The 68,740-nt window shown below is 42.3% G+C and overlaps 3 protein-coding genes across 3 annotated transcripts; 1 reads left to right on the top strand and 2 right to left on the bottom strand.

The window, feature by feature from the left end:
- Positions 1-35,095: 35,095 nt before the first annotated feature.
- On the top strand, positions 35,096-36,406 carry LOC128710904 (uncharacterized). The gene is made up of 3 exons (XM_053805766.1): positions 35,096-35,493; positions 35,566-35,873; positions 35,937-36,406. The coding sequence occupies exons 1-3, from the start codon at positions 35,096-35,098 to the stop codon at positions 36,404-36,406; spliced, it is 1,176 nt and encodes a 391-aa protein (XP_053661741.1).
- Positions 36,407-43,665: 7,259 nt separating this feature from the next.
- LOC128710912 (uncharacterized) lies at positions 43,666-54,405 on the bottom strand. The gene is made up of 5 exons (XM_053805779.1): positions 53,809-54,405; positions 53,156-53,355; positions 51,509-53,026; positions 47,435-47,546; positions 43,666-43,761 (listed from the first exon to the last, which is right to left on the bottom strand). Exons 1-5 carry the CDS (start codon positions 54,403-54,405, stop codon positions 43,666-43,668), a joined length of 2,523 nt encoding a protein of 840 aa, XP_053661754.1.
- An 11,415-nt stretch (positions 54,406-65,820) lies between these two features.
- LOC128710922 (uncharacterized) lies at positions 65,821-66,519 on the bottom strand. The gene has a single exon (XM_053805790.1). The coding sequence runs from the start codon at positions 66,517-66,519 to the stop codon at positions 65,821-65,823; it is 699 nt and encodes a 232-aa protein (XP_053661765.1).
- Between the last annotated feature and the right edge of the window lie 2,221 nt (positions 66,520-68,740).

Here is a 68,740-nt window from a genome sequence, read left to right on the forward strand (position 1 = left end):
CATTTGTTAGGGCCCCTCAGATCAACGACTAACCGAATATCGTCTTTGCCTTTTGGGACGACCAGCAAAGAAGAGCAAAATGACCTATCCATTGCATCCGTGACAATCTCTATTATGCCTGTTGCTAGGAGGTCTCGTAGACGCCGTTGAGTTTCTTCGCGAAACGGAAGGGGAATATTCGTAAATATCTTGCGAGATGGTGGTTTTGTAGTGTCATAAGACAAGATTACCGGAGGGACATTAAACTTAGGAAATTCATCTGTCGCCGTCACAGCGAGAACTTCACCGGGAAATCTAGTAGGAGCATTTTCATTACAATCCGCTCGATCGATGTTCACATTGAGCCCTAGTTGTAATACGCTGTATCTGAGAGCTGTATCTCTTCCAAGAAGTGGCTTGGCGCCTTTTACAACGTAAAATTTTTCGCAAAAATGTGGTCTATCTTCTGTAATAAATAATTCTGCCACGAAGGTTCCTATCACCTCGATCTCGCCCGGACTAGCGTACGCACGAAGCGGTTTATCCGTTCCACTTGAAATGCAGTAGAGTTGATTCCTTGAAGTCTCATCGTACCGTAAACCATCGAAAATAATTTCATTCACAGTATTCACTTCCGCCCCGGAATCTATCAAGAATAACACGGGTGTAGAATCTGCAATACGGCCGAGAATATATCCTTTTTTGACATCCCAATTGTGACACCTGTTAATGGCTACAGTATTCTGTTCGTCTACCTAAAATAATCATCAAAAATTTAATTACTAATCACAGATTCCAAGTGGACCTGTATCCAGCAATATGGATTTTTCCCATTACTCCTATGAGCAGTTCAGAAAAGTTTATTTATTTACCGAAATAAAGTAAATTCAATTTATGTAAATACAACATAATAGGCCACTTCAAGTTTAACAATCACTTACGACGTTCATTTCATCCTTTTCGTTCTCTTCCTTTGCAACGGTGGCAATTTTTTTAGACATTGTTGACCGCTCGTCGTCTCGGCTACCCCGTCGTTTTTGTGTAATAGGAGTCGGTATATGTCGACAAGCGCGTTCAATATGCCCCGTTTTTTTGCAGTTTCGGCATACCTTACTTGCTGCATGGCACTTTGATGGCAAATGAAATTGGCTTGTACATCTCCAGCAGGAATTAAAGTTGTTTTCGCCTCTCATACCGCCTTGCTCGTAATTACCACCCTGGCCTCTAGAGTTTTTCCAATTTGATCGTCCTTGGTATCCGAAATTTCGTCCTCGCGATCCCGTAGCGAAACTGGGTCCGATTCTTTCACGTGTAATCGCTGCTACTGCGACTTCCGTTCCTGGCTGATGTGTCTTTTTGAAAATTTCCTCATTTGTTTTATCCACCTCGTATCCCCGAATCCTTTCCACCAACGACGCAAGAGTACCTCCTTTGCGCAAAATTTTGCGACCAGCTTCCCGGACCTTTATGTTAAGCGCGTGTAGTTGTATGACTTCTGTCACACTTTCTGTGAGTTTTTCCTTGTCAAAATCGCACAGTTTAGCTGTTGCTATCACCCGCTTTAGATATTTCAGGTCTGACTCCTCTGTACCTTGAGTAAGCGATCTGAATTTTTGTCGTTGTATTAAACGATATTCTCGAGACCCAAAGAAATCTTTCAAACGTTTCATTGCGTTCGAATACGGAGCGATTGTTACATCTGGAGCTAGTTGTTTCGGTGTTTCTTCCAGAACTTCAAGGAGTTTCGGTCCTGCTTTTACTTTAAAGACATTGCTTTTCGTGTATTCGTCTGTAATGCCGGCAAGGTCCATGGAAGCCTCCAACAACTCCTTCCAATCTTCGAATGATTTGCGATCGATTTCCTCCATTTTATCACTTGGTTTACAATCTGGAATGTTTATTGAAACTGCCGATAACGCAGACATGGATGTAGCGAGAACAGAATCATCCCGACTCTGCATATCGATTGCTGTTGAATGCATTGGTAGTGGGTCGAAAATTTCTTCAAATGGCTTGATCTTACGAAATTTATTTCCATTGCTCTTTGTTTTCTTCAGGCTTGCAGCAAGCAAGACGTTTCGTTTTCTTTCCGCCTTAAGAGCTTTGCGTAATTTTTTCACTTTCTTAAAGTTTCTGAAAGAAAACATTATTTAAAATAAGGAATAGTTAACCATTTGTCCAACACTCTAAACATTCCCGCATGTAGCCCTCCCAGAGGCGTCCAACATTTAGTACAAAATGTAGCCCTCTCAGAGGCGTCCATAAATATGTACTCTCTTTTTTTTTTATGTAGCCCTCGCAGAGGCGTTCATATTTCTGTACTCTTATTCCATGTAGCCCTCCCAGAGGCGTCCATGTATTATATTTAGTGGAACATGTAGCCCTCCCAGAGGCGTCCAACGTCCAATATTTAGTACAAAATGTAGCCCTCCCAGAGGCGTCCATAAATATGTACTCTTTTTTTTTTTTTGTAGCCCTCGCAGAGGCGTTCATTTTTTTGTACTCCTTTTTTTTTATGTAGCCCTCCCTAAGGCGTCCATAAATATGTACTCTTTTTTTTTTTTTTTTTATGTAGCCCTCCCAGAGGCGTTCATATTTCTGTACTCTTATTCCATGTAGCCCTCCCAGAGGCGTCCATGTATTATATTTAGTGGAACATGTAGCCCTCCCAGAGGCGTCTAACGTCCAACATTTAGTACAAAATGTAGCCCTCCCAGAGGCGTCCATAATATGTACTCATTTTTTTTTTTTTTCATGTAGCCCTCCCAGAGGCGTCCATGTATTATATTTACTGGAACATGTAGCCCTCCCAGAGGCGTCCAACGTCCAACGTCTATGTTTTTCCGAACCAGCGTATATATATTTTTTACGTATATATATATATATATATATATTTTCTTCACTTCATTTGTTTTCTCATAAAGGTAATTGCTCCTTGCAGTTGCCTCTATTGTACTTAGTTTATTCTTGCGCGTTTGTGTGTTTGCGCATGCCAAGAGGAATGATTATATAGAAACAGATTCCTTAGAAAATACACGAACACACTGTTTCTCTAGGCAATGCACCTCATTATTTCCATCGAAATCTCTTGAAAAAATTCGCAGCAGATTGGTTCACGTACGGACACGTTGGTTCACAAACACGCTGTTTCTCGCACACACAGTAAGGCATATGTCTTTTTGCTGTTGTTAACTGTCTACTAGACAAAGGATTCCATTGTTCTCAAAATCACTACAGAGCAGACACACAAGTTCTTCTGTACAACGATACGTCGGTTTTCACGATAATCGACCCGTTCCATATTTAACAACTTCTTAGCATTATTTCTTTTACTTATATATATTTTTAAGGTGCTTGAGCTACCCTCCGACTACTAATATTTGAATTGTATTACACTTCACTATCTGTAGATAACTTCACTTTTCCTAAGGCATTAGTCACCTTCGATTTGCGCGCGTACTTGCTTCGCACGATTTTTACATCAATTCGTTTGTAAAGGGACCCCTTTTTTCTTTCTTCAAGACACTCAATACTTACGATTTGGGAGCTTGGTTTGCGCCATTGTCGTGACTTTCGTCCATTCTTTCTCCGATATATCTTTTTTTTTTTTTTATTAATACTTTCAATCCACGCTGCTATCTTTGAACCGTTGCCTAAAACGTCCGTCCAAAAACTGCCTGTTTTTTTACTCTCTTCCTAATTAGTACTCATTCCTCTCTCCGAAAGGATCTTTTGTCGTTCTCCCACAGATCCTCTCTTGTGCTCATTTGTAATCGCTTTGCACATGAGCGTTCAAGACGAATTCTCATTTCTTTCTTTCTTATTCTTGAGGTTTCTTAAATTTCTCGTGAACATACTCTCTTATTACTGTTCTATTCTCTACAACCTCCTCTCTCATTTTTTCTTTAATGCTCTATTCTCTACACCCCGGTGCCTGCTGTGCCGTAGATTTGTCGATGTTCAACAAAGCTGCGTTTCCGCGGCAACGCCTTCCGCGGAGCGCCTGTTTGACAGTTAGGCGCGGAGATTTGACAACCTGCCGCGGAAGATTTGAAAGCCGACATAAACCGAGCTGAGCCGAGCCGTGCCGAAGTTCAAAATTAGAAACCAAAGTTATACGCGGCGGCCGCGGTACCGCGGCGACCGCGGTCCGTGTGGAGGCAACCTAAGAAGATTTGCTTCACTTGTATCATGTTTTGTGATAACTGTTCTTTTAAAATCTTTGAATATATATGATTCCTCTATTTTATTTTTACATTCTTTTATTATCACCTGTTGACGGAAAGCGTTTAGAGATCTTTCAGTTGAGGGTATAAAAAGCAAATCACAGTCGGGAGCTGAATAGTGGGATAGGTAGGCTTTCCACCTTTTTAGTTTTGTATTGATAATGTTAGAATGGTGAATTACACTATATTAATAATTAATAAATGTTTTAAGAGCCCATTCAATAATTCACATTTCTTTCTCTGAAAACGGGTAAGATTCTTCAGTTCTTAACAGAGAACGAGAAGCAAAATGGATTGGCTTATCCTGTTCTATCTCGCCTTGGGACATAACTGCTCCAATTGCATAATTGGATGCATCTGATGTTAAAATAAAGGGCTAATTATAATCTGGATATGTTAACAAATCTGAAGAAGATAAAATGTCTTTTAACTTATCAAAGCACTTTACTTGTTCATATGACAGATATATTTTTTTATTGAATGCGGGTTTATTTTACCTCGCAGAGCATAAGTTAATGGTTTTGCAATTTTTGCAAAATCTTTAATGAATCTCCGATAGTAATTCATTAAACCTAAAAATGATCGTAGCATTTTTATTGTTGTTGGAGCAACGAACCTCTTTAGCCCTCTTTCTGGGGGTTGGGTTTAATTCCACTACTCGTTATAATGTGTCCTAAGAATTCAACTTCTTTGTGTAGATATTCGGATTTGTCCAGTTAAACCATTAATTTAGCTGCATTAAGTGCTTTAAGAATCGTATTCAAATTTTCCAATTGTTCTTCTATGGATTTTCCAAATACTATTACATCATCCATGTAAATAAAAGATTTTTCCGATGTATTCTCTTAATACATCATCTATAACTCGTTGGCATATCGCCGGGGCATTTTTGAATCCGAACGGCATCCTGGTAAACTCATATTTCCCATTGTTGCGTCCAGCAACGATGACCTTTTCGTCTTCGATAAATCAACAAAAAAGTAACAGTTTCTGAATATATTCTCGATTAAAAAATTCACTGTTGCTTTCTTTACTTAAAAGAGAATCGGCGCCTCTTTGCATGCACTTATATAACTTTCATTTCCTCCCGATATCATTACTCTTTCCTGGATTCATCCGAACCGTATTAGGAACGATCAATTCGGATGAATGTCCCTAACCTGACGAACTTATCGTTTCGCCCAATCTTTTTCGCCCAACCTTTTTCGCCTCGCTGTCTGTCTGCCAAAACTGTCAAACCGATGACTGTTTATAAACAACATAGGAAAATTACCAAGACACGAGGTTTTACCGCCCAACTTGGCGAGGCCAGTCAAAAAATGGTTTTCTGGTGAGTTCTAATTTGAACATTTATTGAACATCTAATTTGGCCGATCGCGGTAAGTTGATTTTCAATTACTGCTAATTTTTTCTAGTGACCGATCGCGAACAGCAGTTTTTACCATTTACTGAGGTTCTACTGACGGTCATTTACCTGACCGTATTAGCACTGACTGTGTGGTGCCGTAGTCAACACCGCCTCTATCGACGATTTTTAGGTCCCACCGTGGTTGCTGGTATTGATGGCTGCGGGGTTCCGCTGCCTTTTCCTCCTCTTGCTCGAGGTGCTGACCGTCCGTCAGGCAGTTACGTCTGTATCGACTGTTTCTAGGTCCCACCGTGGTTGGTGGTATTGATAGCTGTGGGGTTCCGCTGCCTTGTCGTCCCTTTGCTTGGGGTGCCTTGGTGTTTAGTTTGGAGCTTGGCGTGCTCCTTCCTTGTTGCCAGTGGGTGGTCTCTTCTAGTGATGAGAACCACGCACTTGCCCTATGATTTGAGTGTCACTCTTACACACACGCAGTATGCTCCGGAGTGACAGGCAAGGTGTATTTTCGACCTTCGTTCGAATGTAGGAACGAATGTAGGACGAAGTTCGAATGTAGGAGCACTCTGGAGCCATCAAAATGTCGCACACAGAGCAAACTCCGGAGCAACTAAAAGATCGAATGAAGAGAACACATAGCTTTCGTGATTAACACTGCCTTTAATTAAATCTATCTTATGCTTTTATACCCTACCTTATGTTTTAAATTTATCCTTCTTATTGCTAACTTGCAATGTTACTTACCAATCATGAACGATTCATGAGGCGTCGCTTGGCCGGATTATTATGTTCTGTAGTAGGTGTGGCAGTGAGTGCACGTATATTAGTGCTCGATATATTGCCGTGGTGCATTCGGAGCAGGACGGGTGAGCTTTAGTTTAGTATCTTACTGCTATGCGAGCTTTGCCTGAAAGTCTTCCGAGCACTAATTGGGTGATCGTTTGTTTGTTTTCAGTCGTTACTGTTTTTTTTTAGTACTCTCAGGTTAGTTATTACTCCTTTCAACTCTTTCTCATTACCATCATACTTCGACACTAGTGAAGTGGTGATTTTAATTGATTTCATCACGTCTGCCATTTTGTTTGCGTGGTTAGTACTTCTTCTTTAAATAAGGATTCGTGTTTCCTAAGAAAATCTTGTATTTCGTTATACGTTTCTCTAGCGCTCTCTTTTAGTGTTGCAAGAGCACAAAGTCGATAGCATTTGTTCAATGGTTTTACCTGTTCATAGATCCTATCGAGTTTTTCTATTTTCTCGAATACCCGTTGCATTGTCTGTATGGTGTTATCTATTTCTGTATAATAATAGTGTGTGTTGCGTTTGGCTTCTCATGCATATTTGGCCAAATGGCTTTGTTGTTGTTTGTCTCATGCATGCCAAATGGCTATGTTGTTTCAATGAAAATTAAATTCGGAGTTAAAAAACTTCAAATTCATTGCCTGCCATCATTATGGTATTCAAGGTGGATCAATAGCGCAACATAGAACGTGTTTGCCTCTTTTTGTTTGATGTATTGACTTTCTGGTGCCATTTTTATATTGTTCGATTCCATTTCTTAAAAAAAATGTTTTCGTTGTTCAAATAATTGTTATCACTTTCTTACGGCAAAGAATTGTTTATTTTGTCACTAAATAGGTAAATAGGTCGAAATAGCACTTCTAAAATTCATCGCTTTAACGCACAACATCGCCATTTTGGTTGCATTCTGTATAGCCCCTGTAACAAAATTCAGTCCGATAAGCTTTAAGCGGCGTCCGTTAAGACAGCCCGTTAGAAACGCTTAACGAGCTGAAGGATAGGCAAAAACAGAGATCTCGCGAGCTTAACGGGCGCAAAAATATGTATCCTTCATACAAATCAATGATGTCACGCGTGTTTGTATGGAGGATACATAATTCCGTTACACTCGCGTTTCTGGCGGAGGTTACGGTGACGGGAACATTATGTGTCCTCCGTACAAACACTGTGTGTATACATTCAATATAAGTAGGTTATAATGTTTTTCCAATTATGTAGGTCGGTGTTTGGATAGTGAAATTGGGGCCTCTCTTCTAATTCGAGAAGAGCGGCTAGGCGGATGTAACGCTTGGGTCAAGACGATGGCAAGATAGGATTAAGACAAGACGACGCCGATGCCATTGGTTTAGTTGGTAAAATTGACCTAAAATAAAAGTTTTTGTTATTAAAGGATATTGGTACGGCACTCGTAGAAGATGCGTAACGTGGGGCGGTCGTCGTTTCAGAAGACTTGAGTGACGACGGAGTTTCGTTCGACGCGTTCGGTGAAACAGGCAGGTATGTGGAAGAGGGTAACGTAGATGACGGAGCTGTGGGCTGCTCTGCACTGCTCGGCTGATATCCAAATGATATCTTTTTAAGAGTGCTTTTAAAAGTGTCGACAAATCGCTCAGCCTGGCCGTTTGACTGAGGATGAAACAGTGGAATAGTTTTGTGTTCAATTCCGTTTCGTGAATAAAACTCTGCAAATTCAGCGCTCTTGAACTGCGTAGCATTATGTTGTTGTTGTTTCTGCTTATAGAGACTTTGCTACTTGCGACGACATTCGTCTCTTGTTTGTAGGTGGCTCGTGTTATTGTCTTTTTTAATTTGATTTTTTTTTTCATATAATTTTTTTTTCCTATATTTGGTGGTAAAGGTCGGTAGCTTTAAGGAATTTAAGCAGGTTGGATTGGCTTATAGGGTTATCGGACAGAATGAAGTCTACGTTGTTAGATATATTAAATTTGTTGCGTTGAATGGTGTAGCCGTAGCATTCAGTTAAGATATGGGGTACGGTGATTGTTACTCCGCAATAGCAGCAAAGTGGAGGGTCTGATTTGATGAGTCGGTATCTGTGTGTCATGTTTGTATGTCCTATGCGTAGGCGTGTGAGTACTTTTTGATCAAGATTGGATTTTACATCTTCCCAAGTGTGTGTGTTTGATTTGGTTAGTCTTAGTAGTCAGTGGTGTTGGACGTCCCAGTATTTGTACCAGGTATTTTTTATAGTTGAAGTGGCCCAGGTTATCATATCTTGCTTTAATATTTCGGTATTCTGACTATTTGCTTCTTCACGGGCTTTGTTTGCTAATTGGTCAGCAGTCTCGTTCCCTTTTATACCAATGTGACTTGGTATCCAACAGTAGGTGATATTAGCTTGGGTATTTAGGTCTTCAAGTCTTTGGATATGTGGATTACGTGATCTACCATTTTCTAACGCTTTGAGTACGCTAAGACTGTCGGTGAATATTACGTTAGGTTTAGAAAGATTTGTGTCTTCTTCTGCAGCTATGAGGATGGCAATTGCTTCAGAAGAGAAGATTGAGGTGTTGTTCGGGAGTCTTATTGCGCATTTACATGTGGCTGAGAAAATACCGCAGCCCGCACTTTCATTTTTTACTGAACCGTCGGTATATATTTGATGGTGAAATTTGTATTTATTGTTGATCATTTTATAGAAATATTGGCGGGTAATGGTTTCAGTGTGATTTCGGCAGCTGTAGTAGAGGTCCAGATCTATTGCAGGTGATTTAGCGAGCCATGATATTTGACCATATCTTACCTGTTTAATGATGTCAGGTATGTGTTGGTCAGTTTGTTGGAAGAAGTGCTGTTTGGTTCTATGGATTAAAGATTCCGCTTTCAAATCTTTTTCTAACATTCTGCCAGTTATGTTGATTAGTTTGTTTGATACAATGTGTTGAAATGGGAGCTGACCGCTTTCACAAAGGAGTGAGTCAATCGGGCTTGTTATAAATGCACCTGTGGCACATCTGAGTGCGGTGTGGTAAATCGGGACTAATTTTTTAATGAAGGTTTCTTTTTGAAGAGATATTATTTCAATACCATAAAGTATTTTAGGTAAGAGCCATGTTTTAAGGATGGTAATAAGGATAGTGCGGGAAGAACGGAACCGACCACATCCGAGCATTTTGAACAAGAGGATTCTGTTTTTAACTGTGTTTTTTAGAATGGTACAATGTTTGGTGAACGTGAGCTTAGCGTCTAAAGTGATTCCTAAAATTTTCGTGTTTTTGACTGTTGGAATGTTCACTTTATCTATTGTAAGTTTCAGTTGTGACTTATTTCTTTTATTACTGGAGTGAAAAAAACGTATTGCTTTGCATTTGTTAGGTGATATTTCGTATCCAGTGGTTTTAGACCAATTTTGGATGCTGTATATACTCTTTTGTAGATTTCGATTGGATAGTTTGGGTGAGTGGGAGGAGGTGATTAGTACTATATCGTCTGCATAGGTTAGGATTTTGGTGTGAGAGGGAATGGACCGGAGAAGTGACTCGGTACTGATCAGGAAAAGTGTTGGAGAGAGATGGCTCCCTGTGGAACCCCATTTTCAAGGGATCTAGAGTCTGATAGTGTATTAGAGTTTTTTACTTTAAAGGTCCTGTTGGTAAGGAAGTTTTGAATGTAAGCCGTTAGGCGACCTCCGAAACCCCAACTTTTCAGTTGTTTCAGGATGGCGTGTCTCCATGTGCGGTCAAAGGCCTTCGCCAGGTCTATGACGGCACAATCAGCGACGGAGTCATTCCTTTTTGCAGCTGTAAGTATCTCCTCCAAAGCAGCGAAGTACGTTTCCGTACCTCGTCCGCAACGGAAAGCATGTTGTTCCAAGCTTAGAAGACTACGATCTTCCAATTCCTGGATCAGTCGGCGATTTACCATACGTTCGAGAACTTTTCCGATGCAATTTAGTAGGGATATGGGACGGTAGCTTTCAGGATTTAAGGGATCGTTATCGGGTTTTAATATTGGGACGATGAGTCCCAACTTCCAATCATCAGGGATGATACCTTCATTCCAAATTTTATTGTAGATGTTTAGCAGTGCTAATTTGCCATCTAGGGGCAGGTGTTGTAGTAGTGGGTATGCGATATTATCAGGTCCTGCAGATTTGCCTTTGCATTTCTACATAGCCCAGTTAAGTTCCTGAATAGAGAAAGATTTATTGTATGGCAGGTGGTTTAGGTTGGGAAAACTAATAGGATTTTTTTCCGTGGATATTTTGCGTTTAATGAAGTTGGAGGGGAATTTTGCGGTGGCGGAATTGTTATAGAATTGGTCAGCAAAGATTTCTGCGACTGTTTTTGGATCGGAATGGAAGGAAGAGCTTTTTGTAGAATGGTGTTATGAGGAGAGCATCTTTTATTTCCGTGCGTACCGTTATCACTCACTAGTGTAATTGGCAACCCGAAACGTGCGATGATCGACCTTAGGATCGTAATGCTTAATGTAATGCTCGACGTTTTTACAATTTCCGGCCACTTAGAAAATGCGTCGATAACCAGCAGAAACTATTCTCCGATGATGGGCCCAGCATAATCAATGTGGATACGTTGCCATAGTGCTGAGGTGTTGGGCCTTGATACTGGCTCTGGGTGTGGTGGTGATTTAGTTGCTGCTTGGCATTCCTGACAGGATGAAACGATGTCCTTGATGTCTTCATCGATGAGTGGCCAGTAGACGTGACTTCGGACTAACGCTTTTATTTTTTGCATACCAGGATGCCCGAGGTGAAGCTGAATAAGACATCGCTGATGAAGACTTTTTAGTATCACCACTCTCTCCCCGAACAAGATGCATCCTTCGATCTCTGACAAACTCTCCTGTCTCGAGTGAAAACGGGCGTTAAAGGAGCTGTCCCGGGGCCATCCTTCTCTTAAGTAGTAAAGCACTTTCTTTAGTGTCGTATCCTTTTTGGTTTCTTGTTCGACATATCTGCAGTTTATAGGATACTCGGCCAATGCATTAATTGCCAATGCTCTTATGTCGTTCTCTACATTTAAATAGGCCTTCGGATACAGATGCTGTAGATACATGGTTGCAAAAGGTGTCCATTGGTATTGCACACGAATGACTGATGACACGAATTGTCGCCTGATGAGATTTGTTGCCGATTCTAATATTTGCTGTTAATTCGCCCTCTAGTTGCGCCATTTTTCACTATCAAGACCCTTTCAGTAGGATTTGTGATCATTGCCCCTTGTTTTCTTATGGTCTCCAACCGCTTGCATTCGGCAGACAGCTGCTCTAAAGTGATGTCCTTTTTGTCCTCGATATAAGCTAAAAGACGAGTTCGACTGTCGGCATCTTGTTCTTCTAGGAGGCCACACACGAATACTAAACATTTCAGCTTCGACACAAGCCCGGTTTACTCTGTAAGCGACGGCCAGCATATCCTCCGTGTGTAACTTGGTGATGTTCACACACTTGAAGCGCTTGCTGAGAAGTGACTCCGTTTTGCCAAATAACTGCTTTAATTTGTCCACGATGGCATCGAAAATGAAATTTAGCGTTCTTTCCACTTGATTTTATAAATTGTAATAGCAGTATGCGTTCGCGTTCGTAGTTCGAATGAGAATGATCTCGTCTTTAATTAAAAGATAAAATTATAATGTTATTTTAGTGTTAGTATCGGATAGTAGCGTGTTATAATGCGTATTCGTAATCGGTTCAACGTAAGTGTTAGTATTGATTAGTAGCGTATTATAATGCGTATTTGTAATCGGTTTTACGTAAGTATTAGTGTATTCAGTACTGAGTTACCGCGCTACAGTACCGGGCAAAAAGGATGCCACAGTACTCCCCTTCTAGACTAGATTTCCCTAATGATACCTCGTAGGGATTACAACTCGTCTACCTGAACGAGTGACTATAGTCGGAGGAATCGTAGAAGTTGTGGCGTCGGGTCGCGAATAATTTGATGATTCATTTTCTTGTAGTGTGTATGCTGGTTTCAATCGGTCCACTGAAACGTTGACTGTTCGCCCTCGAATGTTCAAATTGAAAAATTTTTCGGTGCGGCTTACCACCTCGAAGGGTCCTTCGTATGGAGGTGATAGCGAGGGACGAATCAAATCGTTGCGTACAAATACATTCTTGCATGTTTGCAGGTCCTGATGAACGAACACTCTACTTTTACCATGTCTAGCGGTTTCTTGTGGACGAAGGTCACGCATTGCCTTTCGTAGTTGAGCAACAAATTCAGCTTCGTTGGTGCTCTCCGAATTGGTGACGAAAAACTCTGACGGTATACGGAGTGTCGTACCGTATACCATCTCGGCAGGCGATGCCTTGATGTCTTCCTTGTACGTTGTCCGCAGTCCAAGTAAAATCACTGGTAGGTGATCGCACCAGTGATCAGGATCGTGGCATAGGATGGACGACTTAAGGTTTCTATGCCATCGTTCGATGATACCATTCGACTGGGGATGGTATGCCGTCGTGCGTAGATGGCTGGATCCGAGCAGACGAGTAAGTTCTGCAAACAGCGTCGACTCGAATTGGCGCCCTTGGTCGGATGTTATGTAGGTGGGAACGCCAAACCGAGATATCCATCCGGAAACCAGTGCTTCAGCGATTGTCGATGCCGTCATGTCTGGCATGGGAAAAGCTTCCAGCCATCGAGTGAACCTGTCGATGACCGTCAGGCAGTAACGGTTGCCTCTACTCGGAGGAAATGGTCCTACGATATCGATGTTCAAATGCGCGAATCGACTGTCCGGCGCAGAATACCGGGATACAGGCGATTGCGTGTGGCGCGTCACTTTCGAGCGTTGGCACTGTAGGCAGCTTCTGGCGAATGCAATACTGTCCTTGCGGATGCTTGGCCAAACAAATCGCTCCGTCATTAATTTGGCCGTTGCTCGGGTGCCAGGGTGAGAGAGATGGTGCGTTGCTTGCAGAGCAGCGTGCCGAAATCGTTTCGTTACAAAGGGACGAATGCGATCGTCCGAACAATCACAAAGCAGTTGCTTGGTACTGCCTGGAATTGAAAAAAACTTTAGATCGAGTGACGATTTAGATTTACCTTGCTGAATATCTTGTAGCTCGTCGTCAGTTGTTTGGTCATCCGCAAGTGCGTCGAAATCAAGCGTTGGTACAGTTTGGATGGCAGCGATTCGAGATAGCAAATCAGCAACAATATTATCCTTGCCAACGATGTGCCTGATGTCGGTTGTTATCTGCCCAATGTAGTCCAGTTGGCGAGCTTGACGATCCGATGCTTTGTCGAGTTTCTGATAAAAAGCGTAGGTAATCGGCTTATGGTCTATGTAGATGTGGCAACTTCTTCCTTCCAGCATGTATTTGAAATGCCTCACACCGAGGAAAATTGCCGTGAGTTCGCGATCGTACGTGCTATATCGACATTGGGTTTTGTCGAATTTCTTCGAGAAAAAACCTAATGGCTGAATCATTCCATCGACGATTTGGTGCAGTACGGCGCCAGCGGCAACATCCGAAGCATCGACCCACAGAGACAGTTCCACTGATTTGGCGGAATATATTCTTTCAACGATTTAAACAAAACGTTTAATTTTTTTTATTTTAGGTAATGCATTTCAGTCTGCTTATCTGATGACACGCAGTATTTATTCCTTTGTTATTGTGTTATCATTGTGATCTGATATTATTTTTAGGTGCTTTCAGGTGCTCCAGATACCCCAGAAAAGGAGGATTGCGGATTTGCTTGATTTTCTAAAGCATTTTTTCTTGCACTAAGCCTATTGGAACGAGTAAATGGACGTGGGCTTGATGTTCGAATACGTTTGTAGTTCTGTAACCTTTGCTTCGCATGATAGAATTTATCTTTAAAGTACTCGCGAATACTCCATTCCGGGAACTCCACTCCGTCCGTTGTTCCTAGTAGGCCAAAAAGTTTAAAGATTGTGGTATGAACCTTGAAAGGGATTTTTGGGTTAGGAATGCCTATTCCACTCCAACTGCAGGATGCGAAAAACTCCAAATCGAACAGCAAATCTATGGATCGGTGCATCAAATTGATAGGACGATATTCCCCTGTCGTTCGTTTTAAATACGCTATCACTTGTGCCATGTAATCTGGTTCGGCAAGTCGGGTATCAAATTCTACCATTGACTCCTTAGATTTAATCGGTTGCATGCTAAAAGAAGTAGATGGTGTTAAAGCACCAACAGCTTCCATAGCACACTCGAAAGTAGTTAGCAAATATTCTTGGCCTTGTCGAAGAGCTTTTAGCTCCTTTTCAATAATGTGCATGTAGTGTGAACTTTCTGTTCCAGAAGACTGATTCGAGGGCACGATATACGATAATGTATGTTCATTCTGCAAAGGATGCAAATTAGTGAGAAGGTCAGATTCTTTTGTTGGGGTGATTTCTAGAGGTGATGATGGGTTTGAAAGGATATGCTGGTCATAAACGGTAGCCGTAACAGTTGGAGATGTAGATGCTAATGGTATGGTTTCAGCCTCAAAGCCTGATGGAACAGTTTCTGTTCTTGTATAACTGACCGGTGTCTTACAACTTACAGGTATGGTTGTTGTTTTGGAAGATGGAGCAGTAGGTAAAGCCTTCGAACAGCAAGGAATGGCTGGAGTTTCATACCTTTCATTTACAGTTGGTGTAGTGAACGATGGAGCAATATGTAGCTTTGAACTGCACGGAATGGTTGGAGGTACAGTTGGTGTTGCGGACGATGGAGCAGTAGGTAGAGCCTTCGAACTAGAAGCATTCGCTGGTGTTTCAAACTCTGCACGTATGGCTGGTATTTTACGTCTGTAAGCTGATGTTTTCGAACGTGCAGGCACGGCTGATGAAGTAATAGCTGGCGAGGACTGCACAGGTAATGTCGTTGAACTATACGAATGATCCTGAATCGACAATCGGGAATCTTTCAGAGTCTTTAACTTCATTTTAGAAGTTGCATGGCTTGCATAACGTTTTCTTGTTTTGGAAGATGATACCTCATACATAAGTGGTGTATAAGTGTGATCAAATTGATAGTGTGCGCGATGTGCAGAGTCCTATAAAAAATATAAATAAACGTTGTAAAACTTCATTTAATTCAAGGTTATAGTTATACGTTCATGACATCAAATAGATAGTTATAGAAATCAGGTAAAATCGGTAATTGAACTAACAAATCACACAATCAAATATAGCTAGAATAATTGAAGCTGAACATAACTGAGTGTTATGTTCATTTGGCACTGTTTTTTGTTGTACTGGCTGGAAAATTCATATCATTCCGTGAACTATGAGTGTAGCGTACAACATCAAACACAATACAATGATAGTTTTCGGATTCTTAACATACAATAGCACTCAACTTCGTTATGTTTGCTCATGTACATACTTACATCGTTGTTACGGTTATTGCTTGCAGCAGCATTCTCTTTATCGTGTTTCTGAAATATAAACATACCCACCGTTAGTTTTACTGATGTAGCTCTAACCTAAATTAACTTTTTACTTACAGGATTCATCGTGTAAACAACAAGCTGCACGCCGTTATGATAAAAAAGCATTTAACACCGAGTGACTTTTCCATAATTTTTTCCAGGAACATTTGAAATATGAATTGTTATCATACACAGCGTGACGTAAACATACATAAAAAGGACAAAATTTATTTCCTTATATTAAATTAATACTGGAAAGTATCAAAAAACCATTATTCTTCCCATAATCACCACAAGATAACAAAACTCGATTTCCAAACACACGGAAATCACGTTGATACTTTCGCATAGTCGAATGATAAATTAAACACTGCTTATACGCAAATGTAAAATAAAACGCGATTATTAACGTCTTGCACCATGAGCGCTCTGATAGCAGAGTGCGTAACACAATCTTGACTGTATTTCTTTCAGAACACATTCTTGGATCAACGCTAGAGCCGGATACTACGAGCATCGCACTTTCTGAACAGAAAAAGATTTCTATATAATAAATTACACACATACACAATACATAATATGTTCTCCCCTCACAGCAATAGAACGTACATATATGATCACATGTGTACAGTGTATGAACAATAAACGAGAGAAAAAGTAGACGAGGACGGGGGAAATGTAGTGGTAATGTTACGTTTATTACTGCGACAGGTGTTTTGAGTGTGAGCGGGGTGATGCGAGCACTAAAACTCGTCCTGTCTCCTCGGTGGTTGGATAGAAAAGAGAGCGATCGCTTGACGCAGCGCACGCACATTTCCTTAACCGGATGCGTGTCCTGACGTTTTACCATCCAACCCACGTTTACAGGCGTAGGTGCAAGCGTTAGCGCCAACACACCCCCTCCCGTGAACTCGCTTATCAATGAATACAATTTTAATATATAACGCAGTTCACTTATACTAACTCGCCTACGCCACCTTTAAGCTATTTAATCTTCTAATTTCTAACTATTCAATTCAATATTTCGATTTTCATTTTGGGTTCATGTTCAATGTTCAATTTCATTTAGTGCTTAGGAGCGTATATCAATCTTCGCTAATTTGGATATTGCTCTCCTATATGTTCCTTCCTTCGTATAAACTAGTGCCTGGCGTATTCTACCATCATATCCTTGGCAAACATCCACCACTTTCCCTCGTAACCACTTGTTCTTTCTTTTTTCATCTACAATGAACACTAGATCACCTTTTTTAACCGGTTCCGTTTCTTCGAACCCTTTTGTACGACGTGTGATTACGGGAAGATATTCTATTATCCACCTTCGCCAAAACATACTAATTTTCTTCTGAGACAGTTCATAACTTTCCATCATTTTTGATGCGGATGTAATGTAATCTATTGGTGGTTGCTTTGCTCCCGACGAGGATCCGAGCAAAAAATGGTTTGGGGTTAAAGCCTCTGCCTCTTCTGAGTCTATAGGAAGATAAGTCAACGGTCTCGAGTTAACTAAAAATTCTGCTTCAACTATAAGGGTGCTTAAACCTTCATCACTAAGTTTTCTTAGATCATCAAAGGCTACACTCTTCATTGCTACTTTGACTGATCTGACCATTCTTTCCCAGGCCCCACCCATGTGTGGTGTTCCTGGTGGAATACAATGCCATTGTGTATTAGTGTTCGTGAAGGTTTGACACAAATCACCGTTTATATTAATTAGCTCTTGTTGCAAAATAGCCTTAGCGCCCTGAAAGTTAGTGCCATTGTCACTATAAATTTCCAAAGGTGCGCCTCTCCTGCCAATAAATCTCCTAACGCATGCAATGCAAGATTCTGTGGTCAAGCTATGCACAACCTCTAGATGGATAGCTCTTACCGTGAGGCACGTAAATAGAGCCACCCATCGTTTTGCATTGCTTCTACCGATTTTTACTAAGATAGGTCCGAAATAATCCAGACCTATGTAGGTAAACGGTCTATGTGAAACTGCTAGACGAGCCGGTGGCAAAGGTGCCATCCTAGGCGTATGTGGAATTGCCTTACGGATCTTACAATACTGGCAATTTCCAATCACTTTTTTCACTTCTGTCCTCATCCTAGAGATATGGAATTTTTGACGAAGTTCATTTACTATAGTTTCCTGATGAGCATGTTTCATATTTTGATGATACTTTAGAATCAGTAGTTCAACTGCTTTATGGTTGCGAGGTAGTATGATTGGATGTTTCACATCGAATGCTAAATCATCCATCATCTCGATCCTACCCTCACAACGTAAAATTCCCTTTTCATCCATAAAGGGGGATAACTGCCACAGTGTACTATCTTTGGGAATACATCTTAGATTTTCCGTGCTGGACTTAAGAATCAAAACTTCTTTAGGATAGATTTCCTTCTGAACGATTTTCCAAATAGTTTCCTCTGCTAACGCTAATTCCTCTCTAGTTAAATGCGAGTGTTCGTTTTCGCGCTTGTGTAATCTAGCATGACTAATGAACCGATGAATCCAACCAAAGGTTCGATGAAGTCTCTTAAAATTACTAAACCTTTCAAATTCAATTATCTTTGAAGGTTCGCTTGGCACATGTAAATGTTGTTGATTTTTAAGTTCTTCTACGGAAACTAAGGTATTCGTCTTTAGCTGTGGCCACTCATTTTCAGGATCGTACAAGAAATCAGGCCCCTGAAACCATCTGGATTCGAAATTCATATTCGGTTCTTTGACGGATTTTGTGCCGTCGTCAGCAACATTTTCCTTCGAAGGTACATAGCGCCATTCAGTTGGATTGGTCGTACTGAGTATTTCACCCACACGACAGGCTACAAAAGCACTATATTTTCTATGATCCGCAAAAATCCATGAAAGAACCGTATTGGAGTCACTCCAGAAATATCGCTTCGTTATAGGTATGGTATGATGAGTTTGTACGAACTCGGCTAGCCTTGTTCCAAGCACAGCTCCCAACAACTCTAACCTTGGTATTGATAAGGTTTTCAAAGGTGCTACCTTCGCTTTCGCGGAAACTAATGTGCATTGCACCTTTCCCTTCTCTTCCACGCGGAGATATATTGCACTACAATATGCTTCTTCGCCAGCATCAACGAACACGTGCATCTGTAGAGAATTATACAATTGGCTAGATGCACCTATAAAATAACACCTAGGTATTCTTAATATATATAATTTATCAAATAGTTTTGTCCACCTTTTCCACGTAGAGTAATGTTCTTCACCTATTTCATCATCCCATTCAAGTTTTTTGCGCCAAATATTTTGCATTAATATCTTTCCCTGTATTGTATAATGGCTAATCATGCCCAATGGATCGAAAATACTCATAAGACATTTCAATACTTGTCTTTTGGTTGGCTTACTCTTGAGGTTAATGAAATTCTTAATATCATCACTAATTGCTGTTGAAAAGGCAAGAGTGTCACTGCAGGGTAGCCATAACATTCCTAATACTCTTTCACTCCACTGATCTCCATGCACGCCTAAAGTTTTCCCATCAACTCGATTCAATTCCTTTAAATGAGATAATATTTCATCATTATTGGAAATCCAATTCCTCATCTCAAACCCTCCTTGCGCGTGTATGTACTTAACTTCTAGGGCGACCCTTTTGGCTTCGTCAACAGTTTCAAAACTGCCTACGAAATCATCTACGAAATGTTCTTTGACTATCGCTTCGTAAGCTCTTGGAGATTCCTTTTCGTATGTTTGCGCATTCAGATCTTTCACATACCTAGCCGACGCTGGAGAGCAAGTTGAACCAAAGGTTGCTACATCCATTATATAAATGTCGGGTTCCTTTTCCGGATCTGACTGCCATAGGAATCGTTGAGCATTTTTATCCTCTGCTCTGATTCGGATTTGGTGGAACATTTCTCGAATGTCACCACTAACAGCATACAAATACTGTCTGAACCTAAAATATATAGATGGTAAGATTGTGACGATCAGTTCTTCAGGCCCCTTCATAAGCATACTATTTAACGATACTTCACCTACTGTTGCAGCCGCATCCCATACAATCCGAACCTTGTTCGGCTTCTTAGGGTTGGTTACGACGCCTATCGGGAGGTACCATACTTTTCTCTGATCGACAGAGGTCAGTTCCTCTTTACTGGCTACGTGCGCATATTGTTTTTTCACATAATCTTGCAGTTGGTTAGTTATGTTTTCTCTAATGTTAGGATTTTTCAAAAGTTTCCTTTCCAACTGTTTATGCCGTTTGTACGCCATGCCGTAGCTGTCAGGAAATACAACTTCATCGTATTTCCATAATAAACCTGTTTCATATCTTCCTCCTACTTTCCTAGTTGTTTCATGGAGAATTTTGCGACTTCTTTCTTCTTCTTTCGTTGCAGGTAGTGGCACTGGTTTAGTTCCCAAATCTTCACCTGCAAAATACGTTCTTAATTGTGTATTGATATTGGTATCGAATGTTCCATGTACATGAAAACTAGGATAATCTTCAGTTGCGAAAGCTTTACCACCATAAACACACCATCCTAATCGTGTTTTTGTCGCTATTGGTTGCAAATCCTCGCCTTCTCTTATTTTCAATGGCGCGGCAATTTTAAGATGGTCTATACCTATCAACATTTTTGGTACTTGTTCGTAATAGGGTTCGATAGGTATTCCTTCACAATGTTTAAACTTTGCCAAAAATTGTTTGCTTAAGGTTTGTTCAAACAAGCTAAGATTTTCTACTGTTCTCACATTGTTTAAGGTATAGCGTTTAGATTTGTTTTTACCAGAAATTTCCATTGAAACTATTTCAGAATTTTCCTCAACACGTGTAACGTCACCGGTCCATTTTAAGTAAAGTGGTTCTCTAGTACCTGTTATTCCTAAAGTGGTTGCGATGGATTGGTCGATGAGTGTCAATGATGAACCTTCATCTATGAATGCATACGTCTGTACCCGTTTGTCTTTGTTGTGCAATGTAATAGGAATCATTCTAAAAAGTAATTGTATAGGATCCACATGATAAGCATTATGAACGGCTGTACTGACAGCGTTAGTAATTGGGGGAGCGTGTAGTAGAGGATGGTGATCCCTCAAGCAACTTTCTAACCTACATTTTATAGGAAATTTGCACGGTCTTCTGCCATGTGGTTTTAAACATTTTCTGCACAAACCTATTTGCCTTACCACATCCCATTTTCTAGATAGCTCCAATGTTTCAAATTCTTTACATTTCCTTAACTCATGCCCGTTCTTTTTACACATTGCACAATGTAATATTTTCGCCTGATTTTCCGCATCATGTAGTTGTACGCGACCATGCACCCTTTTGGTTTCAACATTCGAATGTACTACATCCGTACGAGTTTTCAAACTACTAGCAGCAGCGACAAGATTCTGAATAAAACGATTAAATTCCCTTATCGATACTTCTCTACCCGTTTCCACTGTGTAACATTGGCTTGACAATGCCCAATCTAGTTGTAAATGACCTGGTAATCTATCAACCAACTCTTCTAGAAGTATAGGATTACCCAAATGGCTTTCCATTTCTGCTGCTGTTAGATAATCACACGCATTTCCGACAGCTACTCCAAAATTCATTAGGGTTTCAATTCTATCCGTTCTTATTGGGGGTGTCGCTTTGATTTTGTTCAATAATACATTTACTACTACCTTTGGTCTTCCAAAATGAAATTTAAGTATCTCTATTGCACGTGGTACCGATGCAGGCAATATTAATTGACCTTTCACTATTTCTAATGCTTTGCCTTTCAAACATCGCGTTAGTCGGATTAGATTCTCTTCATTATTATAACCGCACACTATGTTACTTCGTCTGTAGCTACTTATAAAGAATGGCCAATCGTCCGGCGCTCCGGAAAAGGACGGTAAATCACGAGGCATTGTCTTTCTTGCTTCTTTCTATTCACTCGTAGGCTCTGCTTCACGTGATCTTACCTGATCATCCTTGCTAGCGGTTGGTACACGATCTAACGTCAGATCGCACACCATACCGCGGTCTAACGCCGATGGGACACTCGTTGTTTCAGCTGCCGTTGCTCGGTTTGCAGAATATGCGACACGTTCCGCCGATCTGCCCATGGTTGTATCGGTTGCCGGATTCATCGTCATCGTAGCGCCTAGTACCAAGTCGGTTGTAAGGTCAAACACCTTGCCGCGTTCAAACGCCGTGCTGGACAGCTTCGGTTCTCCCGAGGATACGGCTATCGCTGCCGAATTTGATGCGTCTCCGATGCTTATCGATGTATTACGGATTGCCTTTGTATGTGTTGCAATCGCTGCCGATATCATTGTAGACGGCTTGTCTGATGATAGTTGCGTATCATCTCGTTGTTCGCCTTCCACGTGCTCGTTCTCCAGTTGCAACATTTCGAGCTCGATCTCGAGGAGCTTTTTTTTAATCGCCAGCTCCTCTCTTCTCCTTATCCGTTCATCTGCAGTGCGTTGCTCTGCTGTTGTGAGCTGCCCATACTTTGGGCGCACATGTTCGTTATCGCTGCTGTCAGACAGAGAAAGCGATATCGCCGAACCGTATTTGCCCGCGTGGGGCTCCACTTCCTTCCTCTGTGGTTCATCAATCGCCAGGTTAGCATGAGGCGTCGAGATTCCACTACTTTCGTGATGATCGATCGCCAAGTTAGCAGGAGGCGACGAAATTTCACTATGCTCACTTTCCATTCCATTTAGTTTCACACGAGATTTACACGAGAAACGTTACGGAGTTTTAGATTTGTTACGTTTATTACTGCGACAGGTGTTTTGAGTGTGAGCGGGGTGATGCGAGCACTAAAACTCGTCCTGTCTCCTCGGTGGTTGGATAGAAAAGAGAGCGATCGCTTGACGCAGCGCACGCACATTTCCTTAACCGGATGCGTGTCCTGACGTTTTACCATCCAACCCACGTTTACAGGCGTAGGTGCAAGCGTTAGCGCCAACAGGGATTGTGATCCCTAGCGATCCGGGATCATCGTTGCATGGAAATAGCTCTCTCCCCATACACTCCCCCCCCCCCCCCCCCCCCCCCCCCCTTTCCACCCATTCCAACAGAGATCAGGGATCATTCGATCCCATCCTATTCCGGTATCGAGTAAATTTACACGATCCGATCCCAACTTTGGGATCATTTCCCATCACTTCCTTCAACCAACAGAAAGAACGGAGGGATCACTTTGATTTCGATTGCCATCTTTAACTTTTGCTATCTGTTCTAACATAACTTCGATAGCATTTGCCTAACAAATTAGATGATAACGTGAACAAAATCTGAATCTAAACACAATCTGAATCTGAGCTATAACAGAAGAAACAAGACTGGAATCAAACACATGTGGCAAGGAACTCGTGCGTTGCTCATCCTGTTGTAGCATTTACCGTTACAATTTCACGGATGGCATATTTACAATCATCATGACAAACAAAACTAGTTCGTCACAACATATGACCAGACAAACAACAAACAAACCACAAAACATCATACGTGAATCTACAATAGATTTCAGTAACTATTGTACCAGTGGAATGACCGGTAAAGTACCAAACATCCTCTGGGATAGTGTTATGGATATTAAAATATGTTGAGAATCTCACTATGAACGAAATACATGCGTGCATTGACCGAACAAAACAGCTCTGCAATGTTTAAAATGAGTTTTTTGCTAACAATCTCTACGCGGAATGTAAATTCACGTTCAAAAAGTGAGGTTAAAAACGAAGCATTTTTGCAACAGTGGACTGTGTGTGTACGTTTGTTGACGTTTGTGTATGTCTGCAACGGGCGCAACCGAGAAGGAACGACTTCGAAGAAGCGAACAGCACTAGAAATTTCGCTCCGATTGAGAGAGCTTTCGAGGGGGGGCTCGATTCGGCGGGAGTGCAAGCAGGAGCGAAATAGCTATTAGAGCGAGCACTTTCTGATTTTGTATGGAAAAGGTCCAATTGCTTTCCTTGGGAACGCCGCATATCCGTTTTTCAACACAGCTTGAATCGCATCGACTGTCGATCGCTTTTTCCGGAAACCATACTGCCGTTCCGATAGTCCATTTTGACCTTCCGTGTGCGTAGTCAGGCGGTCCTGGATTGGCATCTCCTGTACCTTGGCCAAGTTGTCAATCAGTCCCAAGGGTCTTAGGGCTGATGGGCCGCCCGGGGGCTTACCTGGCTTTGGTATAAGCACCAGTCATTGCCGCTTCCATATCGACGGAAACTGGCCAGACAACAGTGTGCTTTGGAGAATGACCTGGAACACCGATGGATACGCCTGCATGACAGCCTTTAGAGCCTCGTTAGGAATGCCGTCCGGACCGGGGGCCTTTCCTGGCTTGAGGCGTGCCGCAAACCTGAGGACTTCGTCGATTGTTACCGGCACAGGTTCGGACTCTGGGTTGCTGAAAATAGGGCTCAGCACCGGAGCGCCGTGAGTCGGGAACAGCTGCTCAATGATGCCCTTAAGCTTTACGGGGCATCGTTCAACCGGCTCGTGCTTCCTCCCTTTCCCCATCAGCACCTTGAAGGCAGTTCCCCATGGTTTCCGAGCGACGGTGACGCTGAGCTCGAGAAAATGCCGCCTTTTGCTCGCCTTGATCTCCCTTTTCAGGTCCGACCTGGCCGTAACGTAGTTGGCCCTCAGTTGCTCATTGGTTGCAGAACACATTTCGCCTTGTAGTTTTCTGCGCATTGCTATGCAATTATCCCGATGCCTTTTGATGGAGGTATTCCACCAGTAAGCTGGAGGTCTTGCATGGCTCGGCTCTTTCCTCCTGGGCATCGTGGCGTTGCATGCCCTGGACAAAGCTGCCACTAGAGCCAGTGCGTCGCGTGTTTCTCCGAAATCGCCGAAGGTTAACGCCGCCAGGAACAGTTCCTCGTCGAACAGTTGAGTTTTCCAACCACGGATACTCGTTGGGGGAAAGTGAACTGGACCGCGCCTTCTGTTGATGCAGTACCGGATCACATGATGGTCACTGAGAGTGTACGCTTCGCTCACTCGCCAATTCAGGTCGTGTACCAGGACGGGACTGCAGAACGTTACGTCAATAATCGACGTCCTGTCGTTTCTGCTAAACGTGGGAGTAGAGTCAACGTTACCCAATACCACGTCCAATTGAGCGTAGCTCTCGAGCACCGCATCTCCCCTGCTATTTGTCCGTACACTTCCCCATTCAACTGCCCAGGCGTTGAAGTGTCCAGCTACAACTACCGGACTGCACCCAACAAGCTCCGAAACGAGGTTGTTCAGCATGTCGTTGAATTTGTCGTACTCCCAGCTTGGGGGAGCATAGCAGCTGCAGAAGTACACCCCGTTGACCTGGGCTATTATGAACCCCTCGAAATCACTGGATAACACTTTTTGAATGGGGAATTTCCCCACAGTCCAGATCGCGGCTATTCCTGTCTTCTGTTATATAGTTGCTCGTGTTATCAGGTGCTCGGTATGGTTTCGACAGTATGACCAGATCTGCTTTCTCCTCCACTATCACCAGCCACAGGAGGTCCTGTGCCGCCTCGCAGTGGTTCAGGTTCACTTGGATTACTTCCATGTTTTCCTGGCCGCCTGGCAGTAGCTTCCTCCGACTTGATGTGCGTTGCTACCCAATGGGCATATTAAGCACACAGCTGGCTTGACACAGGTGCGAGCCTGGTGCCCCTTCTCCCCGCAACGTAAACAGAGCTCACTTCTGTCAGGACCTTTACAGTCCCTCGACACATGATTGTATTCCCAACAACGGAAACACCTTCTGCTTTGAGGAAGAATGCGGACCCGACAGATGGACCAATCAATCTCAATCTCACCGACGGCTGCTATAATCCCTGCTAATTTTACCGGTATTCTGATAAGCGCTGTCTGCGTGCCGTTGAACGCTGGCTTCAGCTTAACATTGAATCCTGCGCTGCCTAGTTCGAAACGGCTTCGCAGTGTGTTTTCGACTGCCTCTGCTGTGGTCACCTCGTCAATGTCACGGCATTCTATGGTCGCTTCGTCTCCACGTACGGTAACTTTTCCATCTTCTCCTATAGACTTCTGTAAAAGTTCCTTATAGCCAGTACCGCTGGCTGTTTCGGCTTTCTTCAGCTCAAAGATCATGTTGCCCTCTCTGGTGCGTCTGATCTTCGAAACCTGCTTGCCAAGAGCTTGAAGCTTCGGATCTTTCTTAACGCGGCGCAGGATGTCCGCATAGGATTCCTTTTCTTTCAGACCTATGACAATCGCTTCTGTTTTCGGCCGCATTGCTGGTTTCTGCGGAAGATTAGTCTTCGCAGTATCCTCTACGGGTTTTGCTCTCTGTTGCTTCCGCTTGAGAACTGTATTCCACTGCGTGATTTGAGGGGTGGTGTCACTCTTCTGCTTCTTCTGCCCCTCATCCTCTTCATCCGGCGATCTCTGATTTCTTCCGCGTTTTGACGATCCTTCTTGCGGTATGATTGGTGTCATCGTGGGACCATGAGCTACTTGAGCATAGCTAGGCGCCTTCGCAACTCCTTCTTCCCGCTGCTTCCAGGATTGTAGCTCGCGTTCCACACTGCTAAGAGCGGCTAGAATCTTCACCGACATCCGCTTTATGTCCTTATGGACGTTGTGGCGGTCTTTCGTGAACATATGTAGTTCCCTCGCCGTGTCAAGTGCTTCCTGCAGGCTGTTACTAGGCAAAACTTCTACGCTTTCTTGTCTGTCTTTCTGCTGTATTAGCTGGCCTCCAACGGTTTTTGCCAGCATAATCTCGTTCTCCATGCGCTCTTCGCTGGGTTGACAATTTCCTCCTGCGGTTGGCTTACCTGGCATCACATTTTCCCTTACTTCTACTACTTCGCCTTCTACCATCGACTGAACATTCCCATTTGGCGGCTAGCGCGCAGTCTTGCTGCTCCGGCCAAAGAAAGCACCAATATCTTTTAATGCGGTACCCAAAACATTTGGGTGGCTCGCTTCGTACTCACTCATGGCATCTGAAAATGCGTTGCTCACGTCTGGATGCACCCTAAGCGCCTGGAATCACCGAACGCTCACGCAGGACACTCAAACAGACCACCCACGCAGGATACTCAGGCCGGATCTCTCTCCCAAACTCTGCACAGAGTGGAGAGAGAACACGAACCGATACACACTAAGCCAGCTACGCATATGCACTTATGTACGTGTGAACGCAACCGTAACGACTGATCTCACGTACACTTAGACGCAGCCTCTCTTGACGGATACGCAAAATAAAAGGACGCGTCTCCAACACAAACTTTCAACTAATACGGACACTTTTGTTGCTAGCGCCCGTTACTGCTGTTTTCAAAAAATCCACTCCACTGTGAGCACTGAACGGCTTGCAGATACACAGCGCGACCGCTCCTGATACTCGGTTGCCACTCGAAGACGCAACCGTTAGTCTGTGGTCAGGGCGAAACGGGCTCACGAAGCTCGCCAATAAAGCGCAAAAGTTACGGCCTCGGTTTTCACGGTGGACGCGAATCCAAACACGCTGACTCCACAATATGAGCTAGATTGCATCTAGACCTATTCACTGTTTCACGGAAAGTTTCACGTCAACCACTATTTCACACAGTGCGATGCAAAAAATGCGTTACTGCTCAATTCCTGCTTTGGATGCTGGTGCTCCTGCTGTTACTCGTTGTTGGTGCCCTTGCTGCCCACTACATTGCCCGGTGTTGCTGCCTAATTCCTGCCGTTGCTAACCCCACTGCTGCTGTTATAATTTTCAACGTCAATTTTTACAGAATCCGTCACCGTTCGCAAACGTGATTTCCATTAATGTTGCAGATTGGATAGTTTGGCACTGTTGTGAGAACGAACCCATCCCATTTAATGAATGTAGCCGTAAAGCACCTTTAACACTGGCCATATAATAGAAAAACGGATTCAATGATTTTTTGCTTTAATTTAATTTTTTTATTTTGTAATGGATTGTTTATCGAGTGTGACGATTGTTGCGAACAATGTGGGATGCAATATGCTTGCGAATGTTCAGCATTTCGTTGGACGTCGTTGACGAGAAGTTTTGCAAATTTGTCATTGTTCCCGTCGATCTATCGTTTGATCTGTCGACCAACGTTAGGTGAGTGTCGTTAAGCCGTAAATTCCGTTTTCTAATAAAATTGTGAAGGTATACCGTCGTCAATACGACGGTCTTCACTGTTTCGGGTTGAAGAAGGATGGGACCTTTGTAAATGCGGAACCGGCTTGCCAAAATGCCGAACGCATTTTCCACAACCACTCTAGCGCGAGAGTGGCGTGTGTTAAATATTCGCTCCATACTTCCTGCAGGATGCTCACCACCGAAGGGACGTATGCAATAATTTGTAAAAGGAAACGCCTTGTCTCCTAGCAGGAAGTATGGAGCTCGAATGTTGTATGGTATCTGCAATGGTTCAGGTTCCGGGATGTTGAGGCTATTGTGTTTCAAACGCTGGAAGAGGCTACTGTTTTTAAATACACCTCCGTCGGAAATGCCAGCTTTTCCTCCAATTTCGGCATGCAGAAAATTGTAGTCAGCATCAACTACCGCAAGTAGTACAATGCTGAAAAAAAGTTTGTAGTTATAATATTCTGAACCACTGTGGCTTGGTGCTCGAATTTGAACATGTTTCCCATCGATGGCTCATTATAATTAGATGAATTAGATGGCATGGGGAAAATTCCACCGGTCTTCAAACTTCTTTGAAATTTCTCGCCATTGCTGTGTAGTGGACGGCATCTGAAAGAAAAACATAACATTTAAAATTATTTTTTTATTTGAAAATGTATTTATAGAATAGCAAACCACCACGCCGGTATTTTATTAATAGTTACTTTGTGTTACTTGTGCCTTGTTTTTATAAACTTTTGGCAGATGATTTTACAAGTTTGTTACGAGTTAAGATACAAGTTAAGATTAAATGTATTTGTTTTATTTGCTTTCCGTTCTACGACGACGATGACGACGACAACGACCAAGGACTACGCTCCTTCCAAACCATCCATCCACCAAACCAAACATCCTCTCGTTCATCTTCTTCCCATACTAATCCAGAACTGTCTGCTAATAAACATAGTAATAATAACCCTTTCCTATACTAGTCCCATAATGTCCTCTAACCCTATCATCCTCCCAACAACATCAGTACCCAACACCCTACCACTTCCTGCTCCTGCAGTCACCGTAAGCCGCACAACAGAAGAGCAACGTGTTCGTGCCACTGCTTACGGGCAGTACATAGCTGCATGGGTGCTGGCTTACGATGCTTCCGAGCAGCTGGAGGCAATTAACTGCCTGGAAGAGGCAAAGCTGCTCATCGATAAAGCGCATCGGTAATTCGCTTAATTTTTTTCCGCGCGGAAACTGAGAGCGAGTTAGAAATATAAGTAGTAAATAAATACAATGTTATATTTTAATAATATTTTTCTTGTTTCCTCATTTTAAGCTTTCAGTCGAGCAGCAGGAGTAATCCTTGACTGTGAATCTGAATCCATAACTCCCAAGATACAGAAGACTTTACCAAGAAACGTATATCATGCTCGGATACGTCCGGTAATCTTCTATGGTCCTGAGTCTTGAACGATATAAGTTCCTCAAACACCTGTGATAAAGTTTTTAACGGATCTCAATCATAACGATTCTAACCCAAAAAGGCTATGTAATGAAAAAACTAGTTTATTCAGTGTTGAAATAATTATATATTTTTTTCATTCATTTGCTTATCTGTCCAATGGCATTATCTTTTCTTTTGATGACTTGAAATACTTTAGGAACATTAGGCGCTGCATGTTGAGGTGGTATGCGGACTGTGGAACAGCATGCGACGAGTGAAGGTGTTGGGCAAAACTACGCCCGGGATGAACGTTTGCCCTAGCTCTCATCGTTTTTTTCATTCTCCTTCTTCGTCATCGCTGACCGTCTAAGCTGTCAACCATGTTGTTTGTTTTGGTTTTTGCTACGCTTCAGCATCGTATCGTTTCGTTGTGATATTTTTGTTAAAAAGTGTAGTTTATGCTGTTTATTTTAGTGGAAAGAATTATAGTGTGATTATCTATCTAGTGTGCATTGCAAGAATCTGTTTCCAATCGGATTAGTGCCTTGTATTTAGTTTTAACTGCAGGTATGTATGGATCCTGTTAGTCGATTTGTCCCGTGTTTTGCGCATTTTAGCCTTGCCGGCCGAAGAATTCACGTAAGTATGACTATGTGGCTGCCTACGTTACGAATTATCCTCCTTGTACTGTCCCTTATATACTGCCCCTAATATATGGAGCAGTATCTACTATCCGGAACAGTCCGGATAACATACGGAGCAGTATCAGCGTCCAGCGACGATCAACCAAAACTATGTATGTTTCCGGATGTCCCTCTTTTGATTGCTAAGGTGAAATTGTAGTTCAATTGACTATTACATCTAACGGCTAAACATTGTTTTCTTTTCTTGTGATTGTTCTTTTAGGTGTAACGAAACCACCTACAACGAAAGCAGCTCAGTTCTGATGCCATGCCATGCTACCATGCTGCAACTGCAGCAGTGAAGATCGATGGTTTATGGTTTTATTGAGTTAAATTATGTGAAGAATGATTCAGGTTCAGTCCAATTAAATGGTTGGAACAAGCAAGTTTCGGCACTGTGAATCATGTGATCGGATATGGCATAGAAAAACATATAATGGACACCGAAGCCATCTTTTCTTACCATACGGGTTAATGTTACGGTACGTCCTTTGACGAAGGTAATGATTGTGTTAATAGGATTCACATCCATACGTTACGTAAGATTACGTGGCATTAGAATTAATAACATGTTTACTATATTGTTAACTATTGTTCCCTTTTTAGGTTCCAGTATGGTATCGCCAAAATAAAGTATTGCAGATTCTTCTGGTAACCGACCAAGGCCACAACCGTAAAATCGACAATACGTGGCACAATATGATTCAAAACTGGGAACTTGCTTGCTGGTTCAAGACTGTGGCTTGCCCAATGACGACGCACCATATGCTTTGGTAAGTGAATACTATATTTTTCAATCGTTAGTAAGTGAACACAAAAGATCCTTGGTTGATCTGTTCATAATATGTATACAATTTTACTGCTTATTGATTTTCAAGTTGCGTGTATCTGACGCTTGATTATCAACACTTCTTTCAATATAATCTTTTCTCCTTCTGTTAGGGTGAGGGACTCAAGCGGGCTCGCCAAATTGTTTGCACTCGGCTCACTAGACGGCTTCCGGAGCGGCACTGGCATCCTACTTGCGGTATCACATGAGCTTAACAACAATGCTGTAGATGGTGTAGAACGATTCGCTAAAGGAACTTGCTGCAACTCTGGCTGAAAGTGATTGTTTGTCTTGGGCGACTTACGCACCGGTGATGTTGCACTACTGCTCGCATCTTCTGAGTGAAATGAAACATCCGTGGCAGGGTCTTGATGTGCCAAACTATTGGTCACTCCACGCTCACTTGTCGGCTTCCGTTGCTGCTGTGGCATTCCATTCAATCCTTTGGTTGGCGCTGACTTATCCTGAATCAATCCTTGTTGGATGGTTTAGCTCCCAGCGTGTACACGTTTCCCACCAACGTGCTGTACCAGATTAGCATTAGATTGCAATGGCAAATGTACCACCGTTGGCACAGGGGTCGGAGGATCAACACAGACAGTGACATTGGCAGATATGAATTGTTGGTATGAAGAAAATTTTAGTTGTAGTTAATTTAATCCGTCATGTTTCATATTTCTAAAACCGTACCTTATATTCCAGCATTCGCGTTACATTTGCATTCGATGACATCGGAGGAGGAAGTAATGCAAAAGAATCTCCTAATGAAGCTGGCTCCTTCATTCGGTCATCTTTCTTTGGAGCGGACATCATGCAGCTTGAAATACAGTTTATAAAACAGGTGATTTAAAAATCCAGCAAGATCATGTAACATAGCATATAATGCTTCTCTCACTTCTACTTACAGGAGCACTATACAACATAAATAAAAATGATATTCACGATCACTTTTTAGTAGCGTACACATCCAACAGCTACAAAACACTTTAAGGAAATGTTTTAAACCAAGCATGAAGCTCTGTTGCTACAACTTTTTTGAATAATCCTTTTCTCACGGACACGAGGCGTAACGCTGGAGTTTGAAGATAGATTTTGTTGTTGGCTGGTTGTTGCTCGTATATATACCGGACTAACGCGTTGGTCTCGGGTAGCTTAAGCGTTAACGGAAGTAGCATAGAGAGTGTAGGCGTAGGAGGATTAGGATTTGTACCCGTTGACTAAGCGCAGCGAGGATTGCGTTGCTGTCTAGACAGTCCATGTGGAAATTCAGTTTTAGCTGAATTTTGGCTGAATTTTGCTCGCATATATACCGGACTAACGCGTTGGTCTCGGGTAGCTTAAGCGTTAAGAAGAAGGATAGAGAGTGTAAGCGTAGAAGGATTAGGATTTGTACCCGTTGACTAAGCGCAGCGAGGGTCGCGTTGCTGTGTAGACAGTCCTTGTGGAAATTCTGTGTTAGCTGTCTAGTAAAGTTTATGTGGTTTCCGTATTATTGTTTGCCAGCTTCGGCCTTGCTGCTGGGTGCCCGATTAGTACAGGACAGGAATAACGAATAAGCGTAGAATAGCCGGAAAGAATGAATAGAGAAAGGGGTGCAAAATGGACGAGACAGGATATGGAAAGATCTGTTTGCTGGATGCGAAACTTTGTACGCTTCCTATACGCTTGCTGTAACATCCGCTACAGGTTGAAAAAAGCAGCCTGATATGACCAGGTAGGCGAGATAACAATATTAGCACTGGTAGAGTCGTGCGTTGTTAAAAAACCCATCAACCCACCATATTAATATTTACTATTAATTTCAATTACAGCGAACACGCTCATCCGGCAGATACATAGCAATGATCGCGTTTCATACGTAATCGACCGATATGGTATCGATCGTTACCTTCAAGCTTGTAATATGTTTCATTTAACGTGCCAAAAGTGTTTGCTAAAGATGATAAGCATGCGTATGTTTTCTTTATTGTTTTCATTTCAGTGTAGATGTACACGATACGACAACAGCTGTTGTGGTTGCATTGAAACGTTGATGATTCTAACGACATGCGTTAGAAAAGATGACTCAAGCAACGCGGGTCTTTTTTTTCTTTTGGAATTTACAACTCTACCCAAAACAGGTAATGTAAATAAAAGTAACCATTTACCTCTTCTGATTTATGCTATTCGAGATTGTACAAGCACTTTCTTCACTCCATTTTATTTTTCGTTTATTGTAGGTGATTTTGTGTGACACCAATTGCATTGAAAGTACTAGTACGACAGCCTATATGGAAAGCCAACCGATCCACTTGTGGTACGACCGAGTGCGCAGCGATTACGAGTGTTGGGACAATTTTCATGCCGTCATCCATCATATTGACGGATTCAATTACTCGGTGCTCTAGTTAATATTCCGATCATCGAGGATCTTTGAAGCTACCATTCAACACGGCTTCCAAACCTTTTGTGTGAAAATTTAGGTTATATAATGATAGAAATATTGTACATACAATATTACATATGTGGCGACCAGAGCATCGCAAATAGCCAAGACACAAAATAGCGCCACCTAGGCAAAAAAGAGGGTACTAAACAAATTGCTAGTTGGGAAGTTTTGCCTGGACACGACGAACACAATCAGTCCTTTGTTCCTAGGTAAACCCAAACTAGCAACCGGTAAAAGCTAGAACAATAAGATCCTTGTTTGTAGGAGAGGAACGAAGGAATACTCGAACAAACGAAAAAACAGACAGGATCAAACACGAAAGGAGACAGGAAAGTTCGAGACATGGCCAGCACAATATAAAAGCGGTGGCATGTCCGAACGAAAGTTAGTTATCGCTCCGGCCCCCGACGAGGAAGACCTTCTGCGAGTAATCGCTCCGATATTCGACAAGAAAATCCTTCTGCCAGTAATCGTAAAGTAGGGAAGCAAAGTTGTCTGGAACCTAACTCCCAGCAGTTGGAAGGAAGAATAAAAATAGGACCCAACAACGGTTGAACAGCTCCTAAACATATATTGTGTAAATGTTACATACAATATTTGCAATTATCCACTAATCTTACTAAGTATCATTTAAAGAACGTAATTTCAAATTGCAAACTATCGACAGAAGCAAATAATTTTTACAATTGACATTGTTATTAAGTTTATTTATTAATAATTTTTAATAACATCCCTATTAAAATTAATTATACTATGTAATGATTGTAAAAATAACCTTAAATTAAGAAAAATTGTAAACTAATATTTATTATTGAAAAATAAAAATAATTAAATAATGAAAAAAATTAAAAAATAAATTTTAATAAATTTGTTGGGGAAGGACCACTGTGTGCATGAATGAGACGCCTCAGGATCTCGCCATATAATGACTTCCATCGGGCCGCTGACGGACCAGAGCTCAAAATTCACTCGAAATTCACCCCGATTGCTTGTTGGGTGGCTGTGTGTTCCATAGTGAGTAAGCATTCTGTTTTTCTCCACCACGGTGAGACGCTGATGTTTGTATGGCAAGCAAACTTCCAAACACTGATGAGACGATAAGATTCTTCTCTCTCATTCGCAGACCAGCCTTATCATACGGTAATGAGATCGGATTTTGCGTCGGCACCCGATCTTGCTCACACCATCTGTACTATCTGTACGGTATCATCGTGTGTGACTATGTGTAACGTGTGTGTGAACTACACCCACATTTTGCTCACACGAGTTGAACTATTTGCTGTATGGTATGATCGCCGTATGTGACTATGTATAGCGTGTATGTGAACTACACCCACATTTTGCTCACACGAGTTTCATTGCTTGTTGTACAGTATGTTCGCCGTGTGTGGCTATGTGTACGGTGTTGTGTGGACTGACTCGATTAGGTGAGATTTATAACCGCCAAAACATTAGCTGCTTGTGGATTGTGCAAAAATCGCTACGATAATTCTTTACAATTTTGCCAAAATTATCAATAGATTTCGAACAATTCTACGGCTGATTTGGTGGAAAACGCTTCCCGATCTAAAAAGAATTATTTTGAATATTAACAGTTTCGAGAAAGTGTGTTTTTTTTAGTTTGCATTTTCAGGCGGAAAACGCGGGTGTTAATCGTTAAATATGTTCCCGAAAAAAATTAACGAAGTGGAATGATCTACAAGAGGTGTACACAACTAGAGGAGCAGTTTGAAAAAGAGTGGGCTGAACAGGAAAATTCAGCCGGACCCAGTGGCCAATCGACAGTTGTGCAATCTGCGGAAGGCAATGATTTAAAACGTTGTACATTATTTCAAACCATTCACCAGTAAGTGCATCTTATATTGCATTTGTAGATGTTGCTGTAAATCGCGATGTCGCTATGGAAGTCGAATATGTCGAAGAGGAGTATTTGGAAGACATTGATGACGAATATATCAGCTATGAAGCATCAATCCTCAACGACGGCTGTGATGAAGGGGAGTGGTTTGAGGAAGAATATTTGGACGAAGAAGTTTCAAAAATCGATTCTGAAGGCTTGGAGTTGCGAGACTCTTTGCGAACTTGGTTCATTCGCAATAAAGTTTCTCGCAATGCAAGTAATAATTTACTTTCGATACTGCGTAATGTGTCTTCTCTTTCTGCTTTTTTATCTCTTCCGCAGGATGTAAGGACATTGCTAAAAGCTCCGGTAAACGTTAGCGAACAGATCGTTGGAGTTCCAGGAGGAGGACAAATGTGGTACCAAGGAGTAGAATGTTGTTTGCAGTATTATTTCCGGTAATTTAAATATTTCTTTATAATTATGTGCAATTTCTAATTTTATCAACACCTTTTTTGTGTATTCCTCAGTAATGTGGTTGTAGCAGAGAACAAATTTGAGCTGAATCTGTCAACAGACGGAGTTCCTGTGTACAATTGTAGCCCTATACAGATGTGGCCTATATTGATGCAGCTACATAATATTCCGGATGCTCCCGTTATGGTTGTAGGAATATTTTGTGGCACTAGCAAACCATCAGATGCCGAGACTTTCCTAAGGCCATTGGTGACGGAGCTCAATAACCTGCAGGACAACAAAATTAATATTAACGGCAAAGAAATATCTATTTCTGTGCGAGTGTTCATCGCCGACTCTCCAGCACGTGCCTTCATTAAACGTAAGTATTTAAAATTTTCAAACAACTAAATGGAGTACACAATTTTTGTTCTTGCGTTTTTAGAGGTTTGCTATTACAATGGCGTTCACGGATGCATGAAATGTAAAGGACTCGGTACAAGCTTAAAAAAACCCAAAAAAGTGATATTTGAGGACACTACAGCAGATTTAAGAACCGACGTAGAATTCCGGAATGAGCAATGTAGCGCAAATGGGCATCGGAAAGGCGAAACACCATTAACCGACCTGAATAATTTTGACATGGTAAAGGATGTAACTACAAGCGATATTTTGCATCTGGTTCATGTTGGTATCGTACATAAGCTTCTGCTAGGGTGGACCGAAGGTGATCTTAAGCCCTTCAACAAATGGTCCAATGATGACATAGCCGAAATCTCAGAAGAGTTTGTTAGCATACAATTGCCCTCAGAAATTCACAGAAGATTTAGGTCCCTTGAATTATTGCACTTTTGGAAAGCTTCTGAATTGGCTAGTTTTTTACATTATGGAGGAATAGTAGTTCTACAGGATTGAATAGGCAGTCTAGCGTACAATCATTTTAAATTATTGTACTGCGCTATAACTATGTTTTCAATTACGGCCTTTCAGGAACAATGGCACTATGCAGGCACATTATTGCGGAAATTTGTTGAAGATTATAAGATAGTGTACAACCGTATATATCTAGTCAGTAACGTTCATCTTCTAATTCATGTATACGATGACGTGTGTAGATTTGGCCCCTATACACTATTTCCACATACCCTTTTGAAGATAAGCTCCAACATATTAAGCATAGTTATGTACGATCTGGCTACCGAAGTTTACAACAAGCGATAGGAAAAATTACCTTATTAAGAAATATTGAAACTGCAGATGGACGTGAACACATTAATTATCCCATATTGAAAATTAAGAAGGATGAGGTGATCTTGCAGGTTAGAAAAGGGTTTATGCTTAGGAATCGATTCAAGATTGTTGGTTTTTAACTAAACGAAATATTATAGTCAAGTACGACAAAGCAACAGAAGAATCAGGGATCGTCGTGGTATACGGGTATCCTTTGATAAGACGTTTTCAGGCGTTTGCAACTCCTTGTTCCTCTGAAATGATTTATAACTACATAGCTTATGAAAACGACATATCAGGATCTATACGAGTCATTTCCATCAATGACATAAAATGTAAAATGGTAGCAATTAAGAAAACTCGAAACGAACCTAAAGTGCACTTTAATCCATTAATACACACTTTAACAGAATAAAAGATAGGTTAAGTAGGTTAAATATGGATTGTAAGCAACCAAGCAGACCCGGTATAAGGTCGGACTTAATCCAGAGGCAGAACTAAATACTCTGCCTTAATTTTGTCTTAGGTTAAGTATAGATTGTAAGCAACCGAGCAGACCCGGTATAAGGTCTTCTTCTTCTTCTTCTTTGGTGGTAGGGTTTTATATTCCTATGTTTATAAGGACTGATTCCTTACTCCCATACTCAGAATCATACCTACTCTATTAATTTTGACCTGACGGTTATGTCATGTGGTCTTGGTGTTTCGTGGTTTATCTTCTCTTAGACTCTTTTTTCTTTGGCTTTTTTTTTTCTCTATTAGATCTACAACAATTTTTTTTGTGTATTTGTATGCATATTTAAATGTATATGTTTCTGCCTCGTTCGAAACGCTGCTTACTTTGGATTTGTTTGGACGTCTTCTGACAAAATTCGTTAGATTCAATCCATACACGCCCAATGTAAGCAGTGGTCGATTAACGTGGTTTATATTTCGATATTGTTTTCTTTAATGAACTTAATTATCTTCTTTATTTCTTTTCCATCCTTGTCTTTCCATCTTTCTTTTAGTTTGTCAAAAGATAAATTGTCCCTGTTTTTTCCATATTTTTTGCAATCAAATATTATGTGTATTCCTGTGTTAGGAGTGTTACAAACTAGGCATATCCCTGTGTCTGCTAATTTCATTTTGGCCAGCCAAAATGGAGACCAGTCGTGACCTGTTATGATTCTATTTATTACTTTTGTTTCTTCAGGGTTTATATTTATTCCTTTTTCCCATGGAGTCATTTCAAACTCTTTTTGAAATGTCATGAATTTTTTACCTTTATATTGACATGTTTCTTCGTACCAATCTTTTGTTTCTTTTACCATGTTGGTTTTAAATTCTTCAAAAGCATCGATAAGTCTTATTTTGTTTTCGATTATTATATCTGATATAGTACCTTCTTTTGCTAGTCTGTCTGCACATTCATTTCCGTCTATTCCTACATGTGCTGGTATCCACCATAAGGTATCGGTATAAGGTCGGACTTAATCCAGAGGCAGAACTAAATACTCTGCCTTAATTTTGTCTTAGGTTAAGTATAGATTATAAGCAACCGAATAGACCCGGTATAAGGTTGGACTTAATCCAGAGGCAGAACTAAATACTCTGTCTCAATTTAGTTTTTAAATTATTATAAATTGTAAACTAGCATGTAAGATTGATATGTAATAAAACAAATTATTGATTTATTTTTTTATATTGAGCCTTTGGTTTTCAATGGATATTTTAAACGGCAAGCAATATATTTCTACCTTTTTTATGGAAAACATATATGGGATATAGGTTGTAACAAGAATTCATACTTATATATTTAAAATGAAATCCATCATTAATATATGGTGGTAATAACAATATAACTTATAAAACAAAAATTACTTAATTCCATACTAATCTTACTAATAATTAATTTCTATTTTAGTCTATGCAGGATTTATTTTCGGGTTTTTCAAATTCAACCGATCTTTTCCATAACGAAGTTTTAGTTTAAAAAAGTCTTCCACGTTTTTTTTAGTGGCCGGACTATACGAAGTACTGCCAATTAGTCGGAAAAGTTCTAATAGGTTTGCATAAGTAGCGATAGAAATCTTTGGGTTAGAAGCAGAACCACCTTTCCAGCTGCAACCTGCAAACAACTCTGAACTAAAGATCTCATTCATTCTCATTCAACATGAATGAGGAACAAAACATGAACAAAAATGAAGCATGAACATGAATGAAACTTCATTCCTTGAAGCCTCATTTATCCTGTTTTTCTTATCACCTTTGGTAATATTTTCATCCAACCACTGAATAATATTATTTTTAAATTCCTCGTTTGAAAGAAATGTTTCATCGAAATGATCTAAATCCTGTTTAGATTTTAACATGCTAAATCCCTCAGGGGGATTTTTTTCCAGAGCTTTTCCTGGACATACAATACCACTAATCTTCTCCACAAACGCTTGAACTTGGAATATTTTTTTTTTATTGTTTGTTCACACTTTCATTTAAGGACTTTTGCGATTCTTTAATCTCCATAATGTCCAACTTTTACCGCCGCAACTCATTAATAACAATATTTTGATTAACTAAATTTTTTTTAAGCATTTCCATCATGCCGTTGACACCCTCATACTGGCCCTGTACTGGCGTCTCTGGATAATCGTGGCAAAGGACCAACTCATCCACAAAATCATCAATGGATGAAACTTCCTCTGTATTTCGTTGAAGTTTAGTCAGATGTGAATCCATTTTTACTAAAATGGAAATAAAATTGAAAAAAATATCGAAATATGAACAACCACCAACGTACACACACACACACCTCACTGTTGCAGTCTGAAAGTTTTATGCGCTTGCTGATGATGTTTTTAAACGGCTCTGTGCGACTTGTTATTCACGCTCCAAATTGGCCAAACTGGATCGCTAAAACACACGGCACCACGGTTCGATCGATAAAATAAAGGTAAGTTCAGCGTGAAAGCTCACGCTGATATGACAATACTCAACTGATAACACACCTGCACAATTCTCCCAATAGCCAATATCTCTCAAGATCCATTTTTTTTTCGTTACCGATTTTTTTTTTTCGAGTTTCGAATGATCCCAAGTGGAAATTGACAAGCTAAATATAGGCCAGAGGGGGTGTGAAGGGTAAAAATTTGCTCGAAACGTCAGGTTGATGGAGTGTCGCGGTATGAAACGACGGGCTAGCGGTAAGAATGTATGATGGTATGGGTGAAAGTCACATTCGGACAGGAGCGGTTTCCAAACAAACCGCAAAACGGCCCATAACGATATTCGTAAACAACGCGTTTTCAGTACAACTTCGCATTTCCTTCGTGTTTTAGGTGTTTTGTGGCTTCAAACATGTAGAATACATGATTTAAAATGAGTTCAAACTTGTTAAGCACAGTGAAACATCGTGAGGACGAGCTAAACTAATTTGAAACCGTTTAGAAAAGGAATAGCGGATAATCAGCTGGGACTCATCAGTGCTTCAGAAGGTATGTTTTAAATTTCATTTGTTGTGTGTAACAGTATTCATTGAACTCACAACCAAAGAATCATCGAACGAACGAATTTTATATAGATCTTCAAATTTCCTCTTGGTCAGTCGGACGATGAAGCAGAAAGCACCGTCGCATGAAGCGGAAATACAGAGTGTTTGTCGATGGATATCGATTGCAATGAATCCGCAGTGAAAAAAAGATAAGTATACTATAAGCAATGGTCATACCAATAACCTAATTCGTATCATGATCCTAACATAATTTTACTTATTCAACCTTTTTTCATAGACGCTGGTTCCAGTAGAAAACAACAGAAAGCAGTAAATCTCTTGTTGGATTGACCTAGTTGGATTGTTGGATTGACCATCCCAGTATAAAGGATTGCAAAGCGCTTTGAAATTGTTACCGGTAAATTATATAACAGATTAAGATAATCATGTGCATCATGTTATCATGACTAATTCTCTTTCACTAGGTTCGCTCACGGTTTCAAGCTTGAAGGAAATTCGTTTCAAATTTGGAATCGTCTTGATAGGACATGATTCCATGATTTTCTACACCTGATCCACTTTGGAGCGACCCAGCCAACTACATCGATCCTCAACCGTGCAGCCGCCACAGTTACATGGCGGTTGATCTATGGACTATCGTATCTATGGATTGATCGTAAGCGGTACAGCTTCAACATGCGGTCGTTGAGGTGTGAGCGACGATCGAACAGTGAACAGCGTCTATTTCAACGCAGGTTGACCTACCGGCTGATCCTGCCACCATTTTAAGCATGTACATAACTTAACGGTTTCGTAAAACCGTTTAACTAGTTCTAGAGTGGATGTACTTTCTGGCCTAAAAGAAACGAGCGCGCAGGTCGATCCTAGGACGTATAGTTGTGCAATAGATGTTATATGTCGTGTTTTCGTTTACACGACTCGTGGGTGTAAAGGCGTGTAGTGTATGTAGAACTCATACTACTTATTTAAAGTTTAATAAAAGCAGAACAGGAACTTTTGCTTTAATATGAAAAAACATAGTTCATATAATTAGAAACAACAGATGTTCAACAGAAGAGACGAATGGCACCGGGAGGTCAAAATCTTTATAAATAAAACAGAGCACAGCAGGGGATAATAACTTTAATTTAAACGTTCATAATATTGCATTATGTTACTTTACATTCGATAATACATTACCATCAACTATCATCTAAAACTGTTTTGTGTGTTTACCTTCACAACGTTTCTTATCCCATTTAATAATTTCGCATCCTTCTTTTTCTAATACTTGAAACTTGTCCGCAATACGACGATAGAATAGATAATACGATAGCTTCAAATACCATCCGGATCGTTCCTCCGTAGATGCACGAAGAATAACCTTGCCAGCTTCGGATAGGGAACGTTGAGCAAAACCATAAATGGTTGGTTTAGATCTCGTGAGTGTGAAAGAAAAACATGCACAAGAAAAATATGTTGCTTAACGGAACTTTGTTTACGCATAAGATATGATAAGAAGTCGTTTTTTTTACATTACATGTCACACACTGTACCAGAGGAATAGTGGAAAAAAAAGTTGATCAACATGGTACTGTTGAAGGATGCTATGTATTTGGAAAATCTATAACATTCTTCACCAAAACTAATGTAATTCTTCATTCTTCACCAAAACCAAACGATACGACCCTTTCACACAAACCTTCCGGAATCAGAAGCGCTACGATTACCACAAGCGATTGGTCGAGTATCCTGTTGCAACATGCAGAAAAAACAAAACCCCATTCTTATGTTCCCAGGAGCAATACGGTACAAAAGTTTAATTGGATTGCGCGTAGCCACCACCGGCCTAGCATAGCAGCATATGTGCCAAAATCTAGGTGAGTAACAAATTTTCACTATGATATTTCATACGATCTTCTGTTCCCTCTCATTCGCAGATATACAACGCTCAAAAATAAATGCAACCTATAAATAGATCGGAAACATACAACAGAGCCACTGTTGTAGGGAAGCATCCATTCCCACTTCGCTTTTTTCGAGCGTCAAGCCAGCTGACAAATTGGTTTTAATGTGTTCGTGGCACCACGGCTACCTTTGTGTGCGTGCAATCCGACCCCCCGACAAGCTGCCGCGCGGTCGAGTCCCATTGAAAAAAGCCAAAAAACTGCTCGAAATTTCTACTTGGGATATTTTCGTTTCACCTTATTTTTTCTCACTTGCCTGACCCTCACATTCTCGCGAGTCTCTCTTCTCTCATCTCATCATATCGCTCTCACGTCTCAGTGATAGAAGATCGGATTTTTGCTTCAATCCGAACCAAAATCCGATCCTGTCAGTTTTGCCCCCTTTTTCATGCTGTCAAATTGTCATTTGGGTTCATTCAATTATTACGTAACGCTGTTAGGGGGGGGGGGGGGGGGGGTTCCTTCAAACGTTACGGTTTGTTACATAGGGGGAGGGGGGGTTCAACTTTATGTTACGTTACATAGAATAAGTTGTTCAGATGGCTAAATTATTGATGATTCTATTTTTCGTCATTCATCATTGCCACTGCTGCATAGTTCTGACCTCTTTGGTTGGGTCTATTTTAGTTGTGTGATTTGTATTCGCACCTTTATACATTATACATTAAGTGTAAATTTCTCTTTAAATTTAGTCTCAGATTCTTCATTTTGTATCATTATTATTTGTATTTGTATTTGGAAAGAAGAATGGCGCCATTGTCTCGAGAATTGTCAGGCCTTGTTCTACCTCATGATCATTACGGAACCCATCACGATGAAAGACTTCGAACTATTCATTTGGAATTAGAGAAAAAGAATTTTAATTCTTTTCGAAAGAATTTTATGCAGGTGAAACGGCTGCAGAAATATGGAACGATATAACATTCGATGGATTCCCCGTAGTTTCGGATTATATTGACCCAAGTTCCTCCGAGTTATCGTTTGATTCCATACTTAGCTGTGATGCAGAATGGTGTTCAGCACATGTACGCACTTCGCAGTACATTCAGCAGATAGTGAAATGTTCAAATCGCAAATGTTGCAGCACACCCAGAAGCAGCTATTTCGATATAATGCCAACGCAATTTATGTCTGCTCCGATTCGCATCAATCAAACTGCAGATGGGATTAAAGCCGTGTACCCAAGTTTGTCCAAAACGAGTGGATCGTTTGTTTCACTCTTCCTTAATAGCTCGATTAACACTGCAAAGATCCTAGCTAAATCTCTTCCATCATACAAAGAGCTGTCATATGACCTATATTGCCCTTCATTACAAAAGGCGTTACAAAGCAGAGTTTGTAAAATTTGCGAAATATATTTTGCTTCACAAGTTTTGCTGAACCAACATAACCAAATTTATTCCACAAAATATCGGTTGTTAGAATCGTCGTCAGTGTCCAAATACGACGTAAATACAAGTAAAAAGAATGTGATTACGATCAAGGATCAGGAGGATATATGGTTGGGTTCAGATGATGAAGATTTGGGACACGTTGTAAACGATGATGCTGTCCCAATCGTCAGCATTGACCATCATATGCAGCCACTTGGCAAAACTTGAAATCTAAAAGTAAAACGTTTAAAAATCAGTAGCTTGGTGTTTTTTTTTCAGTATTATGTTCGAAATAAAAATGGAAGTTAAAATGTCGTAGATTTTTTTTGTGAAATAAAAAAAAATTACAGGTTATTAGTGGGGGGGGGGGGGGTTTCATAATATTACGTAATTAATTGAGGGGGGTTCATTCCAGCGTTACGTTTTGTTACAATGGGGGGAGGAGGGGGTCCAAAATTTTCAATTTTTGCGTTACGTAATAATTGAACGGCCCCTTTGGGATTTTTCTTGAACTGACAAACTGAAATGTAAACATCCCAAGTAGAAATTTCGAGCAGTTTTTTGGCTTTTTTCAATGGGACTCGACACAAAGGTAGCCGTGGTGGCACGAACACATTAAAACCAATTTGTCAGCTGGCTTGACGCTCGCAAAAAAGCGAAGTGGGGATGGATGCTCCCCTACAACAGTGGCACTGTTGTATGTTTCCGATCTATTTATAGGTTGCATTTATTTTTGAGCGTTGTATATCTGCGAATGAGATGGAAGAGATGATCGTATGAAATATCATAGTGAAAATTTGTTACTCACCTAGATTTTGGCACATATGCTGCTATGCTAGGCCGGTGGTGGCTACGCGCAATCCAATTAAACTTTTGTACCGGATTGCTTCTGGGAACATAACGATGGGGTTTTGTGTTTTCTGCATGTTGCAACAGTATACTCGACCAATCGCTCGTGGTAATCGTAGCGCTTGTGTTAGCGGAATGTTTGTGCGAAAGGGTGCTTTACATTGGGTTTGGTGAAGAATGTTATAGATTTTCCAAATACATAGCATCCTTCAAAGTACCATGTTGATCAACTTTTTTTTCCACTATTCCTCTGGTACAGTGTGTGACATGTAATGTAAAAAAATGACTTCTTATCATATATTATGCGTAAACAAAGTTCCGTTAAGCAACATATTTTAGCATGTTTTTCTTTCACACTCACGAAACCTAAACCAACCATTTATGGTTTTGCTCAACGTTCCCTATCCGAAGCTGGCAAGGTTATTCTTCGTGCATCTACGGAAGAACGATCCGGATGGTATTTGAAGCTATCTATTCTATCGTCGTATTGCGGACAAGTTTCAAGTATTAGAAAAAGAAGGATGCGAAATTATTAAATGGGATAAGAAACGTTGTGAAGGTAAACACACAAAACAGTTTTAGTTGATTGTTGATGGTAATGTATTATCGAATGTAATGTAACATAATGCAATATTATGAACGTTTAAATTAAAGTTATTATCCCCTGCTGTGCTCTGTTTTATTTGTACAGACTTTGACCTCCCGATGCCATTCGTCTCTTCTGTTGAACACCTGTTGTTCCTAATTATTTGAACTATGTTTTTTCATAATTAAGCAAAAGTTCTTGTTCTACTTTTATTAAACTTTAAGTAAGTAGTATGAATCGCTACATACACTACACGCCTTTACACTCACGAGTCGTGTCTACGAAAACACGACATACAACATCTATCGCACAACAATGCGTCCTAGGATTACACTGGCACCTACGCGCTCGCTTCTTTTAGGCTAGAAGGTACATTACAGGTATACTAGAACTAGTTAAACGGTTTTACGAAACCGTTAAGTTATGTACATGCTAAAGATGTTGGGAGTACCAGCTGGTAGGTCAGGCTGCTTTGAGACAGACACTGTTTGGTGTTCGATCGTCGATCACACCTCAACGGTCGCATGTTGAAGCTGTACCGCATACCGATCAATTGTCGATAGATCAACCGCCATGTAACAGTGGCGGTGGCACGGCTGAGGATCGATGGAGTTGGCTGGGTCACTCCAAGGTGGAACAGGTGTAGAAAATGATGGAATCATGACGATTCTAATCAGTCTATTGTTTGAGACGATGCGTATATCAGAATGAAGCAGTGTGTGGAGTTAAACTTTGAAACGAGTTTCCTTCAAGCTTGACAACCGTGAGCGAATCTAGTGAAAGAGAATTAGACATGATAACATGATGCAACATGATTATCTTAATCTGTTATAATATTTACCGGTAACAATTTCAAAGAGCGCTTTGGAATCCTTTATACTGGGACGGAATCAATCCAACAAGTGATTTACTGCTTTCTACTGGAACCAGCGTCTGCGAAAAAACGGTTAAATAAGTAACATTATGAGAAAAAGCTTATGTCCTTAGGTTATTGGTATGACTATTGCTTATAGTATACTTATCCTTTTTTCGTTGCGAATTCATTGCAATCGATATCCATCGACAAACACTCCGTATTTCCGCTTCATATGCGACGGTGCTTTCTGCTTCATCGTCCGACTGACCAAGAGGAAATTTGAAGATCTATATAAAATTCGTTCGTTCGATGATTCTTTGGTTGTGAGTTCAATGAATACTGTTACACACAGCAAATGAAATTTAAAACATACCTTCTGAAGCACTGATGAGTCCCAGCTGATTATCCGCTATTCCTTTTCTAAACGGTTTCAAATTAGTTTAGCTCGTCCTCACGATGTTTCACTGTGCTTAACAAGTTTTTGAACACATTTTAAATCATGTATTCTACATGCTTGAAGCCACAAGACACCTAAAACACGAAGGCAATGCGAAGTTGTACTGAAAACACGTTGTTTACGAATATCGTTATGGGCCGTTTTGCGGTTTGTTTGGAAACCGCTCCTGTCCGAATGTGACTTTCACCCATACCATCATACATTCTTACCGCTAGCCCGTCGTTTCATACCGCGACACTCCATCAACCTGACGTTTCGAGCAAATTTTTACCCTTCACACCCCCTCTGGCCTATATTTAGCTTGTCAATTTCCTCTTGGGTACAGTCTGGACGCTCCTTTAGAGAGCAGGAATGTGTCCAATGCTTCGGGAATCGATGTGCCATTTGCCAATATTTTTCTAACAGCACGCTTGAGAGTATCGACGAATCTTTCAGCCTGCCAGTTAGACTGTGGATGGTAGGGTGCTGTCGTGCGATGGTCGATTCCGTTTTGGATGCAAAACTCCTTAAAATCCTTTCCAACGAACTGCGTTCCGTTGTCTGAAACAAGCGTATTTGAAACTCCAAAACGGGCGAATATCGAACGCAGAATGTCGATTGTTGCTGCAGCGGTGATGCTATTCATACGTATTGCTTCGGGCCAGCGAGAGAATGCATCTACTACCACGAGAAAATATGCTCGATCAAGCGGGCCAGCATAATATACATGTATTCGCTGCCACGGAGTCGTAGCTTTCGGCCAAGAAACGGGATTTGCGTGAGGCGGTGATTTGGCAGCTACTTCGCATGCATCACATATTTTTACCCAGTCCGCGATGTCTTCATCCAGAGATGGCCAATAAAAATAACTGCGGGCTAAGGCCTTCATTCTGACGATTCCTGGGTGTCCGTTATGTACCTAATGAAGGCATCGTTCTTGCAGGGATCTGGGTATTATCACCCTCTCGCTGAAAAGAAGACATCCGTGTACGATTGATAAGCCATCTTTTCTAGCATGGAATCTTGCCAGTTCGCCTGTAAATGCTGTGTTTTTGGGCCATCCATCGCGAATGTAATGTTCGAACTTCTGTAGCAACGGATCCCTTGCTGTTTCGTTTGTTAGCTCCACAAGATTAACAGGCATTGTCTCCAGTGCGTTCACCAAGATTGAGTTTACATCTGCTTCTAAACTCGCGATCACGCAATCTTCTTCTGGCTTGGTGTGCGTGTTTATAAGACGTGACAGCAGATCCGCATTTCCGAAATCTTCGGTGTGCACGTACTCGATACTGAAATCATAGGCGAGCAAGGTTAACGCAAATCGCTGGAGACGGTTAGCCGTAAACGTAGGAATGCCCTTCATGGAGCCGAATATATGGAGAAGATGCCGGTGATCCGTTTGCAGGGTAAAAATCATTTTATGGAACTTTTTAACTGCAAATATTATTGCCAGACCCTCTCGGTCAATTTGGCTGTATCGGCTTTCTGTTTCGGTGAGGGCTCGAGAAGCGTGCTGAATGACCCGTTGCAGCCCTCTAGGATACACATGACTAATTGTTGCGCGTAAGCCGATTGAAGATGCATCCGCCGAAACAACGATCTTTTGCTGCGGGTCATAGTGAGCTAGCTGTAGATCTGAAGCTAGTAGAAATTTAAACTCACGGAAAACGCGTTTACATTCTGGCGTCCAGTTAAATGAACCATTAGCCTTCAGGAGCTGATCTTATGGGTATCTCAGTTTGAGCATGTTAGGAATGAATCGACCGTAGAAATTAATAGCTCCTAGAAACGATCTAAAACCTGTAACGTCTGTTGGTTCTGGCAAATTTTGCATAAGCGCAACTTTTGCCGGATCAGGACGTAGTCCGTGGCTTTCTATTAGGTGACCGAAATAGGTGATTTGAGGCATACAGAAGGCACATTTGTCAGCACGAATAGTGAACCCGTAGTCCTGAATTCGCCCAAGCGTGTCTGCTAAGATTGCGTCGTGCTCCTTTTTCGATGTGCCACTCACAATGATGTCATCGAGGTAATCTGATACGTTCTTCAGACCAGCTAACATTTTATCGATTACCATTTGAAAGGCTGCTGGAGCAATCTTTATACTCGGTGGCAGGCGATTGTAAAGGTATAGACCGCGATGCGTATTGATGGTTAGAAGCGAGCGGTATTGCGGGTCGATCTCGATTTGCAGAAACGCGTCCGATAAGTCGATTTTACTGAAGTTTGTACAGTTGGAAAGCTTTGCGAAAATGTCTTCCGGTAACGGTAATGGGTATCCATTTGGTTCCAGGGCGTCGTTTAAGCCCGTGGAATAATCGCCACATATTCGGATTGACCCATTAGCTTTCTTTACGACCACTATCGGCGCAGCCCAATCAGATGCTTTAACTGGAGTGATAACCCCATGCGTTTGTAGACGATCCAGCTCACGATCCACTGCTTCTCGTACTGCGTAAGCAACTGGTCGTTTGGGGCGAAAAATTGGGCGACAATTTTCCTTCACCGTAAAAGTAACGTTCGCCTTTGTACACAGCCCCGCATCTCCGAAAACCTTTGGAAACCTATTTTGCCATGACCGCTGCGCACTGTCTGATTTCTTCAGCTGGCAACAGAAGTTATCAATGGGAGTTGACCACAATGCAAACGCGTCAATCATATCTAGTCCTAGCAGAAGCAGACGTACTGGAGTAACAGAGATCTGGACTCGCTTGGTTTGGTTGGCCACACTGACGCTACCCATAAATTTCCCGTCCAGTGCCAGTTTAGCGCCCGATGCTGTGTGAGCAATTATCGACGAAGGCGCAAGTTTAGGACTACCAATGCGCTGCCAGGTTTTCCGGTCGATCACGGTGATGTCCGATGTCAAGCTGCAATCGGACTTGCGTGCCGTTTATCACTACAGGCACGAATTTACGTCGTAGCTGCACATTGTGGACGTTAACTGAGAACATTTTCGTTCTTCTGTATTTAGTGAAACGTTTTTGTGGCTTGCGTCGAGCTGCTGTTTTGCAATGACCCTCTTTATGCCCGAAGCGCGAGCACGTTTCACATCGGTGGGTGCGGTAAGCACATTCTCGCATCCAATGACGGTCTCCGCACAGCCAGCACGGATTTTTAGGAACGGTGGTGCCGGAAGAATGCTGTTTTTGTTGGCGTTCCCCCTTTGAGCTGACAGCTAAAACGCGCTCCGGCAAAGGACCTTCGATCATCGCACTGTCCCTCTTTAGGTTCACTAGACGGTGACACTCGGTGGACAGCTCCTGAAGCGTTGTACAGCTTCGATCCTCAATACGTGCAAGAAGTCGCGTTCGTAGATTAGCTTCATCCTCGTCCCTCAGGCCGCACACGAACAACAAGCATTTAAAATCTTCTTCGCTGAGCTTGCTAAGCTCGAAATCCACTGAAGATTTGTTGATGCGACAGGCGTAGACCAAGAGATGCTCCGTCCGCTTCTTGGTCAATTGCAGGCATTTGAAACGTTTGCTGAGTATGATCTCCTGGTCGTCAAAAAGCGCTGATAGCTTCTCAACCGTTACCTCAAACGAAGAGTCGGATGGACGATGAGGCAGGATGAAGGATAAATAACGATCGTGCTCGGCCGTTCCCAGTTTTCGCAGCATCAGTCGAACCTTGGCGAGGGCATCGATTCGCGCAGCGTCGTTCTGAAATAAATCAGCATACCGCGAGTACCATTGTTTGAAAGTGATTCCTGCCTCTTTCTTGTATCGGAATTCTGTAATATTACGAGAAAGGGAATCAATTATTTGTTCTGGATGATGCGGCGCTTTGGTTCAGCAACCGTTGATGTAAAAACTCGTTGAAGAATTGCTGATGCTGGGCCATTTGTTGGCCAAATAAATTCAATATTTGCACAATCGTTGCATTATCCGGGTTGGTCATCATGGCTGGTGACGCGCCGAACTGTGATGGTGGTGGTGTTAGTGGCTGCGATGGCGGCTGGATGTACGCCGAGCGTTGACCCGACGCTCCTTCTCGTTGGGCTTGGAAAGCCGCGTCCTGAGATGCGAAAACGCCTTGTGCGTTATTCTGGACCGCTGCACCTGTTCCGTTAGTCCGATTTTGTGACAATCGGCGCTGGTCGATGTTCGCAAATGTATCACCAGTGTTCATATCACTTGTCTCCTTCCTTTCCGACGTTTACGGCGTGGTGAACCAATTTTATAAAACAGGCGAACAAATACAAACACGTTAAAACGAAATCAAACAAATAAACACAAATGTTTCTTAAGCACAAAACACGTTAAAATTTCAGGATTCGGAATCCCATCCTCGTCGCCACTTTTATGTTTTGTACATTATTTGATTTATTAACTAATTGGTTACACCAGAGGGTTCTCGAGCTGTTGCTCCGGCTGTGTCCCAAACCCGAATTACATATTTTGTCGATCGGCACCGAGATAACGATCTCGGTCCATCTCATGATAACGGGCACTCCTGCTCATCCAGCGACGACAGATCATTCTCGCGGAGAGCGCACCTGAGTGCCCCGCTGCGTAACGTATCCAACACTTAGTAACGCGATTCAGTTCTAATGGACTGCGACTGGTTTTTGGCTCCGCGCGAGCCTCCTTTTATATGAAACAATTGCATTGTCCTTATGGGCGTATTTGACCCTCTACTTCTGTTATGCAAGAACATAATTAACTATCCCTTTCTAATGCGTGTGTTGTCCACTGACCCGACCAGAACAATACTCCGGCTTTTTTAGCTTTTGATTTGCGTTTATTTTAGAAATATATACGCTCCGTACAAATATGCTGCGCTAAAAATTCGTCCGCTTCGTTGGCCGGTCGGGATCAAAAAGGAAGCTCCTTATCAGTTACACCTCCTGAACGTCATTCTTCGGGTCCTGGCCGAAAGCGTCCGAAGTAGCGCCATCTGCGGGGAGCTAGCGCAACTTAAACTCTAGCGTTCTAGCGTTCTTAAAACGATCGCGCGGTCACAAGGTGACAGTCCACCAGCGTTTTGACGTAGTTAAAAGGAATTGCTTGGCGCGACGTTTAATACTACAACTTTTACTACTGGCCTTTCTAGCGTTGTTCCTCGCGCTGTCTTCACTATGACTCGACGGACGGCTCCGTCCCTTGATGGTATGACTCGTTCTACCCTTCCTCTCGGCCAACAGTTTCGTGGGCAGTTCTCGTCTACGATTAGGACAACGTCTCCGGGTTCGATCGGTTTGCTTGGTTCAAACCATTTTGTCCTCCGTGTTAGCGTTGGAAGATACGTCTTGATCCATGTCTTCCAATATGCGTTAGCCCTTGCCTGCACAGCCTTCCAATTATGTTGCAAGTTTGCGGGCGAGTCATCGTGCTTAACCAACGGTTTCATTCCTGCGGAAGAGCCTAACAAGAAATGATTGGGAGTTAATGGTTCTTCATCCTCACCATCAACAGGAACGTGGGTGAGCGGCCGTGAATTTAACATATTCTCGACTTCGATGAGGGTAGCCGTTAGCACTGCTTCCGTTGGATGCCTCTCCATGAGCGTACGAGCTAGCATTCGCTTGACCGATTGAATCATTCGCTCCCAGGATCCGCCAAAGTGTGGGGCTGCCGGAGGGTTGAACTTCCACGCTGGATCGGGAGGACCGAATTCGCTGAGGATCGCTGTGTTAACACGTTCTGCTGCTTCTTTTAACTCTCTATCGGCACCTACAAAATTTGTGCCCCGGTCAGAGATGATTTCGGTTGGTATTCCGCGACGCGCCATAAAGCTACGAACAGCCATTAGACAATCGCTTGTACACAAAGATCGCACCACCTCGATGTGGACGGCTCGGACCGTCAGACACGTAAACAAAACGCCCCAGCGTTTTTCCGTTCTTCTACCGTTCGTCACCAACAGCGGACCGAAGTAATCGACTCCCGTATAAGAGAAAGGTTGTGAAAAGGCAGCTAGTCTGGCAGCGGGCAGTTCGCACATTTGCGGCGTTACCGGTTGCGTGTATAGTAACATGCAAGTTCTACAATGCGAGCGAACGCGTCTACACACCGATCGAAGCGCTGGTATATCGTATCGTTGCCTCAGCTCGTTTACTACCGTTTCCTGGCAACCGTGTTTGTATTTACGATGGATATCATCTACTATCAACTCTGTCACATAGTGCTGCCTGGGTAGAATGATAGGACGCTTCGTCGACGCATCCACAAAACGGCAACGATCGATCCGTCCACATAGCCTCAGCAGGCCCTCCTCGTCCATGTAAGGGTTTCGTTTAAATAGGGAGCTGTTTCGGGGTATCAGACCCTTCCATGACGTCACAGTAGGATTATCCCTATGTTTTTTCAATAGTGCGTACTCATCGGGAAACACGTTTCTCTGTACGTCTCGCACGATCACCTTTTCGGCCGCTTGTACTTCTTGGTGAGTGAGTGAACCTATCGCAAGAGGATTAGCGTTGGTAACAATGTTTACATACCGGCACACATAGGCGACTGTCCGCACGAGACGCGTCCAACGTGAAAATCTCTCGTAGGCGATGAACTCCTGACGCACTGTTTGAGTTCCAACTAGCTTCGGTAGCTTTTTCTTCCGCATCTCTTCGCGGGTCTCCGATGGCATCCGTTGCGGGATGTCCCATTCTGCTTCAGGTAGGTGCAGGAACTCAGGCCCATGGAACCACCGCTTCGATGCTAGATGATTCTTCAGGTTGGTCCACTTGGTCGCTTCGTCGGCTACATTCATTGTGGTTGGGACCCATCGCCATTCGTCCTTGGAAGTCGTCTCCAGCACTTCAGCAATCCTGTGTGCGACGAAAATCGAATACTTGCGATGGTCCGCGTTTATCCAGTCAATCACATCGGTCGAGTCCGTCCAGAAACGATAACGTTGGATCGTCTGTCGATGAGCATTTGCTATAGCTGTAGCTAACCTGCATCCCATGACAGCGGCCTGTAATTCTAATTTAGGTACCGATAAGTATTTCAGGGGTGCGACTCTAGCTTTCGCTCCAACCAGGACCACTTCTATTTTTCCTTTATACTCAAAGCGGAAATATGCAACCGCCGCGTATCCATCGGAACCCGCATCAACGAACACGTGAAGTTGAAGAGACGACTCATGTAGTGGCACCTGTCGATAACACCGAGGTATTACGATGTTCTCGAGCTCCGGCAGTCTTTCCATCCACGATTCCCATTTAAACCGAATTTCGTTTGGGACTTCGTCGTCCCAGCCGAGCTGACAGCGCCATACTTCCTGAAGAAGAACTTTCAAATAAAATAACACACTAGCAATCAGGCCTAGAGGGTCGTATATCGACATTAACGTTTTTAGCATTTGTCGCTTGGATAACGGTTTATCTCTGCGTGCTAATTCAAGGTGTCTTACGCGGGATAGCTTGAAACTAAAACTGTCTGCTGTGGTGTCCCACCACATTCCCAGCACCTTTTCGGGTTTTAGGCACGATTCAAAATCCATCTCCTTTCCACCTTCCCGATTGCCTTTTACTGCTATAACAACTTGGTTGCTGTTGGAAAGCCAATTATGCAGGGAAAAACCGGCATTTGAATGAATGTGGCTCACCTGATGCGCAAGTTCGGTTGCTTCTGATTCCGTTTCCACACTCGTTAGCAGGTCGTCCACGTAGTGTTCCTCCGTAACGCATTGTACTGCTCGAGGATATTGCGAGCGATACTGCTCGGCATTCTCGTTCTTTACGTATTGTGCTGTACATGGAGAGCACGCTGCACCGAATGTCATTCTTAACATGACATATTCCTGCGGTTCCACGTTGGTGTTTCCCCATCGCCACAAAAAACGCTGGCTATGTATGTCATCGCCGTCGATTTGCACCTGATGGTACATTTCCCTAATGTCAGCTGCCACGCCGATTTTGTATTCACGAAAGCGAAACAGCACAGCTTGCAGTGGGGTCAGCAGATCTGGTCCGGTCAGCAACTTCTTGTTAAGTGAGACACCCCTCACCTCAGCAGCAGCATCCCAGACCAATCGGATTTTCTTCGGCTTGTTTGGATTAGTGACGGGAAACACAGGCAAATACCATTTCTTCGGATAAAACGTCTTAAGTTCTTCATCCGTTACTTGTCGCACGTAACCCTTCGTTACGTAGTCCTTGATAATTCTATTAATTTCCTCAGCTAGATGCTTATCCTCAATCATTTTTCTTTCAAGGCACTTTAGTCGAGACAGTGCCATGTGGCGATTTTCCGGCATGAATACGTTATCGGCTCGCCAGAGCAAACCTGTCGTGTACCGCCCATCGATATGTCGAGTGCTGGTTTTAAGTAACGCCATCCTCCTTTGAGAGTAATGGCGGTTTTGCAGGACCATAACCTTCAACCTCAAAATACGCTGCCATCATACGATCTGCCTTTGATGTGACTCCTTGGCAATCACAGATGTGGTAGCTTGACTCAGGCTGCACTATATTCGCTTCGTTATCACGATCTGTGCACATACCGAAAATGAGCCATCCCAGTCGCGTCTTCGTTGCGGTCGGTTGTCCTGACTTTCCTTCTATTGTCTTCAAAGGGCGCGTTAACCTGTAATGGTCAATACCAATTAGCATTCGAGGTGAAACATCTTTGTATGATGGTGCCGGAATCGCCTTCAGGTGTTCAAACTTTTGCTTGAGCTCGTCCGTGTTCACTGATTGGCTAGGCAGTGATAGCTTGCCGACTGTACGCACGTTGGCCATCGGGTAGACAGACGCACTTGCTTGAATACCGGATACCTTCACCGTCACTCTTTCCGATTCACGTTCATCTCGTCGCTGTCCGGCACTGTATTGTAAGCACATTGGATCGGGAACGCCGTGAACTCCTATTTGTCGGGCCAGCCCCTGCTCCATCAGCGTCACCGTCGACCCTTCGTCCAGCAGCGCGTAAGTGTAGATCGGACCCTTCTCTCCATGTAGCTTTACCGGAACGTATCGTAACAGCGTGTGGTCCGTTCCCGTTCCATGATGGTTCACTTCGGCTTTCCGCTCCTCACCGGTAACGCGATGCAATTTACGGTGATGCTTTGCCACACATCCTTGCAATCCACATTCGTCGTGTACGTGGCAAGAGCCGTAATGCTTGCCTAAACACCTTTTGCATAGTTTTAGACTACGTACCTTGTCCCACCTAGCTGAAACACTCAGTTTATTGAACGCCGTACACTCTCCAATCGTGTTACACGAGTCACTGTCGCAAATCATGCATGCACGAGGTTTACTGTTCTGGACCACGTGGCTCTCCACGTGTTGCGCGTGAACCTGTCGCGTGGACGCTTTCTTCTTCGGCTGAGGGGGAGTGACCGCCATTGCTCCATCAGTTGCCTTTTGAACCCAGGCGCTGAACTCTGTAAGCGTGATGCGCTTTAACTCCAAACTATGCATGCCCCAGCTCCAGCGAAGATAAGCCGGCATTCGGTCCACCAGCTCTTGCAACAACGACGCGTCGTAAAGCCGTTCAGCGTTCCCGCTTGACTTAACCGTCGCGCAGATTTCTGCTACCAACTCACCGAATTCAATAAAGCTATCAAGTTTCTCAGTTTTTATCGGTGGCGCCTCACGAATCTGTTCAAGTAAGGTGTTAACGAGCACGTCCGCTCGTCCATAAGCCTTTTCCAGCGCGTCAATTATTTCATCCAGGTGGTCCGTGTGGCGGAGACGGCTTTGCACCATGCGTAAAGCCTTTCCGCGCAGGGCCGATTGCAGCCGAAGGATGTTTTCGTCTTCGCTGAAGCCAAACGTTCGGGTAGACCTTCTGAAAGTAGATAAGAATAACGGCCATCCCTCGGGGTCTCCACTGAACGTAGGAAGTTCGGATTTTACAGCTTGGCGGGCTGCTATTTGGCTCTGGCTCAGTTCACAATCGTCGGTCACTGAAATCCGTTTCGCCGTTGAGCTTGGAAGCGGTTCCCCTAACGAAAACGAGGTTCGCTCACGGCCGTTACGAAGCCGAGCTAGTTCCGCATCCTTTTCCCGCAACAGTCTAACCGCACTTTCCGTAGTTGCTTTGAGAGTCTCCATGTCCTGCCTCAGGCGCGTCAATTCGTCCTCCGTCGCATCGTTAGCCACTTTGCACTTCGCGTCACAACCTGGACACCACCATGCCCTCGTTTTCGCCATTTTGTCCACATTCACGCACTTGTAGTGAAACCACTTATCGCAAAAGTCGCACTGTATTGCTGGTTCATCGTTAGACTTTGCGCACGTCGCGCAGGTAACATTTAAAACCGTTTCACTAACTTGTTCCATTACGCACTACGTTTCGGGTACTTTGTGTAAGTGTATGCTTGTGTGTGTAGCTCTTACCAAGTTCAAGTCCTTTGTTCGTCACCACGTGGTTTCACGATGCGATGTCAGCACGAGATAATTAACGAGGAAAGTTTTAATAATCAGTTACGAATTTTTAGAATGTTGTCCACTGACCCGACCAGAACAATACTCCGGCTTTTTTAGCTTTTGATTTGCGTTTATTTTAGAAATATATACGCTCCGTACAAATATGCTGCGCTAAAAATTCGTCCGCTTCGTTGGCCGGTCGGGATCAAAAAGGAAGCTCCTTATCAGTGACACCTCCTGAACGTCATTCTTCGGGTCCTGGCCGAAAGCGTCCGAAGTAGCGCCATCTGCGGGGAGCTAGCGCAACTTAAACTCTAGCGTTCTAGCGTTCTTAAAACGATCGCGCGGTCACAAGGTGACAGCGTGTATTATGCGTACGTGATTTTTCACAGGTGCGTTTTTACATATTTTAATGTTGGTAACAATTCCTATTGTCCTGCTGCGCAATTCGACGAACTCTCTCCAATTTACATAATCGAGTGTGCTATAAAAATATTACCTCGCTGTTTCTAAAATACCTGCGCATCTTTTGGTGGTATTTTATATTGTGATAACTTCAAAAATGGTTCGTGTCTAGGATGATCTAGAAATCAAGTGGCTTTAATGCCTAAGACGTTTCACTAATCTTTGTGTCTTAGCTACTTTAAATTGTTGTGTTATTTATTAAAGGTGTCAAACCTACCTGTTACAATTGGTATGCGTACTAATGATGAGAAGTAAAACCCGTATTACACGAGAGTTTTTTGGCTGGTTATTTTCTGTCAAAATCCGCTCTTTAACGCAAAGTTCCACCACGACCGTGTAATACAGTGAATCAAATTGGCGACGGAATTTTATGTCATTCGATAATTTTGAAAATATTAATGTAGGTTGCTTCAAATAAAATAAAACGTATTAACACTGTTTTGTACCGTGAAAAAAGAAATGTCTTTCGACCCTACGTTGTGTTTAACAATTTTATTATTTTAATTAAAATTCGCCGATCTTACACAAAAACAATCTGGCCTCAACCAAAGTTTAGTCACACACACGCGTCAACCAAGTACAGTTACTTTTCTTTCTGTCAAACTGACGTCTCTCTCTCGCCAGGTTCTATCATTTTGCATTTGACACTTCGGTGTCAAACAAACACTGAAGGTGGAGACAATTGCAACCCGAATACGAATTTATTTTAATATTTTTAAAACGCTTAGGCAACATCCAATACACATGAAACTAATTGGTTAGTTATGGAGATATAAAAATAATAAAGAGCAAGTCGGTTTTTTGCAAACCAACAGAGTTAATGTGTACCACGTACATGTTCTGCTCGTATGCTATTTCGAAATTCTGAATACAACGCCACTTGTACTTGCTTTAAACACAGCGCTATTGTTCTACATACTTTATCTTATTATTTTTTTTTTATTCAATAAAGATGGCCAGGCCGTATTGCTTTTACTTTTTCTTATGCTAGAAACTAATTGTTCTGCTGATTGCTCCAAATCGCGCGGTCCGAAAAGACCTCTTTGAATGAAAAGATGTCGAAAGAATGTTGTTGTTTATTGTTTTTATAGAGACTTTGAGCTAGGTAGCTTCATTCGCCTCTTTACTGTAGGAGATGGAGGTTCAGAAGGCTATGGATGGTTATATTTCTTTGTACAGGTTAGGGTTAGGATTCAGGGTCGTACCATGCTGCTGTGGTGTGTTTGATTAGGCGAAATTTTGAGGTGTTGGTGTTTATCCAGGTGGTGTTCCATTTCTGCGCTATGGTATTTGTTGTCCAATGGATGAGGTCTCGGCGTGTTATGGGGTTTTCGGATTCTGGGGAACGGGATCTACCCTGGTTGGTTATTCGGTCGGCTTTTTCGTTTCCGCGAATTCCTGAATGACCAGGAATCCAGTAGAAGGCTATTCCCGGTGTTGTGGGGAGTTGGTCTAGTTGTTGGATGTGTGAGTCAAGGACAACACCATGTTCTAGGGTTGCTAGTACGCTGGCGCTGTCGGTGAAGATGACGTTGGACTTATCACTGCGAAGACGTCGGCGGCGATGAGCATGGCTATTGCTTCTGCAGAAAAAATGGAAGTGTTATTAGGTAATTTAATGGCACTATTGTCGAAGGAGGAATGTATTCCGCATCCGGCGGACTCGTGTATAACAGCCGTAGAGGAGTTTCGGGAGTAACCAGCTATTGATGATTCGGATGAGTGTGTTGCGGGATGCTCGATGCTTTCCAGTTCCGAGCATTTTGAAGAGATTAAGCTGGCTTTTTGCTTCTTTCTTGATGCGTGTGGAATGGGGAATGAAGGAAAGTCTTGTGTCGAATGTAACTCCTAAAATGTCTGCGCGTCGTGTGTTTGGTATGGGTGTATCATTGAAAGTGATATCTTTTTTTAAGTGTGGGAAAAAGTTATTGCAAATGTGTAGGATTTTGGATTTGGTGTGTGATATTTCACAACCTGTCCACCTAGCCCATTGCCTAACCTTGTCGACCTCTACTTGCAGGAGTTTACGAGATTCTGCACAAGAGCTGGATGAAGAGGCTAGGATGATATCGTCTGCATATACGAATGATTTAATTTGTGTAGGAATGGAGCAAAATAAGGATTCAATGCTGATAGGGAAGAGGGTTGGTGAGAGAATGGCACCTTGTGGGACGCCATTTTCGAGCGTGTATGGATTGGAGAGGTCGGTACCAATAAGGACTCGGAAGGTGCGGTCAGTAAGGAAGCTCTCGATGAAGTTTGTGAGACGTCCACCGAGGTTCCATCTGGATAGCTGTTCCAGTATGGAGTGTCGCCAGGTACGGTCAAAAGCTTTGGAAAGGTCTATTATAGCGAGGTCTATGTGGTAGTTATGAGTGTAGGCTGTTTCCAACACGTCATCTAGTTTGGCAAAGTACGTTTCCGTACCCATGCCGCACCGAAAGCCGTGTTGATCAGAACTAAGGAGTTTTCTATCTTCTATTTCTTGAGTTAGTCTACGATTAACCATGCGTTCTAGGACTTTCATTATACAGTTGAGAAGAGAAATGGTTCGGTAGCTATCTACATCAGTGCTAGGTATGTTAGGCTTAGGGATGGGAATGGTGAGGCTGGATTTCCATTCCTTAGGAATGTTACCTGTGGACCAGATGTCGTTATAAATATTGAGGAGTTTTTGTTTGGCTTGTGGGGGTAGATTTTTGAGGAGAGGATAACCAATATTGAGGTAGATCATCCCAAAAGTTAGAATGCTTAAGCTTTAAGCCTGTTTCTGCTAAATAATACAGGTACCAGTCTGTATCATTCTGTACAGATTCGTAAAGGACATAGCATTTTGACATAAAGAATGACACAAGGGATCATTTTTGTGAAACTAAAATTTGAAAAAAATCGATTTAAGTTTAGTAATTGGATTTTAATTTCAATGTATTTGAAATAATATACAAGTCTGATTATTAAAATAGTCTTTCGTTTCGTTTGATCTAGCAGTTAGAATTTCGTTTGACTAGGCGAAATTAGTCAAACTATTTTGCCGAAAAAAACCGAAGGAATCCGATCGTTCGACTCGACCCGAAAGGGATTTCGATCGTTCCGACGCTTATATTGGTATCGTCGCTGCTGCACACGCTACTCGTAATTTTACCGCACCAATACACATATCTGTAAATGAATATATCCATACCTATTTCGGACTCGCTTTTACCGTTTCTTTCGCTGGTTCTTTACGGCAAGGGGGGGAGGGGGGTTGGGGGAATGGAATCAATTCTACGAAAATGAAGTATTGTTACTAGATAACCTAGATTTATTTGTTAGATTATTGGTTTGACAAGGTTAGTTGAAAGCTATCATATATCATGGAAGGATCGCAATCTCCGCCGCTTTTTGAAGACACGCAAAATGCGACATTGATGGAATGTTTTACCTTCAATGTGCAACAATCGCTGGACATTAACGCCACCGCTGAACACAGTGGTACAACGATAACCGCGCCTAGTGGTATGTCGGAAGAAACGTTGACTGCTCTTTCTCCACAGCAGCAAGCAAATGCACCACAGGCGTGTGTTCCGATGCCTCCGCTTGCATATTACAGTGACCATGTGCGTGCGACAGTACAACCGGCAAATGCACCACCATCGCCGCCAACGTCTCCGCTTGCCTGCCACAGTGGCCCAGTGTGTTCGCCACAGCAGCAAGCAAATGCACCACAGGCGAGTGTTCCGATGCCTCCGCTTGTATATTACAGTGGCCATGTGCGTGCGCCAGTGCAACCAGCAAATGCACCACCATCGCCTGGTCCAACGTCTCCGCTTGCCTGCCACAGTGGCCCAGTGTGTTCGCCACAGCAGCAAACAAATGCACCACAGGCGAGTGTTCCGATGCCTCCGCTTGTATATTACAGTGACCATGTGCGTGCGCCAGTGCAACCAGCAAATGCACCACCATCGCCTGGTCCAACGTCTCCGCTTGCCTGCCATAGTGGCCCAGTGTGTTCGCCACAGCAGCCAGTAGAGATAGCGACTGCTATACCAAACGCTCGAGTGGATGATATGGCCAATATCATGAATGCGATATCTGAAATGAGGCAAGATATGAAACAAATGTCAGATGGTTTGGCAATCATGAATGGTCATATATTTAAATTGACCCGTACAATCGTACAACAGACTGTACAGGGAACCGGGCTTCGCGTAGTCTCCGCAAGCAAAACTGTGGCAAATGAACCAATTTCTCCTGTAAAGTCCAAGGAGGAATTGGATAGACTGGAGGAATTTTTAAACCACTCTACCAACATGGAAAGCATGGTGAGACAATTAGATTGTTTGGTGCCTCGTCGTGATGCAACAAATCGTTTGAGTGATGCTCTCCATATTGTTATTAGTGCGGAATTTTTGATCGAATGTAGCTGGCTAGGTGGCGGTAAAGGCGGACCGAGAGTTCCGCTAAAAACATATACACACCTTCAGACTTTACTGCTGCGAGTGGCTGGTTTTGGATTGCATGAAAAAAAAGAGTTTGAACGCATTCTAAAATTAAAAATCTTCCATGCAGCTGAAAGACTGCTTTTAAAAAACCAGCGAAGATGTGCGTGTAGGAAACGGAGCTCGAAAAAGCTTCCTAATAATTAACACCTTTCCTCTATCAAGGTCCTTCAAAATCCTTCCTTTTCAAAAGGTCCTTTTCAGGACTACCAAAAATGTTGACCTAAAAGATTATTTTAAACCTATCCGTATTTTAAACATTAATCGTTGGTGGTGTTGGAAAAATATGTATATCTTGTGTCCTCACATAGGATGGTTATTCCGATAGAATGCGAATCCGCTCAAATGTGTGTAGCATGCTTTTGCCTACCCCCAATGCGCGTAAGAAGACAAGAATCTTACAAACATTTGTTGTAATGATCCATATGAAGGCATAAACTTGTTTTCATATTTTTTAATCCGTACCTGAATTTGCATTTCGCAAAAGATTGTCCGAACAAAGCAGATGGACCTGTGTGTTTCGGGTGCGGCAAGCCAGGCCACCGTGTTAGGGAGTGCAGTGAAAAATCTAGTGCTTCGGGGAACGCGAACCTAATCAGTGGTGATAAAGGAGGAACGGTCACCATGAAGATCGTAGAAAAAGAGTTGATCACTCTTTTTGATACCGGAAGCCAGTATAACCTCTTGTCAGAAGGTGCTCAAAAGGCTATCGGTTGTTTGAGCGTCACACCCACCGAAATGTGGTTTAACGGATTCGGAGGGAACCGAACCGCAGCTTTGGGCACAGTGAAATCGAAAGTGACAATCAATAACGACGATTATCCGGAAATTGAATTTTACATTGTTCCCACTTGCAGCATGAGCTATAATGCAGTGCTTGGGAGAGAGGCGTTGAAAGTGATGGACGCTACCGTAACACAACACGGGATAGAAATACGCCCCAAAAAGAATAAGGAAGAGGAGCGTGATAGTGACGTGTTTGTGTGTGAAACGGACCAAATAACGGTTCCACCTAAATTTCGTGAAGAAATCGCTAGTGTGGTGAACCAATACGAGGAAACGCGGTGTGAAGACAATTGTCCAGAGAGTCCGGTGAAGTTAACAATAGTGCCCAACGAGCGTATGATTCCTTTTCGACACTCACCAAGCCGATTGGCATACCCAGAAGAAAAAGCGGTGGACGAACAGGTGGAAGAATGGAGAGTGAAAGGAATTGTACGAAATTCATCCTCGGACTTTGCTAGTCGTGTGGTCGTAGTGAAGAAAAAGGATGGTAGCAATTGTGTGTGTGTAGATTTTGGGAAACTGAACAGTATGATTCTAAAGGATGGATTCCCGATTCGAATAATCGACGATGTTTTGCAAAAACTTCAAGTGTTTATGCGTTTTGTGAACTTTGTTTTTCGGAAGTTTGTGAATAACTACGCACAGATTGCGCGTCCACTCACCAATCTGTTGCGTAACGGCGTGGAGTTTAAAATGGAGAAACAAGAGTTGGATGCGTTCGAGCAACTAAAGCAGGTACTGGCAAGTGAACCGGTGTTGCGGCTGTACCAGAGAGAAGCGGAAACAGAGCTCCACACTGACGCATCGAAAGAAGGATATGGTGCTGTTTTGCTTCAACGCTACGATGGTAAGTTTCACCCTGTATTCTTCTGGAGCAAGAAGACAACGGATGCAGAGGCACGAAAACACAGTTATGTTTTGGAAGCTAAGGCGGTGTATCTTGCGATCAAGAAGTTTCGTCATTACTTACTAGGTGTTCAGTTTAAGCTGGTAACGGATTGTAGTGCGTTTAAGCAAACGCTTCAGAAACTGGAAGTTCCACGAGAAGTGTTACCGTGGGTAGTTTACTTGCAAGATTTTTCTTTTGAGACAGAACACAGATCTGGGACCAGGCTCAAACATGTTGACTGTTTAAGTCGCTATCCGCTGCGTGTAATGATCGTAGGGAGCGAAGTAACAGCGCAAATACGAGATGGGCAAAGAAAAGATGAGATGATAAAAGCGGTATGCGAAATACTTGCGAATCAACCATATGGATCATATAAGCTCAAAGGAGGTCTATTGTATCATACAGCTGAAGGAATTGATTTGATAGTAATTCCAAAAGGAATGGAAAGAGAACTAATTGTGAATGAGCATAACAATGGGCATTTTGGTGTACAGAAAACTATACACAGCCTAAAACAAAATTACTGGATACCTCATGTAGAACAGAAAACCAGACGAATTATTGATAACTGCGTGAGATGCATTATTTACAACAAAAAAGTAGGGCTCAAAGAAGGATATTTACACCCTATCGAAAAGGGAGATAGACCGTTGCAGACGTTGCACGTAGATCATGTAGGGCCAATGGATGCGACTAACAAAAGATACAAATATGTTCTAACCATAGTCGACGCATTTTCGAAATTTGTGTGGTTGTATCCCACAAAAACAACAAGTGCTGAGGAAACAGTTAAGAAATTAGAATGTTGGTCCACCATATTCAGAAATCCAGAGCGAATAGTTAGTGATAGAGGGACAGCTTTCACTTCATTACTCTTTGCGGAACATATGAAAACTAGCGGAACTGAGCATGTAGTTTGCACGACGGGTGTACCTCGCGGTAATGGACAGGCAGAACGAGTTAACAGAACAGTTCTGACAACACTTGCTAAACTCTCTGCGAAAGAAACAGCGAAGTGGTTCAAATGGGTTACGCAAGTGCAACGTGCTGTGAATGCGCATGTTAATTCGTCAACTAAGAAAACACCATTCAGGTTAATGTTTGGGGTTGGAATGCGAAACGGAAAATTGGATGAATTAACAAAAATAATTGATGAAGATGAAGGAGAGAAAAATATGGCCTTGTAGGGGACTATAAACAAGGCGTCAGGAAAGGCCGAATGTAAAGGTAGCCGGACACGCTAGCTACAAGTAGCCAGCTACATTTGACGTCTACAGCTTTCCATTGTTCTCTCGTCGCCGGCTTGTATCCCAGATATGCGGGATACGAGCCAGCGACGCAGCTGACAGCTCAGCGACCGCAAAGGTTATACTAGTCGGGTAAACGAGTTGATGCATGTTCGGTGAGAAGATAATTCGCGGATTTGAATTTCCGCCGTTGAAACCGGCGTTTTGAAACCGAACATTGTTATGATTTTTGAATAAATTTAACGGGTTCGGCATTAGAAAATTACTACGGCATGGAGGGAAAGCGGAAACATTGGAATTGCACTAGTCAACAATAGTTTTGTAGATTTGTTTTTAGTGAAGCTAAGAATATTCCCAAGAAATATTGGGTAGGAGTTGGAATAGCCACAAGAGTGAAATTATTTGTATAATATTGCAGTGCATAAAATGTTTGCTACGAAACCTTCTAAATATAATGAATGATTATTAATTAATAAAAAAATCAAAATACAACCAAAAATTCACATGTTTATGAGCCCACAGTGGAACTGCGGCATGATTGGTAAGCGTCAAAATATTAAATTTTAAACTTATCCATGTTTTATATGTTTTCAATAAAAATAATTGCATTTTAATGGTTTGAATAACAGTTAACGCAATTGAAAAATGTATTATGTTTTCGTTTTGAATAAATTGACCATTGCAATGTAGTTTTATAATTTTGACGAAAGAAATCATGTTCTGTTTCGAATGTGATTGATGAATCGTTTTAAGCGATGAATAAACGGACACATGGATAGTGAGTAAACCGTGAAAAACCAATTTCGTGTTTCATAGTTTTTGCGAAGGTTTAATGATGGAAAAATCAACCGTTTCATCCCACATAAAGAAAAATGTAAGTTTATCACGATTTGTAACCACAACTACCAAATAAACCATATATACAACTTAATTTTTTTACTGTTTTGATATTGCAGCCAATTCAAGACCAGGAGGAGATTTTGCGCCTCATAGAGCTGGTGCATACCTATCCATGCCTGTGGCTGGATACTGATCGCCAGTATAAGAACCAGGATATTAAATCCCAGGCATGGAAGGAAGTTGCGACCACAATGGGCCGATCTTTTGAGGACGTCCGGAAGAAGTGGAAGGGCTTGATGGACACATACCGCCGGACACGCAAAGAAATCGCTGGAAGCCAGGTGACTGGATCAGGTATATTACGAAACTTTCAATTTATGTTTATTTCATTATGAATAACATTTCATTATATCCAGGTACTACGGAGCTGTTGGAGAATTCTTGGTTCGCGTACGAACACATGTCGTTTGTACGCGATACGATCGCCCCGCGACCAACAATCAATAGTGTAAGTAATCATATGTTATAAGTTGTTTATTAAGTAGTAGTTCTCTGGGGTTGCGGTAAAGGATAGGACAATGGATCATTATATTTGAAGTGTTGAGCTAGGTGCGTCCGAATGTTTTGCACTGCTCGTGTCGGCCTAATCGGAATACCCGATAAAGGTATCATTGCAGCTGGTGGTGGTATATCGTTCAATTCTTCGGAAATAAGCGTTGATTCTTGATTTGTAGTTGGAAGTAATTCGTTCGAATAGTTGTATAGTGTGTGGCGTCGTCGAAAATTGTGCAATGTTACAGCTGCAAGAACGACTTTTTCTGCAATAGGTGGTTCCAGATCTATGGGTTTAGCTAAGACTCTGAACACTTTTGCTAAAATCCCAAAAGCGTTCTCTACAGTGCGGCGCGCTCTTGAATGCCGGTAGTTGAAACCACGTTCCATAGAATCTGCAGCGTGCATTCCTGCAAATGGACGAATGCAGTACTCCTTCATAGCAAACGCCTGATCACCTAGAAGGTAATAAGGAATTTTCACCTGGTAGGGAACTTGCAAAATTTCCGGAGCGGGAATATTTAGCTCCCCCCGTTCCAGTTTGTTGTAAATGGGACTGTTCGAAAATACGCCGCCATCTGAAATTCTACCTTGACAACCAACATCTACGAAAAGGAAGTTGTAATTTGCGTCCACTATTCCTAGGAGGACAATGCTGAATGTTTTTTTGTAGTTAAAATACATGCTTCCTGAATTTGCTGGTGCTTTGATGCATACATGTTTGCCATCGATGGCACCAATTGCATGTGGGAAGTTCCATTGTTCCTCGAAAGCCTTGGATATCTTTAGCCATTCTGCTTGGCTTGATGGCATCTAAAAAGAAACCAAAATAAATAAATGATTTTATTTAATGCATTATTTTCTCTATCATTTTAGGCCAATCTGGAAGAACCACGCCCTTCTACTTCCACTTCTTCCACCTCCGCTATGCTTCCTGGACGAACGCCCAACCCAAGGAAGCGGAAGCGATGCGACAGCGACAGCCGTTTTAAACGGATTGATGAGTGTTTGCAAACATTCAAACGTTTGGCGGACACCGTCGCTACTCCCCGACCCCTAACACAGGTCGGAACTTTTGCGAAGTTCATGGAGGCGCAGATCGCTCCTTTCGAGCAAAGCGACCCGCAGTTTTGTGGATATCTGATACGCAGTTTGACAGCCAAATTGCATGAGGAAATCGCAAAATACTGTGAGGATCGATCGGGACCCGGGGACCACGATTATTTATAATTTTTTTTTTGTTTTTTGTTCATTTTTTGTTTTGTTTTTTTTTTTAATTTATCCATCATGGGATTTATCATCCATCCATCATCCACTCTCATTGTTCACAACACGAACAAAACACCATAGCGAAGACCCATTTTCGCACCCCATCGGCTCTTCTCAGAGCCACCAAATAATCAAAAAAGAATATTCGCTTAACCTTCCACAAACATAACATAACTTTCAAAATCCTAAGGCAAAATGTCGATTTTTCTAATTTTAGATAAAGGTAAAAACAATCAATGCCTTTGTTACGGTTGAGCACCTGTTGCGGTCGTAGAGTAGTAGTGGGCGTAGTGAATATTTTCGATCTTATAGTGAATTGCCGAATCGGAATGAGGAACGTGTTCTATCTTCAACAACGACGATAACTGTCGGACGTGTGTTCTACGCGCTAGAATTTTAATCAGTACTTTGTAATTATTGATAAAAAATATTGCACAACAAAATGGAACATATTTAGTTGTAGTTTGTTGGTTTTTGATAGGCTACATGCTTTGAACTCGCTACAAGCTCGATCCAAATATATATAATATCAATATATCCAAGCTTGAAATCAGTAGCAGCATGTTCAACCAAACTTGGGTATAAGGGCTAGTCCCCATTCCTTGGGCACACGGTGGCGTAAGGCAAAACAGAATAGGGGTGAGTACGTGAACTAAATTAGGTTGCATGAGGCCCTGCAAAAGTACTAGAGGCCTTGGGCCTTTGGCAGTACCCTTAAGTGTAGGGATGTGTTTTGGCCTGTCATTGCTCTTAAGACTGATTCCTTGATTTTGATTATCCACTTAGCTTATTAAACAGACTTGCATATTATGGGACCAACCGAAAAGTATTCGATTCACGATCTTACCATACGACAGACCATGCTACCACAGGTCACAGAATAAAGCTAAGTAAACTGCTAAGTCGTTTAGTTAGCTAGCTATCGAAGAAATAATTGATCATAAGGAAAGTTTATAATACCTTGACATATTCCTTTAGGTCGTGTATAATGTGTTCACAAACTTCCTGGACGATCAGAGATACAGAGCGGCCTGAAACCTGAAGTAAATCTTGAGTCAATGACGAATACGCAAATCTTGCTAAAGAAAACTTACCCTAAACACAAAGGATAGGGATTCGTACGAATCCCCTGTAGCCAAAAATCGAAGGGCGATGGCGAGCCTTTGCTTAGCAGGTATTGCTTTGCGCATTGCTGTATCCTCCCTAGTAATTTTCGGACCGATCAAGGCCAAAACATGATTAAACTCCTCACGGTTGAGCCTAAGGAAGTCGTTGTACCGGTTGTTGGGGCCTTCCCCATCGATTGCCTGGAACAACCGGCCCCACACATCTTCCCTCTCTAAAAACAAATCAGTTGTCCAGCACGAGCCAGTGTCTTCCTCCCGGGATTGTTCCTCATCCTCTTCTAATAATAGTAGCATTAACGTTGCTGCTCCCTGTTGAATGGCTGGTACTAGTTCCTCTATTTCCATTTCCATGTCCTTCAAAGAAAACATGCAACCATGAAAAATTTATGCAAATTTTATCGCATTTTGCTCAAATAAATACCTACCGACATGTTTAACAATGTTAAGCCTTCACCTTGGTCTTTTTTACTTAGAACTCAGTCTGCACACAAACGCTTTCGAAGAAATTT

This window comes from Anopheles marshallii, chromosome X (assembly GCF_943734725.1).
Source record: "Anopheles marshallii chromosome X, idAnoMarsDA_429_01, whole genome shotgun sequence".
In the NCBI taxonomy this organism is placed as follows: domain Eukaryota; kingdom Metazoa; phylum Arthropoda; class Insecta; order Diptera; family Culicidae; genus Anopheles; species Anopheles marshallii.

Excerpts from the sequence above, each read along its gene's own strand:
- LOC128710922 (XM_053805790.1), bottom strand. The coding sequence starts at position 66,519 with ATGTATTTTAACTACAAAAAAACATTCAGCATTGTCCTCCTAGGAATA.
- LOC128710904 (XM_053805766.1), top strand. The coding sequence starts at position 35,096 with ATGGAAGTCGAATATGTCGAAGAGGAGTATTTGGAAGACATTGATGAC. Across the intron at positions 35,494-35,565 it reads TGTTTGCAGTATTATTTCCG|TAATGTGGTTGTAGCAGAGA; the intron begins GTAATTTAAATA and ends TGTATTCCTCAG. Across the intron at positions 35,874-35,936 it reads AGCACGTGCCTTCATTAAAC|AGGTTTGCTATTACAATGGC; the intron begins GTAAGTATTTAA and ends TTGCGTTTTTAG.
- LOC128710912 (XM_053805779.1), bottom strand. The coding sequence starts at position 54,405 with ATGATTGAGGATAAGCATCTAGCTGAGGAAATTAATAGAATTATCAAG. Across the intron at positions 53,027-53,155 it reads GCCGCTGTCATGGGATGCAG|GATTGCTGAAGTGCTGGAGA; the intron begins GTTAGCTACAGC and ends CGTCGCACACAG. Across the intron at positions 47,547-51,508 it reads TGGAAGACATGGATCAAGAC|TATCGAGTACGTGCACACCG; the intron begins GTATCTTCCAAC and ends CTATGATTTCAG.